The sequence below is a fragment of the Canis lupus genome, chromosome 28 (assembly GCF_011100685.1).
Source record: "Canis lupus familiaris isolate Mischka breed German Shepherd chromosome 28, alternate assembly UU_Cfam_GSD_1.0, whole genome shotgun sequence".
Taxonomy (NCBI): Eukaryota; Metazoa; Chordata; class Mammalia; order Carnivora; family Canidae; genus Canis; species Canis lupus.
In genome coordinates this window covers 30,088,002-30,146,655 of record NC_049249.1, presented here as the reverse complement: position 1 = coordinate 30,146,655, position 58,654 = coordinate 30,088,002, and the positions used below count along the sequence as shown (strand labels likewise).

At 47.5% G+C, this 58,654-nt stretch overlaps 1 protein-coding gene and 1 long non-coding RNA gene across 3 annotated transcripts; one reads left to right on the top strand and one right to left on the bottom strand.

Annotated features, from left to right (window-relative positions):
- Window positions 1-31,594: 31,594 nt before the first annotated feature.
- On the bottom strand, window positions 31,595-54,441 carry BAG3 (BAG cochaperone 3). Of its 2 annotated transcripts, none has more exons than XM_038578963.1 (4): window positions 53,869-54,441; window positions 38,110-38,439; window positions 36,254-36,658; window positions 31,595-32,974 (listed from the first exon to the last, which is right to left on the bottom strand). In XM_038578963.1, the coding sequence occupies exons 1-4, from the start codon at window positions 54,052-54,054 to the stop codon at window positions 32,156-32,158; spliced, it is 1,740 nt and encodes a 579-aa protein (XP_038434891.1). In that variant the 5' UTR covers window positions 54,055-54,441; the 3' UTR covers window positions 31,595-32,155. The 2 variants fall into 2 exon arrangements, with proteins under 2 accessions (XP_038434891.1, XP_038434892.1); XM_038578964.1 differs by having other exon boundaries at window positions 31,595-32,971.
- LOC119877700 lies at window positions 33,711-37,629 on the top strand. Its single transcript, XR_005380708.1, has 6 exons — window positions 33,711-33,829; window positions 34,687-34,993; window positions 35,450-36,003; window positions 36,137-36,737; window positions 37,154-37,247; window positions 37,359-37,629. It is a non-coding gene; the product is annotated as an uncharacterized LOC119877700 (long non-coding RNA).
- Window positions 54,442-58,654: the final 4,213 nt, after the last annotated feature.

Here is a 58,654-nt window from a genome sequence, read left to right as displayed (position 1 = left end):
GCACTGCCACTCCTTCCTTGCCCTCAAGAAGGGTCCCATCTCAGCCAGCCCATCTATCTGTGATGACATACCTAGAGCTTTCAGAGTTGTACCAAGCAGATCTTCAGGTTGATGGCTCTGCCACCTGTTCTCTTCCACGCCTTCCCACTGCCCTTCGAGGTGAGCTCCAGAGTACGAAAGGACTGTGGCCAGTACCCAGCTGTATTAGCAACTCAGCCTCCCATTAGAAAAGGCTACTGACTGGGTGGCTTAAACAATAGAAATTTCTTTTCTGTGGAGGCTGGAAGTCGAAGATCAACACGTCGTCAGGGTTGATTTCTTCCAAGGCTTGTAACTGGCCACCTTCTCACTGTGTCCTCATATGATTATCTCTCTGCCATGTGTTAGATGTGTCCTAATCTCCTCTTCTTATAAGGACACCAGTCATATGGGATTACAGCCCACCCATATGACCTCATTTTACCTTAATTACCTCTTTAAAGACCCTATCTCTAAATACAGTGACAGTCTGAGCAATTCAATATAAGAATTGGTGGGAGGTGGGGTGGACATAATTCAGCCCATAATAACAGTCGAAGATCTCTTCAGCTTACTTACTCTTCTTCCCATAACCCCTAGCCACTCTTGGGGGTCCATCCAGTCACCCTCCAAGATGTGGAATGCTTTCTCTCAGTGTGTGTGTGTGTGTGTGTGTGTGTGTATAACATATTTCTCTAGGTGTATGTGTGTGTGTATATATATATATATATATATATATATATTATATAACATATAAACCAGATACTTGCAACAATCGACCTATGATTGATATATTTTGTGAAGTTCTTGTATCATTGAGAATACCTATTTAGGGATCCCTGGGTGGCGCAGCGGTTTGGCGCCTGCCTTTGGCCCAGGGCGCGATCCTGGAGACCTGGGATTGAATCCCACGTCGGGCTCCCGGTGCATGGAGCCTGCTTCTCCCTCTGCCTGTGTCTCTGTCTGTCTCTCTCTCTCTCTCTCTCTCTGTGTGTGTGTGTGTGTGACTATCATAAATAAATAAATAAAAAGGAGAATACCTATTTAAAAATAATCATTTCAGGATACTTGGGTGACTCAGTTGGTTGAGCGTCTTCCTTTGACTCGGGTCATGATCCTGCAATCCCCAGATGGAGCCCCTCATTGGGCTTCCCACTCAATGGGGAGTCTGCTTCTCCCTCTGCCCCTCACACCACCCATGCTCTCTTTCTCTCACGCTCTCTCAAATAAATAAAATCTTTTTAAAAAAATGATCATTTCAGAGACATATTACAAATATTTCATTAACTGAGAAAATGGAAAAAAACAGAGTCAGGAAATTTAGTTCCATTATTAATCTAATTGAAAACAACAGGTTTGCTGCATGCTAAAAATAGCACCAAGTGTCTGAGTGAGCCAGATGACTGAGAATAATCACAGTTTTTTAGAGAAATCATAAAATCCTCAATCATAACTAAGACCTAATTTGAGACAGAGTCTTCTTAGAGCACACAAAAAAGGTAAGCAATGGGCAACAAAAAGTCTAAATTTCAGAGACAGAATGAGAGCCAACAGGTTGTGTGTACAGAAGAATAAGACAAAACAACTATTCATATTTTTCTTTAGGGCTTGACGAGAAAGAGCATTAGTAATGCTTCAGAAAAGAGTTAAGAGTGAAGCTGTGAAGTGAGCATGCAAAAATTATCCCTACCTCCAGGACAAAGGATTCCTATTTCAACAGGTAAATCAAAACCTTTTTTGGAGTTAGAAAGTATGAGACCAGCAAGCTTATCACTAATGAGGATGTAATTAAACAAAGGGTCCTTTCTCAGGTCATCAGCTTGGTGTCCATTCCATGCTCTATGTGACTCTCTGTAGCCATAAGAGATGTTAAAAAAAAAAAAGATTTAAAATGTACTTAGAAAACTCCTTTTTCCAAATAAATGATTTTGGAGGGTTAAAAAAAAATATGAGATCAACAGGATTTATATAAATTTATCAATTTCACATATTAAACAACAAAAGCCATAATCTGTAGAATTGTTGAAACACTGTATTGTACACCTGCAACTAATATAACATTGTATGTTAACTATACTGGAATTAAAATAGAAAAAGAAACACACAAATATACCAAAAAATTTAAACTCATCTTTACAACCTAACAAGGGAATATCGTCAATCAAAATATCCTTCATTCTCTCTTTTAAAAAATATTTTATTTATTTAAGAGAGAGAGTGTGTGTGTGAGAGAGAGAGAGAGCACAAGCAGTGGAGAGGGAGAAGCAGGCTTCCCATCAAGCAGGGAGCCTGATGCAAACTGGATCCCTCCTTGATCTCGCAGGACCCTGGCTGGGATCATGACCTGAGACGAAGGTAGCCGCTTACCTAACTGAGCCATCCAGGCACCCCTCAAAATATCCTTCTCTGCTACAAATCTATGCATGGATTGAAATAAATAGCTGACTTCCTGATAGAATGAGAAAATAACACCTTTGCCTAGGTGAGGAATCACAATGACATCAGAATATGAATTATTATCAGGTACAAAGGGAAGTTTTAAGGGAAAAGATATGAACAAGTTCTGAGAAAAGTCCATTAAAAAAAAGGAGGAGGCACCTGGGTGGCTCAGTCTGTTAAGTGTCTGCCTTCAACTCAGGTCATGATCTTGGGGCCCTAGGATCAAATCCCACATTGGGCTCTCTGCTCAGTGGGAAGTCTGCTTCTCTCTCTCTTCTTTTCCCTCTGTGCTCTCCTCCCCTCACCAAATAAAATAAAATAAATAAATAAATAAATAAATAAATAAAATCTAAAAGAAAAAAAGAGGAGGGAAAGAAAGATAATAATGCTCCCTCTGATTTTCCACAGCAGCCCTTAGAGCTCAAATTACTTAAAAGATATATTTTTATTCTGAAGTAGTAGGAGGTAAGTGTAAGCAGCATTTACAGATGGTTTTCATGATGCCTGGGTTCTCCTGCCAGGATCTCTAGTCCTTGATGGAGCAGCACAGAAGAGGACCTATAGAGAGAATGTCTCTCTTCGTCCTAAAAGCATCCCCCAATCCAAATATATATTGTTTTAACATCAAAATACCATAGAAAATCCTATAAAATTATTATTATTAATATTAAAATTTCCATCAGAAATCTTGAAGCTATTGAGAGCAAGAATTAGTCCTATTCTATGGATTAAAATAAGAAAGGGGACTGAATGATGTGGTCATTTGGTCAGTGTATTAGTTTCTTAGGGCCAAAGTACCACACACTGGGTAGCTTAAAGCAACAGGACTTTATTCTCTCACAACTTGTGAAGGCTAGAGGTTCAAAATCAAGGTGTTGACAAGGCCACACTCACTCTGAAGGCTCTAGGGGGAAATCCCTCCTTGCCTTTCTCAGCTTCTGGGGGTTGCTGGCCATCCTCATATTCCTTGGCTTATTCCTTGGCTCCACTCTCTGCCTCCATTGTCCCTGTGTGTCTGTGTCCAAATTTTCCTCCTCTTACAAAGACACCAGCCATTGGATTAGGCCTCTAGTATGACTTTGTCTTACTTGGTTATATCTACAGAGACCCTATTTCCAAATAAGGTCATGTTCACAGGTACCAGGGGTCAGGATTTGAATATACCTTTTGAGAGGATACAATTCAACCCACAAGAGTCATTTTAAGAAGACGGAATTGCTATCCAGGGGTAAATATACCCCAAACCACCAAAGGCCATGTCTCTCCAGGCAAAAAAAGGAGACAACACTGTGTTTACTGGTGAAATGACCCAGGATCTCTCTCTGAATGAGCTCTAAGAATTCTTCCCATCTCTAAGATTCATGACTCTGTGATTTGAAACTTATTGTCTATAGATAGATAGAGTCTATCTATAATGTGACTTTTCCATTACAAAAATTTCACATTCCTATTCCGAAAGCTGAGAACAGTGTTTTCCCAAGAGAACTTCTTCCAAAATGGGATGGCCTATTCTAAATGATTCATCTATTCTTTATTTTTTTAATGATTTTTTTAATATTTTATTTATTTATGATAGTCACACACACAGAGAGAGAGAGAGAGAGAGAGAGAGAGGCAGAGACATAGGCAGAAGGAGAAGCAGGCTCCATGCACTGGGAGCCCGATGTGGGATTCGATCCCGGGTCTCCAGGATCGCGCCCTGGGCCAAAGGCAGGCGCTAAACCGCTGCGCCACCCAGGGATCCCCCATCTATTCTTTAGAATGAAAGGAGAAGGAGGTCCACAGAGGGAAAAACAAAATAAAATGGACATTTTGAGCTTCCATTCTGCATAAGACTCTGTTATAGGCACCATCAGCCTACTTAATGTCATGTACACAATCACCACCATTTAGGGATGTGGAAGATGAGTGGCAAAGCACATGAGAACTTGCCAGGGTCTTACAGGCCCTAAGAAGGTAAAGAGTAAGCTAAAGACAGACCTGTGCATCCTTCTTTTGACCCCAGGAGCAAGACAACTGGGGCTAGAGAGAGGGTAGGGTGGGAAAGGCTTGGAATGGAGGTGTCCTTCCTTCCCTCTGAACCAAGCAATGGTTTGCTTAGGAGCTGCTATTTCTGTTTGTGTGGTGTTGCCACTGACTGACCAAGAGAACCAGAGTAAGCCTCTCACACAACACCCCACAACAGGGGCCCATTGTCATGTGAGTCACGTGTTGTGAGCTAAGCATTATTTTCCTCAACTGTACCATGCTTTGTTTTAAGGCTGGAGGAAATCATGAAATGTAATCATTCTTTCTTAGTCTGGAGGAGAACCAACAAAAATGAATGATTCATTCATGGGTGACCCTACATTGTTTCATTCTACCCCACCACATTCTTTGTCCACCTTCTCCTTAAAAGCATTTATTCTCTCAAGAACTACTATGTGGTAGTTTTAACAAGCCGATAGCTTAACGCAGTTACTAGACATTAGCTCTTTCTTTCTTTCCTTTCTTTCCTTTCTTTCCTTTCTTTCTTTCCTTTCTTTTAGAATTGCTAAACTCTAAAGAGGCAAGTCATAATAACTCCTGAAGAGTTCTTCTTAACACAAGAGAAATATAAATGACCACATTTCTTTTTTTCTTCAGGCTTAAATAAGAAATTTCATTGGATTTATCTTTGTAGTTAAAAAAAATTCTTGTTTACCTTCCATTTCTTCCTTTTTAACTTGTTTTACTTCTTCACTTTCTGCTCTTCTGAATTATTTTATATTGCCTTCTTTATCCATGGAGTTTTCTTGTGCCCTCATTTTTTTTCTTTTCTTTTTTTCTTTCCTAATAGTGCCAGATGTTTGACTCTCTTCTCCTTGTTGTTCTCTGTAGACTCATAAAAGCAGAACTTAAGGGGAAAAAAAAAGAAATTTTCAGGTAGTTTGATGGTATCGCTTTACAGACAAAGGGCTAAGGTCTAGAGAATTTAAGGAATTCCCCAAAGTGAGGCAGTTAATTTGTGGAAGCACCCAGCACTACAACCCAGGTGTCTTGATTACCACAATATAGCATTGATTCTTTCTCTGCACCTAATTCCACATTAATATAGGAAATCTGCATGTTCCTGCCATGTTTACTGATCTGTGCTATGCAATAATGTCAAATCATCAGCTCTGGATTACTAAGTACAGATTTTTTAAAGTCATTCTGTGCTTAAAATTTTTGAGTCATTCCTAGGTAGATGGCAGAAGATTTCATAAACATTTGTAAAATGTGACATCTTTATCATTTAGCTTTGCAAAAAAAAGAGAAATACAGACAAGAAAAAAAAAAAACAGGGAAATCTTGATACGATACTACCAACAGCAAAAGTGTTGAGAAAGTAAGAGGAAGTGAAATTATACGACTCAAAAATATACTCATGGTATACTCATAAATTTCCCTTGTGAGCACAATGGAATAATAAACATTTAGGTCATAGGTCAAACAAGTCATTAGAATCAACAGACATTGTTTTCTGTTAGTTAGAATTGGACCTAGTTTTCTTCAACTTTGTGTCTTTCATGGTCCTCACAGTTCTTGATGCATCATAAATGCTCAGTGCATTTGTCTAATAAATGCTGGTTGAAATAGATATGTGGTCTACAGAAAGTTAAATTAATAGATTGCCTCAACTGGATTCAGGGTTCTTTTAACACCAAGATTCCATAATTCCAATTTTGAAGAGCAGCACAAAAATATTACCAATATTTTGGTATATTCTTTAATAAAAAATCCCCAGTTTTTAGTTTTCTCCATTTATCAGATGTTGAGATGCATGTATATAATGCATGGATATGATTTGACTTCCTTGGGTGCAAGGACAGCAACCAACTCAAGCTAGCTTAAGCAAAAAAGAGAATTTATCATGTGACACAACTGTGTTTCATGGAACCCAGTCATCACCAAATATTCCATGTGTTCCTCCACATTCACCAGCCCTCCTTGCAGTCCATTTGGGGCCATGTAACTGGACCTAGCCAATGGACTATGACATGTGTCACTTTTTGGACTGAGGCAGTTATGAGTGACTCTACCTATTCAAAGACATTATGCTGAGACAAATAAGCCAGTCCCAAAGGGACAAGTATTATCTGATTCCATTTGTATGGAGTACCTACAGTAGTCAGAATTTTGTTGTCAAGGGCTGGGGCAAGGGGAAAATGAAGAGTTATTGTTTAATGGGTGTGGAGTTTCAGTCTGGTAAAATGAGGAAAGTTCTAGAGATGATGGTGATAGTGGTTGCACAGTAATGTGAATGTATTTAATGCCACTGGACTGTATATCCAATAATGGCTAGGATGGTGAGTTTTATGCTATATATCTCTCACCACAATAAAAAAAAAATCCAGACAAACAAAAAAGCAAGGTAGAGATAACTTGTATGGTATTGAATAAAGAGGGAGATGAGGGATCCCTGGGTGGCGCAGCAGTTTGGCGCCTGCCTTTGGCCCAGGGCACGATCCTGGAGACCCGGGATCGAATCCCACATCAGGCTCCCGGTGCATGGAGCCTGCTTCTCCCTCTGCCTATGTCTCTGCCTCTCTCTCTCTCTCTGTGACTATCATAAATAAATTTAAAAAAATTAAAAAAAAAAAGAGGGAGATGAAACTATGAACATCATTGCTTATATTTTTAAAAGGAAAATAAACAACTTTTCCATTGTTAACTTTAGTGGAAAGGAGCCAATAGGGTAGAGGGAACAGGACAACAAATTAGATTTATCTAAATATACCTTGTTTTGTAGATTGGATTTTGATACTCTGCAGATACATTACATAATTATGACATTAACAATCTTAAAAAAAAAGAAAGAATGGCTGCATCTCCTCTCTCTCTTCCTCTACTCCAGCAAACTTGCAGGTCATCTCTTCCAGATGTATGAAGGTATGAGAGAAGAAGCTGCCTGACCACTAAGGACATCAACGAGAGGCAAGAAATAAATTTGAGTTAAGCCACCAAAAACACTGTGCAAACCAGGATAGAGTGCTCTGACCAATATACCAGATGATGTGACATGTTCCAGAGCATGCCAAGCTCTTAGCTTATGTGGCTAGCATTATCTTTAACCTGAGAGCACAAATGTGGCCAAGACTCCTAGAAGCCCTGGAACCAAGAAGTGAATGAGAACAATTCAGACTTCCTATCAGACTCCTCTCCTTGAACATCTGTTTTTTTTTTTCTCATGTAGAGACCAGTGTTCTCTGTCTCTCAACATGATAAATAGTAAATTATCCCACAATTCATGCATTTATATTTCCTCCATTCAAGAGACAAGTTCAGATACTGGCTATCTTTCCAGTCCTATTCTAAATCCCTGGAATAAAGAATATTATTCGCTTAGCTTGGGTCAAGTGTCTGTACATAGTCCAGTTACAGGGTCACTGAGAGAGCATCCTGGCACCCTCCAGACCTTGTCATGAATGGGGCAGGCAGTCTTCCAAGAGCCACCTCCAGCAGATTGCAGAAGGCATGCCCTGCAGAATGGCTCTCATGGTTAGGGTGTGGGTTCAGAGATCCAAAATTATAATGGCATAAACAAGAGAAAACAGTCTTTTCTCCTCCTTTAAAAAGCTTATATAAGCATTTTAGAATTGTATAGTGGGTATAGTGGGTTGAATAGTCTCCCAAAAATTCATATCCACATGGAACTTCAGAATGTGACCTTATTTGGAAATAGGGTCTTTGTGGATATAATTAGTTAAGGATCTCAGGATGAAATCAGCCTGAATTAGGGTAAGCTCCACATTCAATGACTGGTGTCTTTATAAGAAGAGGAGAGGAGGGGTGCCTGGGTGGCCCAGTCAGTTAAGTGTCCGACTCTTGGTTTTGGCTCAGGTCATGATCTCAGGGTTGTGAGATAGAGCCCATGTGGGGCTCCCTGCTCAGTGGGGAGTCTGCCTGAAGATTCTATCCCCCCTGCCCCTCCTCTCCCTCTCTCTTTCTCTCTCTCTCTCTCTCTCTCAAGTAAGTAAATCTGAAAAAAAGAGAAGAAGAGGAGAGGGTATAGGGAGACACACAGAAAAGGCCATGTGACAAGGGGGCAGAGATTGGAGAAATGCTGCCACAAGCCAAGGGACAGCTGGGGCTCTAGAAGCTGAAAGAAGCAAGGAAAGAGCCTTCCCTAGAGTCTTCAGAGGGAACATGGCCCGGCTAATACCTTGATTTTGGACTTCTAGAACTGTGAAAGAATAAGTTTCTGTTGTTTTGAGCTACACAGTTAGTGGTGATTTTTTATGGCAGCCCACAAAACTCATACAGTGTTTCTCTGGGAGTCTGGGACCCCAGATACTTCCAGCTTCTTTTCCACCATCCATAGGAGGTGGCCCTCGTCAGCATGGTCCAAGGTGGATCTCCAGTCTTCATATCCACTGAGCAGTAGAATGGGAAGTTGGGAAAAAGGAACTCAATCCCTTCTTTTAAGGGCCATTATCTTGTAGTAGTTCCCACCACTTATACTTACACACCACAGCCACACCTAGTTGCAAAGGTTACTCTGAGTGGACAAAGGCTTAGCTAAAACTTAGGTTTCTATTACCAAAGAAGAAGAGGAGAAAAGATCTTGTTAGGCAATGAACAGTTTCTACCCCTATTATGAAATGTTTCTAAAGGTTTTTGGGTTTTGTTTGTTTACTTCCTAGCATCATGTTTTAAACAAAAGTCTAGGACAGATTTCTGGAAATTTTGTTGTATCTGGATGTTGAATACTGGACAGGGACCAGAGAAAATCAGTGGGAAAAGCATTCCAGCTCAAGTGGCAAGCCTGAGCAAGCATACAGAGACCTTAGCTTAAGTTAATCACTTCTTCAGGAAAATCTTCCCTGGCTCCTCAAATTAGGTTATATCCCTCTGTCTCACACCCACCAGCCTGAAGTTCTCCTTTGCAGCACTCACTGTGTTCATTCACATCTGCTGACTTGCTAAAGGAAAACTCATTATGGTCAGAGACTTGATCACTCACTATGTCCCCAGCACCTGGTTTAGCACCCAGCACACAGTAGGTGCTCAACAAATATTTGTAATTGAATGAGTGTGGGACCTAAGGTAGGAGAGTGCATGTTTCAGCAAGATCAAGATCGCATATGACCAATACAGAGACACATTAAGGAGTGGGCCAGAATAAAGACTAATGAGAGGTGAGGGACAGGGTCTGCTAATTTTTAGAGATTTGCTTTAAGATAGTATTATAGTGGTATATAGGATCTCTTCTTTTATAACATAAATAATATATTTGGTAGAACATTGGATGGGTACAATGAGATCATAGTGCCTGGCTCATTAAAGGTACCCAGTTGACAGCAGCTACTGCTAGAGGAGGGAACACCTGGGGTACATAAATCAGTTTGCTCATTTATCTGGCAAATATTTCACGAGAGTACCAAGTGAGTCCCTGAGAGAATCACTCACTCTGCCTCTCCTCCAGGATGCACATCAATGGGATATATGTCCAAGAATCCTTAGCCAGATGGAAAACCAAAAACCAACCTTCATGCAAAGCTCCAGTAAAAGCTGGATTCAAAATATGGCTTAAACCTAAGGCCTAAGGGAGATATAGTCCTCTTCTATCTCCATTGAACTGAATGGGCAGGGCCCACAGGGCAAGGGTCACTGGACTTACCCTTCCAGTCACAGTGGAAGTGTTTGGAAAGAGAGAATGGCAGATTCCCACCCACTCCCCATTGCCCCCTGAAGAGTGGCCCTATCAAGAAGTACTAACCACACAAGAGCATCATTTGTGAATATGGGAAGTGAAAGAAGGGTGGAACCTGGGGCCCTGTCTTGAAGACCAGTTACCGTCCCTCTCACCTACTCACATGAGCAGTGCTGTCAGACTCATCACCTCTCCCCTGGGAGGAAGCAATTAAAGGAAAGAAGAACAGTAGTGAGATTGTTTTCTCTAATATTCTCCCAAAAGGAGAGAGAAGCAGGAACCTTCTTCCCCATGTGCTGGATCTCAAGAGAACTACAATTTCATCTGGTTGTCTCTAAGGTGCCAAGCATTCAAAAGTTGGGGAGGGTGTTCCTAGGTGAAGAGGGTGTACAACGGTATGGAGCCATGAAAGAGTATGGCAAGTCCAGAAAACATTCTGTAATTATGTGTAAAGCATAGTGAGTTTGCAGAGGAAGCAACAGAATTATCTGCACAGGTGGGCAGGAATAAGACAGTGAGTCAAGACTTACTAATTCAAAGAAACATGTCTGCTATGGTCTCAATATTTGTGTCCTCCTAAAACTCATATGTTGGAATCCTGATCCCCAGTGTGATGGTATTAGTAGGTGGGATTTTGAGAGGTGATGAGGTCATGAGGTGGAGCCTTCCTGAGTGGGATGAGTGCCTTATAAAAGAGGCTCCACAGAGATCTCTAGCATCTTCCACCATGTGAAGACACAGGAAGAAGTCTATAATCCAGAAGAGGGCCATCAGCCAACCATGCTGGTGCCTCAGTTTAGGACTCCTAGCCTCCAGAACTGTGAGAAATAAAATTCTGTGAATTATAAGTACCCAGTCTGTGATACTTTATCATAGCAACCTGGATGGACTGAGAAAGAAATCAAAGATGAAAAGCAAACATCTTATTTATCCATGAAATACTAGAGGCATTCTCATTAACTTAAGAAACAGGACAAGGAAGTCTGTTAGTCCTGATATTTGGCATTTTTCTGGAGGTTCTAGACAATGCAAAACACAATAATAATAAAAAAGAATAGGAGCCATAACAATTAGAAAAGATAAGGCAAGCTTATCATCATTTGCAGATACGATTGCCTGTCTCCTGCTCTATTACAGAAACAGCTGTCATAACAAAATACCAGAGACTGGTAGCTTAAACAAAAGACATTTATTTTCTCAAGTTCTGGAGGCTGGAAGTCCACGTCCAAGGTGTCAGCAGGTTTGGATTTTCCTGAGGTCCCTCCCCTGGCTGCCATCTGTCTGTCTCCTCACATGGCCTTTTCTCTATGTGAGCTCATCTCTGGTGTCTCTTACTCTACTTAGGAAGACAGGGCCCCACCCTTATGACTTCATTTATCCTGATTATCTCTTTAGCTGCCCAAATAAAGTCACATGGAGGACCAGAGCTTTAATGTATGAATTTTGGGGTGATGCAATTCAGTTCATAGCAGAGACTCAGGTCTATGGCCATCACTGGGCTTCTGGATATCTTCTCTACTGAACTGATCTAAGAGAGGGGAGAGAATGGGAGAGAGACAGAGACACAACTCAAACAGGCATGCTAAGCACTCCCTCCCCAGTCTCTCCACTTACCCTTGGTGGAGGAGTGGGGAAAAAAGGGAGCAGGTGTGTTATTCTAAGGGTGGTTCTCAATGCTGGCTGCTCATTAGAATAACCTGCAAAGCTTTACCAAATTGTCAACTCCTCAACCCACAGAATTTTTTAGATGTTTGATTTGGGGGAGTCTGGGCTTGAGTACTTTTAAAAATTGAGATACACATACGACCAAGTGTTCCTTTTTAAAGTTGTGTGACTATCACTGATAACCAGTTCCAGAACATTTTCATCATCCCCAAAAGAAGCCTCAGACCCATGAGCAGTTACTCCTCACTCCTCCTCCCCCCTACCCGCAGCAACCACCAATGTAATTTCTCTATATATAGATTTGCCTGTGGGGGACATTCATATAAATGGAATCATACAATACGTGATCTTTTGTGTATGGCTTTTTTGATGGGCTTCTGTATGTTTTAAAATCTCACTTGTTGAGTGCCAGGGGTAAGCACCAGTGTGCTAGCAGAAGTCCCCTCATGGGGATGCCTGGGTGGCTCAGCGGTTGGGCATCTGCCTTTGGCTCAGGGTATTATCCCACAGTCCTAGGATGGAGTTCCACATCGGGCTCCCTGCACGGAGCCTGCTTCTCCCTCTGCCTCAGTCTCTGCCTCTCTCTCTCTCTCTCTCATGAATAAATAAATAAAATCTTAAAAAAAAAAAAAGTCCTCTCGTGGGAAGAAGAGAACTTCCAGAAAAATTCCTGGGAGCCTCCCTTAGGGTGAGTCCACAGTAAAAGAGAGTCCCAGCAGCTCCAGCAGAAAAAGCTGGGAAAGGGTTCTGATTGGCCCAACCTGGGCCACATGTTCACCCCTTGGTCAATCACAGTGGCCATGGGAATAATCACATGATCACTCCTTTGAACTTTAGCCTAAGAAAAATGGGGAATTGCTGAAGGATTTTACACAGGGGAGAGCATAATCAGATTTAGAAACATTTACTTGTCCTAGCAGTTTAAATTACTAAGGAAAATCAATTAACCTTACGACCCAGTGTATTAAGAGTCTGACTCAATGATGCTGCTAATAAAAAAAGATATGCTTTGTTATGAAGTGAATGTTTGTGTCTCCCCAGAATTCATATGTTGAAGCCCTAGCCCCCCCCCCACCATGTGATGATATTTAGAGATGGAGTCTTAGGGTCACAATTAGGTTTAGATGAGATCATAAGGGTGAGCCCCCCATGATGGGATTAATGTCCTTATAAGAAGAGAGATCAGAGCTCCCTCTCCACCATGTAAGAACACACAAGAAAGCAGTTGTCTGCAAGCTGGGAGGAGCGTCTTCATAGAACCCAGCCCATCCTGTTCTTGGGCTTTCCAGCCTTTAGAGCTATGAGAAATAAATTTCTATTGGTTAATCCACAGTATTTTGTTATGGCAGCCCAACTTGCCTAGGATATTCTTTTTTTTTTTTAAGATTTTATTTATTTATTCAAGAGAGAGAATGAGAGAGAGAGAGAGAGAGAGAGGCAGAGACACAGGCAGAGGGAGAAGCAGGCTCCATGCAGGGAGCCCGACGTGGGACTCGATCCCGGATCCCCAGCATCACGCCCTGGACTGAAGGCAGCGCTAAACCACTGAGCCACCCGGGCTGCCCAACCTAGGATATTCTTTAAATCCAATTACCAATATATAGAAAATACAGAATACAGCATCTAGTTAAATGACACCATAGGATGCAGTCAATAAAAACCCAGACCAGAAAACTCTACAGGAGAGATCACAAGTTCCTGTTCTTCTCTCAGTAAATAAACAGCAAGGAAAAGAAAGATAGGGGAACCAACAAATGAAAAGGCATTTAAAGCCACAGCAATTGGGGTGCCTTGGTTAAGCCTCTACCTTCAGCTCAGGTCATGATATCAGGGTCCTGGGATCGAGCCCTGTGTTGGGCTCCCTGCTCAGCGGAGAGCCTGCTTCTCCCTCTCCCTTTGCCCACCCCCTTGTGCTCTCCCTCTCTCTCTAACAAACAAAATCTTGAAGAAAAAAGACACAGCAATCAATCACAATGTATGGACCTTATTTAGATCCTAATTTTTAAAAAGTGTATGACATTTATGAAACAGTTGGAAATACAAACACTAGATATTTAATGATATAAAGACTTATTATCTTTTAGTAATCCATACTGAAATATTTATGAATGAAATAATAGGATAGATGGGCTTTGCTTCAAAATATTATATAAAGGGGTAGTGGTGGGTTGGGATAGGTGTAGGACAGGCCTGGCCTGTGGTGATGGTTGTTGGGGTTGGGGGGGCAGGAACAGGAGAACAGTATAATCTATCCCCTTTGTTGTATGTTCAAAATTCTGCATAACAAGAAGTTAAAAAGTTACAAAGTATGTATTTCTATTAAAGCTGCCCTGCCTTCATTGTTTGGTAGTGGTTTGAGTCTTTATGTGTATATAAAAAGTACTAAAACTATTTATTTTCTTTTATTTTTTCTTTTCATTTATTTTCTTTTATTTTTTCTTTTCACTTATTTTTCTATATTTCTTTTAAAAAGAAGGAAGGAGAGGCATCTGGCTGGCTCAGTGGATAGAGCATACGACTCTTAATCTTGGAGTCATGAGTTCAAGCCCCACATTGGATATAGAGCTCACTTAAAAAATAAATAAGTCAATAAAATAAAAAGGAGAAAAGAATACTCTGGCTATTGTGTGGTGACTGAATTGCAGTATGAAAAACTGAAGGTACAGAGATCAGTTAGGAGGCTTTTTGGATGTTCCCAGGAATGATGGTGATGGTAGGAGGGAGAAAGAAAAGATACTTAGAAAGCAGACAACTGGGTGTTTGGTATGTTAAGAAATTATTGCCAATTCTTTTGTGTTGGGCACTCAGTTGGGTGTGGAGAGTGATAGATAGGCATAGACTATGGTGCCCAGTTTCTGGCTTGGGTGAATAGGTGGTGCCATCTGCAGAAGCAGAAAATAACAGGAGAGGAGAAAGTTTGAGGGTGAAGGTGGTGAGTTCAAGTGCACAGGCAATGACTTGAACTTTCCCGAGGGACACCCAGGTGGAGCTGTCCAGTTGGTGAAGAGGTCTGGGAGGAGGGCAGGCAGATGCGTAAAGTTAGAACCTACGAGTGCAGAGCAGGTGACTATGAGCATGTGGGAGAACAAGATTGCCTGGGGAGGGACTAGAAAGGAAGAGAAGAAAAGAAAATCTGGGCCCAAAGGAAGGCTGACTTTGAGGGGAGAGGTAGAGAAATGGGAGCCCACCAGACAGGCTGGAAGGAAGCAGACAGAAAAGTAGGAGAACAAGGGACTGTCCATTTCGTGGAAGTCATAGAAAAGGGAGCAGGGGGAGGGCCAATAGTTTCAAAAGCTGCTGAACATCCATATACAGAAGGAAATGAAAGTATCCGTTGGATTCAACGACAAAAACATTGTTTATGACCTCAATGAGAGCAGCTTTCAGGCTGCCAAGCACATAAATCAATTGCCTTGGGTTAAAGAATGGAATGGGAGGAAAACAAAGATGCTTCTCATGGTTCATTCTTCTCTCCACAGTCCCTTCTAAGAGAGGTTGCTCTGTCCATGAGCCAGTGGCCCCAAAATAACTGTATCCTATAATAAGGGGCCAGTGACCTATGACTTGTCTCCTCAATTGAGGAAATTACTGAGCTAATTAAGCCCCATTTCCCTTGGGCATCTGTCTGTTGACAGTGGAAGCCAAAGATCCTGAGGCTGGCTGGCGCTGGAGTGGTCATTATGGCACTAGATGAGAAGTAGAGAAAGGGGGAGAAAGGAAGAGATGTTCAGAGAGAAACAGAGAGGGAGGAAAGGAGAGGAGGGAAGGGGAGACGAGGAGGATCTGACCCTATGGGCTTGCAGTCCCCATTCCAAGTTTCTATGAGGCCAGCTGTACTTCAGGGGCTTATCTCTAGACTCAACATGACTTCCAATGGCAGAGGCATCTCCCTTGAGGCAGCAAGATGGGTTTCTACTCCCAAGAAACTTAATCAAAACAGGGGAGTAAGAAAGCAGAGGTGGTGAGTGCAGACAATTCCTTCAAGAAATTTGAAGGAGGAGAAGGGTAGGGAGTAGAGGGGTGGGCAATAAATGGATAGAGTGATGACAGTAACCTGAAGATATTCTAATGCTGCTGGGAAAATCAAGAGAGAGAGAAGTTGAATGTATAAGAGAGCTGGAATAATGATTAAAGCAGGGTCTCAGGAGAGGTGCACGGTGAGATCATCCTCAAACATAACCATTGAGCTCAGCGTCCTTGGCATCAATGCATGGGGCTCTGAGCCCCCCAGGACAGGGTGGGTCTCCTCTCTGCTGCCCTTTTGCTCATGCCTCCTTGGTAGGAGGCGAGCCACAGTGACTCACAATGTTGCTCCGTCTTAGCCCACCCACCAATCTATCAGGCCCTTAGCAGCTCAGGTTTGAGGTATAATATATCATGTCAAATGCCTCACAGACTTGCTAAGTCACCGCCTGCAGGCATTTGACTGCTGTATATGATTGCTTACCATTGACTTAAGTAGCACCTAGCTCATACAGAGCTTCAAAATAGAGTGCTGTATTCTGGCTGTTTCTAGCTGTAACCTTCAATATCTGTGCTCTATGATACAGCCTACTTAAACTTCATAAACACCGGTTTTAACAGATGAGTTGAGGAATAAATAACAATGTTCATCTGTGTATGTGATCTACAACAAGGAATGAGGGATCGTTGCTAAGGAAATTGCTATTCATCTTTATTTACTCAGATGACGAAGGAAACCCATAGTTTTCCCAAAAAGCTGAAAGAGTACTGAAATGTAGGACTTACAAAGCAAAAGTTTTCTGTTTTGAAAAGGAAGCCCTAGTGACCAAGGGATCTATCTGGAAAGAAATGGCCTGCAATGTAAGAAACTGGCCACCCCCACAGAGTGTTAGCTGTTGAGCCTTACCTATAGGTCAACCTATTTACCTTGTCCGTAGGTCAGGCCAAACATCTGATCTTCACAGGCAGTGGGAGTAAAACAAGGACGAATACTAATAGAGGGCCTGCATATCCTACAGGCTTGAACTCAGGCCCCAAGATCCAGCCATCAAACACATGCCTGCCGATGTTCACGGCATCTTGACCTCCGATTTGGCCCTGGTAAAGATAAGAATCGAAGACAAGACAGGATCTTACCTAATGTGTATATGTGTAACTTGCCACTTCCCTGCTCAACAGAATTCAATAGTTCCCTGTTACCAATCAAACTGGGCAAAAGATCGCACCTTGAATTTTAAGGCATCACATGGACCCTGTATAACCTGACGGACATGTTTGCCCCTACCTACCGCTTGGCATATGCTCTGTGCTCCAGCTAGTCCAGAGGGAACCTCTCCCCAGCAAGGCCCTGAAATTACCTTTCCTTTTCAACCTTCTCTACCAGATCAGCCCAAAGGAACACGGGGGGATGGACTGAGGCTTGTTTGCTGATGGATATCTGGCTCTTAGCCCGGTGTCTGGTATAGAGAAGGCTCTCAATCATTGTTGATTAAAATTTTCCCTGATTTCATACATTTTTCCCTGCAGGCTTTTGTGTTCATGTTACCCTCGTTCCCCTAGAAGACGCTCAAAATCTTAACTAGATTTCCCCTAATCTACTGTCCTCTCTCTCCATGAACCACTCATAAGAGTCCCCCGATTACATCTGCATCTTATTCGCATATTATGTTCGGTTATTCATTGCCCCAGCCACACTGCATCCAAACTCCTGCTTGGCTTGTTTTATTACCAATCACCCCCTCACCCCTGCTAGGCTGAGAAGAGCTCCCTGAAGCCAAAGGATATTCTTATCCATCTCTTATCCCAGTCTTACACTCTCCGTGTCCTAGCAGCAATTGGGAGAACATCTGCCATGTAGCAGGTATCAATAACACAGGCTTCTTCCCACGTGCTGGAGTACTTCTTGCCAAAATATTGAGGTGAGAGTAGACATGGAAATCAGAGATTCAGCCCTACTTCCTCTCAATTCAGTGATTGCCCTCAGACAATAGGACTCTCTAAGGCTGGTGATGCCTGGTGGTACCTCAGTGGCAGGGGTGGGAAAGGAGAATTCAGCTGCCACTTGATTGGAGACATCCTCCAGTTGGGCAGAAAGTGCTTACCGCCTGCCCTTTTGCCTGCCTTGCTAGTCTTTGCTGACCCAAACAGGACCAAGCTATGATGGAGGCTCTCACAGAGCAACCAAGTGTAGTCTTTGGAAGAAGGAATAAAAGAAACCTCTGCATGTCTGCAGGAACTTGTACCACCCATGGAAAGAGGTCTTATAACATTAGGTCTCTAGAAAGAGGGAACCCACATAGATACTCCTTGCTCATTTCTTATGTGTGGGTATTTCTACCACCAAGCCATTCTCCCACAGCAACTGGGTATCCTGCATAATGCTACTGACCTGGAGGGGGTGTCAGATTCCGCAGGTCAAGGGTTCAGTCCAACTAGATTGCCTTCACCAACCCCCCTCTACAGATTGCAATCACAAGTTTAGACTATCAGCTGTGCTTCTGACCAAGAGGCTATAGAGTGAAAACTCTCATGACCCCTCCTTGGGTTGAGTTAATTTGCCAGAGTGGCTCACAGAGCTCAGAGACTTAACATTTTACTTCCTAGATTACTGTTTATTATAAAAAGGTATAACTCAGAAACAGCCACATGGAAGAGATAGAAGGTATGGGGAAAGGGCACTCTTCTGTGCACTCTCCAAGTGCGACACTCTCCCCAAATTTCCACATGCCCACCAACTGGAAAGATCCCCAGACCTCCTCCTTTTTGGTTTTTATGGAGTCTTCCTTATGCAGGCATGATTGATGAAGTCACTGGCCATTGGTGACATGAATGCAGTCTCCAGCCCCTCTCCATTCCCTAGAGGTTTGGGGCTGAAAATTCCACCTCCCTGATTACATGGTTGGTTCTTCTAGTGACCAGTCCCCATCCTTGAGTGACTGAGGGGCTTTCCAAAAATCACCTCATTCACATAACATAAAAGACACTTTTATAGCTCTCCCCACTTGGAAACTTCCAAGTGTTTAAGGAACTAACTATGCCAGCAACAGAGTCGGAGACCAAATATGTATTTCTTATTATAAATCACAATATTATAGCCTCTTTCTTCCAGAACCCCCTCTCCCATGCAACTGGACACGATGCCCACTCCAGAAACCCTCTCCTCTTCACCGTTGGGGAGTAAGGCTATTGTTCAATCTGGTTGATTTTTTTTCCTGCTTATCCCATCAATTCCTGAGAAATGTGTCCTAAAATCTCCCATTATGATTGTGGATTAGTCTTTTTATGTCTGTCAACTTTATCATCTCTTTAGAATGATTTATTAGGTGCTGGGTATCATGTATGAAAAACTATGTATATAATTTGAGGTGATGGTAGGATTTATTTTTGCTTCTGGCAGGCAGTTAGGGTCTGGGCAGATACCCTTAAACTCTGGTTTTAAAATAAAAGAAATTTTGCCCACCAGGAGGCATTTAGCAATGTCTGGAGCCATTTTAGTTTGTCTGAACTTGGGGGGTGGGTGGCAAGTGGCATCTAGTAGGTGGAGGCCAGGGATGCTTCCAAACATTCTACAATACATGGGACAGGATGTTCCCTACAACAGAGAATTCCTGGCACAAAATGACAATAGCACTGAGGTTAAGTAATCTTGGCTTAATGCAATCAAAAATTGAGCTGATTGGAAACTGGACTCCAATCTTTGTGGGGGGTTTTCTATTGTCACCTCTTTCTCTTGGGAAGTCCCAGCTGAAAGCCTGAGCCGTTTACTTAGGCTCCTCCTCCTTGGTAGCTGTGACCTCCAATTATTGTCTCTTTAGCATAAAACAGTGGAAGCTTCTCTGCTTCTTGAGAATGGGCAGATGCTTCAAAGCTGATCTCTCTGCTAACCCTTCTCTCCAGGATCTTGGCCCTCAAATCCTTACCCTCTTGGTAGCTCACTTTCAAACACACGCTTATTGTATGTTTAGTGCAGCTTGTTTAGCTGTTCTTGATAAGACAGTTGAACTGCCGATCTACCTCACTGGTACCGCCTCTCTCCACAGTAAGAAGTTGCCTCACTCTTTTCTTGCATCTTTCAAATGCAGGCTTTAGGCTTTACTATAATGTTCAGCTTCTTCCCTGCCTATGCTCTGCTCCTTCTGCATAGAGGGAAGGAGCTCTAGTTCCAAGAGGGGGAATGACAATGAGTGCTCTGATTTCCCATAATTACTGCCACCAGCAAGGACTATGGAAGACAAGGTCAGAGCAGTGGTGTGTGGGGTGGGATGTTTTTCTCACTAGTTATCTAAGAAACATGCCTTGTTGTTGATGTTTCCATTCTCATATAAAGATAAAATAGTCCAGTCTCATAAGAGGAAATCTGATTTTTTCCTGTCAACATTTTTTTGACCCTGCTCCTTATGAAAGAATAAACCTGGCATTAAAGTGCTTGAGAACATTTGCCTTTCCCCCCCAACAGTCTACCTTACGTTACTAGAAAACCAACCAAAATGTGACTGGGCCAGATCTCAGAGGGATGTAGTCAGTTAGAGTGGAATGCTAATCAAACTGCGAATTTGAGGGGTACCTGGGCAGCTCAGTGGTTGAGCATCTGTCTTTGGCTGGGGTTGTGATCTCGGGATCCTGGGATCCAGTCCTGCATCAGGCTCCCCACAGGGAGCCTGCTTCTCCCTCTACCTTTGTCTTTGCTTCTCTCTGTGTGTCTCACATGAGTAAATAAAATCTAAAAAAAAAAAAAAAAAAAAAAAATACAAACCAAGACAAATTGTGAATTCGATTATTCCTGATTCACAAAGCTCCCCAATTTTAGAAAATGGAGGTGTTTCATTCATCCATGGCATGGAAGAGTGAATGAGTGTGCACCTGTGTTCTAATCTTTAGACCAGCACCACATCCCTGTACTTACCTTCCTTACTTGGTTTTCAAATACGGCCTTAGTCTCTGTTGGTCTATTACTATATTGTAAGAAATAAATTAATTAAAAAAAAAACAATGAAAGGGATAATTCATTCCGAAACAGAGCCCCCAATCACAGGAATGACTTCCAGAGAAAACGGTCAAGGATTCCTTTGGGTTGGGGTAAAAATGGAAGGCACAGTCCTCAGTCGCCCCCTACTGGTCTAGAGGGGCTACCTCGCCCCAGATTTTCGTAATTTTGTGTGATTGCATTCTATTTAAGAATCACAGAACTGAAGCAGAATGTCATGAGTCCAAGGGGAAGTGACTTGCTGAAACACACAGTGAGTTCCCCGGGGGTGCTGGGATGAAGAGCCAGGATCTGAGGACTGCAGGGACCAATTTAACAGCCAGAGTCCACTAAGGCCAGAGGCCGCACCAGCCTGAACCTGTACTCATAAATCAATCTTCCCCACCCCACCTCCCCTGTGAGTGATTTAAATAGCTTCAATAAAGCCCTAGCTCTTAAGAAAGATTTTGAGTTTCCCATTCCAACATATCACCAAAAAAATCACATTTATCCAATATCAGCCCCTTCAGTGACACATTTTGTACTAAGTGATAAGTTATTCTTGGGACCCACTTCCTCCCTACTCCCTTCTCTCTCTGTCCCCCTCCCCTTTTGTGCCATTCTAAGAAAATGAATCCTTAAAACTGTTCGTGAAATAATTACAAAATGTCATTTTGTTTTTAAACTATGCATTTTCTGATCTCTTGATCATTAGGCTGTGGTGTAGTGAGCAAAAATAAAATAAAAATGGAAGAGTGAACCATATTTTTAATACTTTTAAATTCTGGGGATTTAAAAATGTATTAAGGATAATGATCTTTTTTTTTTTTTTTTTTTTTTAGTCTGAGAGAACTTTATGACCCAACAATTTGTCAACATTACCCCCAAAAACATTGATGGACCTGGACACCTGTTGGGAGAAATTTCTAAACTATGCCAGCTGCCTCTCTGTCAGAGGGGAGATCCCAGAGTCACCTTAGAACTTTTGTTATTCAGGTAAGAATCTTCGGGTGGATTCTTTTAATTATAAAAATGTAAGGCTAGTAGGCCCTCATTGCCTTGAGTGGAAAGTGGCATAAAGCTTTTTGAAAGAGTTAAGGGAGCCTGAGAGAGAGAGAGAGTGCATAAGGAGGGGGAGCAGGAGAGGGAGAAGCAAGCTCCCTGTTGAGCAGGGAACCTGACGTGGGGCTCGATCCCAGGACCCCAAGATCATGACCTGGGCCAAAGGCTTAACCAACTAAGCCACCCAGGCGCCCCCTTAATACCTCTTGACAAGCAAATCTGGTTGCCAGTGAGAAAGAGTGGAAAAGTATCTAATAGCAGCCTTCTGGAGGCAAAATCTCCAGATTCCAGCCCTTTCTGAGATTCAAAGATGGGAAAAGCTGTTGGGATAGATGTAGGGTCACTGATGAAAAGGAATATTGGAGCTCCTGAGGGAAAGTCTGTGAGAGAAATCAGAAGTGGAGACCAGGGGCTTGGGGGATGGGGTGGTGTGAGGTGGGCAGAGCGTGAGAGGTGAGAGAAAGCTTTGGGACGGTTCATGAGAGGACATACTTGGAGGCCCAGATGCCCACAGGTAAAAATCAGTTGGCAGTATTTGGCTGTGTTCCATTAAAGTTGGCCGAATCTCTTGTTTAAGTGAGGGTTTCCAGAAAAGCCTTATGGTGACAAGCGCCTCCTCAGCATCACACCTAAGGGGGAATGTAAAAGGTCAATGTACAACCCAGTGGAGGGCTTCTCAGGGCCCCTCTTGGTTTTGCCATTTGATAAATGCCACAGATTTACAGATACCTCTGTTAGCAGAACATCTTTTTACATCCTCGTACTACTCCCCTGAGCAGCCATATTCTTTATGCTAAGTAAACGATTTATTGGCTGATACTAACAGGTATGTGAGTTTGCAATTCGGTGAGTTGGAAAAGTCTGTGTCCACTACTCCTGGGCCTCAGGCGGGAGCTGAGACTTCATGAGGATCACATCCTGATTCCTGCACAGGGTATGGTCAAGGAGGAAGTGTTGAATTCACCTGCTGGGTGTTTCAGTGTGATCCAAGAAATCTTTGAATGAGGAGCCTAGAATGCAGCCCCAGGTGGGGAGGCCCTAGGGACAGAGGCTGGGTCTCTGCAAAAGGAGCAAGTGTCTACTTAGTAAGGAAGGGCCCCTTTTCAATAGCAAAACTGGGTGTGCCTTTGAAGCACTAGCTGGTAGACAAATCAACCTCCTGTTCTCTCTCTCTCTCTGTCTGCATCTATAACAGGATTGACCCCACTGACCTGAGTGATGCACCCCTAAGGTTGTTGGACAACTCCAGGGGGAAGGGAGAGGCCTTACAATGACGACACTGGACTTCTTGCTCCTAGGAGCTCCTGCAAGTGCTCGAGCAACTAATTGGAAAAATTAGACCTGATTCTTGTGGCCCTGAAGTGCTGGTTGAAGCCGATTGAGCTAATTGCAAGGGGTAACTAATCTGCCTCATTTCAACACCCAAGAAAAGCAATACCTGTTTTTTTTTTCTGCCCGCTGACTTCTTCATGCACATGACCCTAGGACGAAGCTCGTATTATCCTCAAGCATTATGTCTTCAGGAAATTGTATCATTTAGGCCTCTTCTCTTCCCCAGGGACTCTGCTGAAGGGATGGGCATTCATTCAGTAGCCATGTGTTGAACCCCATTACTCTGCTTCATCACTTGGGCCCTGGCTGATTTGACCAGGGGTGAGTACCTGACCCAAGGCAGACAGTCCATAAGCCAGTCAGTAAACTGTATCACCTGGTGCTGAGAGATGTGCTTATAGTCAAACCTATGCTCTTAAACATCTTAACTAAGATATGTAGAGAATGAGACATAGAGAAGTTAGAACCTTCCCACACCACTGGTAGGAATGTAAAATGGTGCAGACACTCTGGAAAATAGTCCGGCAGTTCCTCAGAAAGTGAAATATTGAGTCACCATGTGGTCCAGCAATTCCACTCCTAGGTATATGCCCCAGTGAAACAAAATATATGTCCAGACAAAAACTTGTGTGGCCCCGAGCTCACAGCAGCATTACTTATAATAGCCATAGATGGAAATGACCCAAATGTCCATCAGCTGATGAGTGGATAAATAAAATGTGGTCTATCCACACAATAGATTCTTTTCATCAATAAAAAGAAGAAAAAGTGACATTTGCTACAACAGGGCCTTCTAAAGTTAGATGATTTCCCTGCTACCAATGCAGTTACCACCATCTCTGAAGACTCTTCCATAACTTTCTAGAACTCTCTGCCGCACACAGCTAGAAGCTGACAGAGCACATCCATGTCCTCCAGAACACAAAAAATCAGCTCCAACAAAGTCTTCAGACTTGAGAGTTAACTCCACTCTTCATATTTTTCCCATGCTGCAGCAGCCATCTGAAGCTAAGAAGTTTCATGAATCCGTTGCTCATAAAGGGCCACATTCCTGGAGATTGCCACATGACTGATTCTCGACCTAGTCCTTTTGGCTGGAAGTTTGTCTCATCTGTCCCACCCTCCTGTACCCATGGAAGGTTGGTAGGAAGGCAGGCCTGTGGGGTTTTGTGCAGCTGAGCACGGACGCCTTCAGGGCTCTAGGTCAGGAGCTGGGCCTCACATCTGCTCTGTCTAGCTCAATACCCCATAGCCTAGGATTGAATTTGCTTGCATTTTACTTAGAGCTGTTAAAAGGGGTATCCTTTCTATGTCTCAGTTTTGGAGTTGGACCATCCCCCTTAATCAAGGACATGTGTCTTCCTTAATCATCACCCTGTTGATGGGCACTGAGGAGCGATGCTATGTTAGGCACCAACTACCAGGAGCGTTAACAGCCAGTGCGCTCACACAGCCCCTGTGTCTATATTCCTTTGTGTTTGCCCAGAGTAAGTTCCAGCTCCCAGGAACTCTGCTGCTTCCTGGTCTCCCTTTGCTGAGGCCGTTCTCCCTGACAGCCCTTCTCTGAAACTGGCCAGTGGTTACCAACCTGGGTGCTCCTCTTGATGGCATCACCAGCCCTGATTCCATTCATTCCAAATCATTGGTGGGGAAAGAACAGAGTTCTTCGGGAACTGCTAGCAGTTTAATTCAATGGCAGACCCCGGGTCATTGGATCTGTGCTTTCTTTCCTTCAGCGCCTGCTCCCCTAGAGGCCTGGCCTGGATGTTTTCTGGTTTAGGGTTCAGAGATCTTTGCAGTAAACCCTGTTGTCTGAGGTCCTCTTTTTGGCCTGGGGTGAGGCTGGGGAGGGGTGTCTCTGTTCCCTATTTCCTGCAACCATAAATTCCCTGCCTGGAATGCACTGTAGAGAGGTCATCCAGACTTTAGCAGGGAGGTTACAGAGATGGAGAGGGGGGGAAGAAACTGGCATGGAGTGCAATTGCCCCCTGGACTCTGCCCACATTCCATCTTGAGGTTGGAGAGCAAAAGGACCAATACCCTGGACCTGCTCCTTGGCCTTTTTCCCCTTGGCAAGGGGTAGGATGGAGGGAAGAATGGTGGAAACGGTTCTGATGGGGAGGAGCACAGGGAGATGTGGCACCAATGACCCCAGCACTGCGTCCACAGGGTGCTGGGTTCTGGGGGCAGGGGTGGGTTGAGAAATGCAGCTGGAAGAGCAGTGCTTGGGAGGCCCGGTGGTGACTTTGGTTCTTTCATTGTCTTGGCTGAGCTGTTGTCCTCAAGATGAAATGGATTATTCAAGTAGAGTCTGACACTCTCACTGTTACCATTTAATAAGGGAGAAACTGAGGCTCACACAGGCGTAGAGCCTGCCGAAGGTCACAGAGGTACTGAGTAAGGAGGCTGAGATTGGAATTTGGCCTATCTGACCCCAGTGCTGACTCAAGACCACCCACCCTCAAAATGCCCAAGACCAGTGCAGGCCCGAAAGAGAGCAGGGGGCACTGGGATGAGTTTGAGTATTGTTTAAACAGGGAGCCTGGAGGCATCTGCTGACTTCTCTAGAATGGAGAGGCCAGGGGCTGGGGCACCTCAAAGGCAGGCCTACTCTGAACTAGGCCCAACAACATGCTCTTGGCAGTCTTTGTGTGGCAGGATGGAAGCCCTGGATGGGCAGGGGGATGAAAAAGGACTTCAGCCAGATGGGAGAGAATGGGAGCAGGGAGCCAAGTTCCCCTGGATGCTGCCGCTTCTCCTGTTGACTTTCTTCACCCCAGGTGGGGTCAAGGGAACCCAGGCCACAGTCCTCACTCTCTCAACTCCCAGCAAAGGGAGGCACAGAAGGGACTGGGGACAGAATTTAAGTATGGACAGCACTGTGGGACTTGGAACTAGCTAACTGACAGCCCAAAGCCAAATCTGACCTACAGTTGGGTTTTGTTGGGCCTGCTGGGTTTTATTTTTTATTTTTTTTTAAATTTTTTTTTTTCATTTATTTATGATAGTCACACAGAGAGAGAGAGAGAGAGAGAGAGAGGCAGAGACACAGGCAGAGGGAGAAGCAGGCTCCATGCACCAGGAGCCTGACGTGGGATTCGATCCCGGGTCTCCAGGATTGCGCCCTGGGCCAAAGGCAGGCGCTAAACCGCTGCGCCACCCAGGGATCCCGCCTGCTGGGTTTTAAAAAGCATTTAAAAATATTTAAAAATAGAGAGATATCACATGAACAGTCTCTGGACTTTCTTGAACACTGGAAAACTCTTTCAACGCTAGACCCCTGTCTGTCCCTACATGGCAACTACTGGCTGGGACAGAGTAGGACTGGCTCTACCCCGCCACTGTGACAGCTGGCTCTGTCACTCCTCCGCTTGGTGGTGACCTCTGCATTTGAGATCGTACCCCAACGAAGGCATGTGTTGTGACAGAGCTGATGTGGTGCTGAGGAAACCCTGTAGGCAACTATGCATATAAATCTGGTGTTCAGGAGAAAGAGGGTATCAGTGACGTAGACCCAGAAGTGATCGGGATCTGGAAACTGGAAGCCAGTGACCCAGTGAGAGCAGAGAGCAAAACCAGTATATGTCAGCCAGCGTTGTCTGGAGAAACAGTGTGTGAGTGTGTGTGTGTGTGTGTGTGTGTGTGTGTGTGTGTGTGTGTGTTAGATTTATTTTAAAGAACTGGCTCACACCATGATGGGGACAGGCCAAGTTTGAAATCTGTAGGTCAGGCAGGCAGGCTGGAAACTCGGGTGGGAGCTGACGGTACAGTTTTGAGGCAGAATTTTTTCATTTCCAGGAAAATCATTGTTGCTCTACAGGCCTTTCACCTAATTGCATGAGGCCCGCCCCATTGCATGAGGTTGGTATTAATTGATGGAGAGATTTGATGGTGATCTTTATTTAAAGTCAACTGACTGTAGATACAAATACCTCCACAGCAACTCTTAGACTAGTGTTTGGTTAAGTATCTGGGCACTGCCACCTAGCCAAGCTGACACACAGCTACCCGTCACACAGCCGTTAAGAGCAGGAGGTCGAGGAAAGGAACGTGCGAGACCTTGCTGTTCAGGAGCAGGCAGGGGAAGAGGATGAGTGGGCAGGGGAGGAAGGAGAGTCCAGCAGTTCTGATGGGGAGGAGCACAGGGAGGTGTGGCACCAATGACCCCAGCACTGCGTCCATAGGGTGCTGGGTGCTGGGTGCTGGGGGCAGGGGAGGGTTGGGAAATGCAGCTGGGAGAGCAGTGCTTGGGAGGCCCAGTGGTGACTGGTTCTTTCAAGATATTTCCTAATAAAGGGAGCACATGGAGGAGCAAGGGGGGAAGGTTTCCTTCTGGTTTGTGCTTTCCTGTAGGGTAAGGCAGAGGAAGGAGCCCTGTTCTGGAGAAAGGAAGAAACCAGGGAGGTGGGGACGCCTGGGTGGCTCAGCGGTTGAGGGTCTGCCTTTGGCTCAGGGGGTGATCCAGGTCCCGGGATCGAGTCCCATGTCGGGCTCCCAGTTAGGAGCCTGCTTCTCCCTCTGCCTGTGTCTCTCTGCCTTTCTCCGTGTATCGCTTATGAATAAATAAATAGAATCTTAAAAAAAGAAAAAGAAACCAGGGAGGGATGATGGTAGGACTCCTGTGGGGACAAGAGAAGACCTCCTTGGTCCTAGCGGGGAGGTGGAGAAAGCCCAGCCTCCGCATGGGCAAGCAGGGACGGCAGGGCAAAGCTCTGGCAGGAGCGAGGCAGGGTCAGGAACAGGAGTGCTCTTGACAAAGGCCTCTTCTTTCTTTCTTTTTTTAAAAATTGTTTTTTATTTATTTGAAAGAGTGAGAGAGAGCATGAATGGGGAAGAGGGTCAGAGAGGGAGGGAGAAGCAGACTCCCCACTGAGCAGGGAGCTCAGTGAGGGGCTTGATCCCAGGACCCCGGGATCACGACCTGAGCTGAAGACAGATGCTTAACCGACTGGGCACTCCCGGCACCCCAAGACCCCTTCTCGCTTACCTGGGGTGCTTTTTCCAATTGCTGCTGCATCTCCTGGCACCTCCTGCCGGCTGGCTCCCAGGTACCCCCGGAGTCCGGCAGGGCTGTTCTGGGCTCCCCGTGTCTGGGGAGGGCCGGGTCCTCAGGACCTGGGCTGCCTCTCCCGGTAGCACTGCCGGATCCCCCCACTCTGTCCTCTGCTCCTGCTCCCCGGCCCCTGCTCAGTGCCCTTCCCGGGGGCCCAAGTGGCTCTTGCTGATCCCTACCCCCATTGCTCCTGGGGGCTGCTGGACAACAGGCAGCCTGAGCACCAGGAAAGCAAGCACACACACACACACAAACTGGAGGGATTTCATTTCCAGTTTTCAGAAAGCAACAGAGTGTGACATGGCAAGTTCAGGTCATCCTTACACTCACTTGGGCACTTACTACCGCTTTTTATTTTGAATCACTTCTGGGGAGTCGCCACAGTATTTTCCACCCTTAAGGCCTGCAAGGGCTTAACCCAGCCCTGCCTGTCACCCCTCTGCGCTAACTTTCACAGCTCAGAGGAGGGGGCAGCAGAGCAGAGAGACAGGGAGTGCTGCTCAGGAAGGGCAGGCCAAACGCACAGGGCGTGTGTGCCTGCCTGGGCTTTTTTTGTGCCGCCTGGAAGTTCAAAACATGCTGGAACACGGAAAGAAAGGTATTTGCCTGAGTGACTCAGATATGTTCCAGCATTTTCCCACAGGCTCCTGCATATCCCGAAATAACTGCAACTCTGGATCCTGTTCCTTGGCATATGATTACGTTTGTATAATGTTACAGAACAGTGGGCAAACTGGCCACACTCCCACAGGAGCTGCAGGAATGCACAGCCCACAGTGGAGCTCCATGCTGTACAGACTGCCACAGGAAGAAGTATGGACTGGCCAGCATCATCCAGGCCCCTGAGAGGGGCCCCCGGTCAGTGCCCTCCTTTCATATGGGGTGAGGGGGAGAGGCCCAGAGAGAAGAATTGACTTGCTCGCACTTCACACAGCTGGGGACCCTAAACTCTCAACTGTTATTGATGTTTATTTTGGAATAAATGTCAGTTGAGCCTTGGAAACATAAGATCTTACGTCAAAGGGACTTTACGGGTCTCCTGGTCATCCAGGGTACCTCTGTGCCCAGATCTGGACAACAACATCGGAATTGGGTTTCAATGGACTGCCTCAGGGAATTTACAGTCTTGCTCAGGAAATGACTGCAGATGTTCAACCAGCTGGAAGACGACTGGGCCCTGGCAAACAAGGCACGGAGTCTGGGGGAGGGAAAGTCTGAGAAGGAAGGTACTGTCCAAGGAGGGAAGGCTTCACAAAATGGTGGGCTCAAGGGTGAGCAAGATCTAGACAAGAAGGTAGGGTGGTGAGGGCAGACTCAAAGACAGGAACGCGCTGGAGGGCTGCAGACTCTTGGCGAGAGAAAGTTCAGGGGGCTCTAGAAAGTTCTGGAAACCAAGTCCAGGGACCTGGGCTGCCAGCCTGGAAGGTGCGAGTGGCTTTCAGTGTGGATGCCATCACTTGCCAGTTCCAAGTCATTTGCTTCATCTAGGAGACAGGAATTTCACAGGATTTTGACCCAATATATCCATTTTTTAAATGCTCTGACCTTGGAAGAGGTGAGAGGTTATTTTCAAATTTCTGTGGTCCTTAGACAGTCCTGTTCCTTTTGGCTTCCACAGCCCGCTTGGTGCTAAAAAAATATAGCACACTGTGGTGACACTAACATGGCCTTTATGTCTCCTGGGACTGGATTCAAATCCTGCCTTTGCTCCCAGCCCTGCAGGCAAGTCACTTCCTGTTGCCTCACCCACTGTGTGAGGACGTTGAGAATAACTAACATTTGTTACGTGCCAAGTGCAACTTCCACGGCTTCACAGGTCTCATTTCCCCCCACTTGTCCATTGTCCCAGAGCTATTACAGGGAGCGGTAATTGAACCCAAGAGTTCTGATTCAAGCCTGTGTTCTCAACTATGATGTTCTCTAAAGGGCACCTGGATGATTACACAAGCAGAAACCCCAACACCGGGTAGATACTCGGTATCTGTCCCGACTCCTACAGACACCAAGACAGTCACGTTAGTAAGAACCTTGCAGCCAGCTCTACACCCAGCCTGTTGCCCCCATGCAAGACCCAGGGACCACCAACACAGGCCAGATAATTCGTACTGAGATATCCACCAGGTATCATCTGATTTGGATGATTGAAAATATTCTACCTAAACAGCTATCTTTGATGTTTAGTGATAAAAATAACATCAGTCCAATTCATAACCACCCGAGGAAACTTCATGTTAAGGTCTGTTGAGCGGGACACCTGGGTGGCTCAGTGGTCGAGCATCTGCCTTTGGCTCAGGTCATGATCCTGGAATCCTGGGATCGAGTCCCACATCAGGCTCCTCACAGGGACCCTGCTTCTCCCTCCGCGTATGTCTCTGCTTCTTTGTGTCTCTCGTCAATAAATTAAAAAAAAAAAAAAAAGCTCTGTCGAGCATAGACACCCAAGTCACAAAAAGAAATGCTCACGTTATCTTTGGTTCATTTTAAAAACAGTCTGGTAGGTCTGTTCTCCTCTTTGCACATTCAGGCTTCTAGAATCAATGGTGTGTCATCAGCAACGAGCTTGTACTCCCCACGAGTTCACCCAGGAATGATGCTGGCGGACTCCCATCCGAATGACTTCAAACTTTCTCAGCAGGCTAAGAGTGGCAACCCCACCAGCGTGTATTTTTGTATAGCAGAGTCACACACCAATATTAAGCTCAATACAGTCATGAGGAATTCGGCATGGGGGCCTAAGTCAGCATGCTCTCTGGGGGTTCCAAGTTTCCAGGACTGTCCTTCTCTTCCATTTTTTATTTACATGCAGTTAAAACACCAAAACCTAGTGCATTCAGAGACTGTGGTCCTTCCCAAGCTTTTAAAAAACACAGAGAAGGATCTCCTTCCACCCATGGCTTCTGAGTGCATCTGATCCTAACCCCAATGGCTTCTAGGAACCCAATCTGGGATGATAAACCCAGCCTGGTTTGATGACTCAGAGAAGCGTCAGATAAAGACTCTCACAGAACACATTCTCAACCCCAGTGACCTGGACTGTGCGCAGAACACTTTGGTCAGCCTTGGGCAACACGAGCAACTGGTTTTCCTGTGTGCGCATCTGACCCATCCCAGCCCTTGCGGAGGGCTGATGGCAGCCCAAGACCCCAGGTGAGCAGAGATGCTGCCAGAGTGGCCCCTGGGCTGGGCCAATCCTAACAGGTACCTTCCCATCACCTGGGTGCACAGCCCTGGGTCTTCCCAGGTAACAGCTGCAATCTGAGGATGAAATGTGACACTCATTCTCTCATGAGCTGGGCCAAGAGAGAGGTGCTAGATCCCAGAGCTGGCCTGTAAATGCGTCTGCCATTGACTGTCACTGAAGCCAAATGAGACATAATCTTGATGCTGCCCTTCCTCAAAACTTTAGAGATCACACACACACACACACACACACACAAAACCATTTTGAGTTATATTATTACTTTATTTTCTTTTTTCTCTTAACGTAACATTAAAGTCATCCAACATACAGATATTCCTAGGGCTCCTTGCACATTTTATTCTATCTAAAGTTAGCTATTTTAGCTATGAGATGAAGAAAATCATCCCATTCAAAGGGCAACATTTCTGAAAAATGGATTCCATATTTGTGCGATGGGAAATTAACACCACATCTACCAGCCAGAAACCTCCTTCGGGCCAGAGCTACACGAAGACAGCTTACAACCATGGCTAACATGTGGTGCCCGTGCACAGAAAGGGCCCCAACAACAAGCAATGGGGTTAGCTTCTGAAACAAGCAACTGCTTTATTTATACAGAATAAGAATACAGAAGAAAAGCATCATTTTCCTTTTAGCCCTTTAATTAGTGTGTTTGGCCTCCACCCAAGTTACTGTGTACCAAGCGCCTACGAAGAGTAAAAACAAACTGATTTAAAGTCCCTGAAATGCATGCAACTTAAAATTCCCTAAAGCACACCAGCAGTTCCCAGTGCCCGGGTCTGCTGTGTTGAGCGGAGAAGACTATGGTGCGGCTGGGTTTCCAGCTGTGTCCGTCGTGCTGCCGGGGTTTGCAGTTGCTGCTTCTTTGGCTTCTGGCTGCTGGGTTTCAGTTTTGGGATCTTCTTCATTTCCAGCACTTTTCTTATTCTTGTCTGTTGCCATGGAACCCATCTCCATGATCTCTTGCAGTGGCTGGTCGGTTTCAAGGGAGCGAGGCTGGAGTTCATAAACCTGGACTTGACCCGGGACGTCTATCGCTTTCTGTTCAAGTTTTTCCAGGATGGTCTGAACCTTCCTGACACCATCTCTCCTGGCCTGACGAACATCAGCTCGTCCTTCGGGGTCTACCGAATCCAGGGCCAGCAGCTCTTTGGTCAAATACTCTTCTATCATCAGGTACTTTTTGTCGGTCTTCTTGCCTTCAAAGTTGTCCACAGCCTGCTCCAGCCCTTGCACATTCTGCAGGATGGCTTCCACTTTCAACACACCTGGGTGTTTTGGGGGTGCCTCAGCTTCTCCTGGTTTGGGAGGTGCGGCTTCTGCAGGGGCAGGGCCAGGGGCTGCCCCCTCTTCAGCAGCCACGTTCTTGGGGGACGAGGGGACAGCAGGAGGGGTGAAGCTGGGAGGACAAGGAGCTGGAGCAGCAGCCGGAACCTTTACTTCCACCCTCTCAGATGGGGGTGGGGGCTTCTGGGAAACAGGCTGGGAATCTGCCTCCTTGCGGATCACCTGAATCGGGATGTGTCCAGGAAGGAGATCTGGTCCAACTGGGCCTGGCTTGCTTTCGGGTTTGTTTTCAGGTTGGGGAACAGGTGAAGATTCTCGATGAGTCATGGGCTGCTGAGGAGAAGCAAGGACACAAAGATATTTTTAATGACTGGCTGAGAGTCACAGGCAGTTGTTGGTAGCTAGTACTGAGGGTACAGAAAACTGGGGAATGGCTTTAACGGTGCAAAAGGGATTTTCAAAGTCAACCACGCACTGTTACAAAATTAAAACATTCTGATCATGTGTGTGACCAAACCATTTCCATTCATCACCTTGGACTGTGCGTCTGTCACCACTCACTGAACTTTTCTGTGGATAGTATTCTTAGGGCAACAAAAAGAAAATCGATATAGTTTTCAAAAATGAAAATACCAAACACCTCACTGACTGCTGAGCTAGTTTAGCTCAAAGCAGAGTCCTGCGTGACTCAGAATCTTGGTGATGCAGCCATGGAGGTATACCTGCCACATGTCCCCTTCCTCACACTGTGTGGACAGTCTCTCTTCAGGGTGTGGTGGTCCCTCTCCTGTTTCAGACAAGTTGTGATCTTTTTTTTTTTTTTTTTTTTTAAATCCATGACAGCCTAGTGGTTTCTGCCCAGACTGATGTATTTTTCTGAGAATAAGCAAGATGCCCAAAATAGTTAACTGTGAGAATTTCGCTGGGCACATCTGTGCCAGAGCCAACTCTTAGCTGTGCGTCTCCACACTGACTTCTGGCCATATAGGCAGACATGCTTTTTAATGTAACTGCAAGTGAAAATTTTTAGAATGAGCTATGTTTAAAACAAGTATCTTGCCTCTTCTAGCATTTCAGTGGATACCTCACCCCCTTTTTTATTACTGAAGTAGAGTTGACACACAATGCTGTTTCAGCAGCACAACACAGTGACTCGACGGTTCTATACATTACACAGTGCTCACCATGGTAAGTACAGTCGCCATCTGTTATCACAACATTATTGACTATACTCTCTCCACTGTACTTTTCATGCCCATGATTTTGTAACTGGAGTTTGTACCTCCCAATTCCCTTCACCTATTTTGCCCATCCCCCCACACATTTCCCTGCTGCCAACCTTCAGTTTGTTCTCTGTATTTATGAGTCTACTTGCTTTCTTGTTTGCTCTTTTGTTTTGTTTTTTTGATCCCACCTATGAGTGCAATCATATGGTATTTATCTTTCTTGGACTTATTTCATTTAACCTAATACCCTCTAAGTCTATCTATGTTGTTGTAAAATGGCAAGATTTCATTCTTTTTCATGGCTGAGTAATATTCCATTGTATATGTACACCGTATCTGCTTTATCCATTCATTTATCGATGGATACTTGGGCAGCTTCCATATCTTGGCTATTGTGAATAATGTTGCAATACACAGAGGGATGAGTATAGCTTTTCTAATTAGTGTTTTAGCCAAACTTCTTAAATCTCACACATCCTAATTTCACCAACTGGGAAGTAATAGACTACATGATTTCTGAAGTACTCTCAATTTAAAATACTAAATTTCTACCACTATAATATTCAGTTAGGTCCAATCTTTGCAAACCTTCAAAAAGAAATCTCTGAACAAGCACTAAAAGGGAGGGCACTACAAACAAGATTAAGGAAGAAATAGGATTAAACAGTTTCACCGATTATGGGAAATATATAGGAAAGACACAGGGAGAAGCATTTCTAGCTCTGCGAATGGGCACTGCTTTCCCGAGATTCCCTGAGCCCAAGTTGGGATCTAGTGGCTACTTAGCCATCTGAGCGCCAGCAACCCCTTCTCTACCAGGTATCTTGCCAGCGCGGATGCCCTCAACCACTTGGCAACCAGGCACACATCCCTCTCTGGGTTTTAAAACAATCTCCGAGTAAGAAAAATGACTTTGGAAACTCTTAAGGGCTCCACGGCTTGTATACTCTTTGAAAAAGTCAAGGTCACAAAAGCAACGGAAGTCCGAAGAACTGTTCCAGAATGAAGGAGACTGAAGAGAAAGGACATCTAAATGCAGTGCTCATGATCCTAGATTAGATCCTGGAACAGGGAAAACCGCTATCAAGGAGATTTGAAAGTGGACTGTGTATTAGATGACGATGTGGTAAGGACGTTAAGTTTCCTGATTCTGATAATTGAACTGTGGTTATGGATGAGGTCCTTCTTAGGAAAATATTTCCTGAATTATTTATGGGTAGAGGGGCACCGTATCTATAATTATATCTCCAACAAAGAAACCACATGGATAATACATATAGAAACAAGAAATGGCAAAGCAAATACAGCAGAATGTTAACGGTGAATGTGGATGAAGGGGGTATTGGGTTTCTTTGTAGGATTCTTGTAATTCCTCTGTAAGGTTGAAATTATTTCCAAATAAAGAAGCTAAAAAAAGAACCACAGGAGGGTGCTGTCACTATTTATAGTAAGACATCCTGCATTTGCCTACAAGGGGCTTTCCTTCTAAAAACTATGACAGAGAACCAATTTGGCTGCTCAAGTTGGGGGGCCCGGGGTTGTTCAAGGCTTTGCTAAGCTACATGACCTCCTCCTCTTCCAGGATGTGCCCTACGAGTTGCCCCTGAAGGATGAACAGGTCTGTGCCTGCAACTTCCCCACGCCGGAAGGTTTCCCGGTCAGCTGGCAGGCCGGTCCTTTACTGGCAACATTGTCCTTTACCACCAAGGAGAGAGGGAGAAGGCTTGCCCCTGTCATCAAGCTCAGAGCCGAGCTCAGCAAGTAAGATGTTGAACACTTTCGGAATGCACAGCGTAACACATGCCAAGCCCTAAAGGACTGTGAAGGGATGCTGTGAGAAAGAGGAGTAAGCTTCATGGAAGAGGCAAGACTGGCTGGTCCCTTGGAGGATGGGGAGAACCTGGAGTGTGCTGGCATTTCTGGGAGCTGGTTCAGCAAGAGCAAATGCACAGACGAAGAACAGAAAGGGCCTGAGGAGTGGAGAAGGGGCATCCGTGAGGAAGGAGAGTTGGAGATGAGGCTGTGGCTGCAGTGTGCAAGGGGTCTGAAGAGCCCTGACAAAGTGTGGTGGGCGCTAAGATAGCCGGGCCCCATGTGTGTGACACCCCACATGCTGCCCAGCTGTCTCTCGCTGAGGTGAGGGAGGTTCTGTCTAAAGGCAGCTGCAATGACAAATGAGCAAAAGCTGCAGAAAGTACTGAGCGTTCCCAGTACCAGTCCTGCGTTTCTGCTGATAACCAGCCAATTCCAGAATCTCGCTTTCCCCCAGTAACACGCATGGGAGCTAGTGAAGGCCCACGGAGGAACCAGGGCACCCGCACGGAGCTCCTCAGCCCCGGCAGAGAAGCTGATGGAGTGGGTCGGCCTGTGAACACCAACTGCGTACCTGAGGCTTGTCGACCACAGTGTGCACACGGTGGGGTGAAGGGGAGTGCACTGGTGTGCTGCTTCTGGCCGGAGAGGCCTCCCGGCTGGATGCACTCCGGACAGGTGAGCGGAATGGGGACGCTGCCGGCATGGGCCGGGGCTCCCAGTCGTCCCCCGGGGCCCTGTGGTACATCGGCTGGTAGGTCTGGTATTCACCCTGTTGAGCCGGGTAGTGGGTCTTCTGGGCTTGGTGGAAGGAAGGCTGGGCTGCTGGCCGGGCGACATTCTGCTCGTGTATCACGGGGATGGGGATGTAGCCCCGGGGGAGCTGGTGACTGCCCAGGCTGCTCCTGCTGGAGGAGGAGGGCAGGCTGGCTGTGGAGGACGACGACGAGCAGTCCGAAGCAGCTGGAGACTGGGATCGCTGCAAGACACAAAGAGTAGAGGAACGAGTGACCCTCTGCCCTGGTGCTCCAACCTTGCCTCCTTATGTGCCTGCTCAGGTAACACGTTTAATACAGCCTTCCGCTTATAAACCTTTCCATCTCCAAAATGTACTGCAAGGACCTGAGACTCCGGAGCCAAGTGGCCAGCATTCTAACTCTTACCAACTCAACTGCCTTTTTAAAAAATTAATTATTTATTTGAGAGAGCACTTGCTTGCACACAGGGCCAGGGCAGGGGTGGGGTGCAGCAGAGGGAGAGAGAGAAGCAGACTCCCTGCTGAGCAGGGAGCCTGATGTGGGGCTCGATCTCAGGACCCTGGGATCATGACCTGAGCCGAAGGCAGATGCTTAACTGGCTGAGCCACCCAGGCGCCCCTTCATAGCCTTTTGAGCATCTAAAGCATAGAAAAGATGCCCCTGCCACCCCGAGCTGACTAGAAGATTCAGTAAAATAATCCGTGGATGTGCTTCAGCTTCAGGGCCACACACTGATGTCTCTGGATGTGGGAAGCAGCACATGTCACGTGCCCGGAAGCTGGCCAGCCCCTAGACCACCTAGAAAACCAAGTGCGTGTTTCCCCAGCTGGCTTCAAAGAGCCCTGTTAGCTCCAATTTGATTAAGATTTATCTGATTATTGTGTCACTTTGGATTTTCACAACAAAATATTACAAATACAGGTACTCCTTCAAGAAAGGAAAAGAACAGAGCCGAAGAAGGCGGTGCTAACTCTGGCCACAGACACAGAGCGAGAATCTGTGTTCACGAGCAGCGCCAGCGGACATCAGCAGACAATCTGCAGGCAGGGAAACCGGAAGGGCTTACTGCTCAGGAATCCTTCTGGGGTCCACTGGCTCTCAAATCCCAGCTAAGAACTGGATTAAGAACTCTTTAGATATTAGTGCACTGAAGCACTGGCTTCAGGCTTAAAAATAAAACCCTACCGTCAAGCAGCTGACTTCCTGACTCTTTAATTTTGGGTTTCTTTTTAAACCATGGGATACTGTGCGGGCAGGTATGTGCCTCATTTTCCTATCAAACCAGCTCCATGCAGTTAATACTTACCTATAAGTACGGAACTGAAGGACATAACCCATCACTATCCCTGTGTTTCTGACACAGAAAGCCCAGGAGGAGTAAGGAGCCCCAGACAGGAGCCAGAAGGCCAGGCTACCAGCCCCCGAAAGGCCACACCTTAAAGGCCACCTTTAAGCATTTGGACCAAGCGGTTTACCCTTCTGAACCCCAATTTCTCAACCACAAAAGTAAGCCATGACCCTCCCTGTGGGCTCCCACACCTGTGGAATGCTGGGGGACACTGTGGGGATGCCATGCTGTCTCTGCAGGGTGGCCTCCACTCCGCAGGCCAGGCCCAGGTGCCCCACATGCTAGCATGTGCCTGGCCCAGGGTCTGGGGCCTGCCCTCCTTACCTCAGGTCTGTGGGAGCCTGGGGGCTGGGCCGCTGCAGCTGCTGCCACCGCCTGTCCACACTGTTTATCTGGCTGGGTTCCCTCTGCCACACCCCGCAGAGGGGACTGGGACCTCTGAGGAGCCTCTGTGGCCGCCTCGGTTCGGAAGCGCTGTGTCCCCGGCTGGGGACAGACAAAGGGAGGACGCGGTTGTCGGCTCTCGACGCCTTCGTGGAGGACAGGAATGGCAATGTAGCCCGGCCGGAGGTGGGGGTACACGGCGTGGCCTTCGCGGGGGGGCAGCACCCTGGAGCCCTCCTGGGAAGGGCCATTTGCAGAGGACGGTGCTTCCTACAACACAAACAGGAGAAACGGTCTGCTTAGGAACTGGGGAGAAAAGACCCCATAGAGGCAAAAACGTGGTGCGAAGTACCATGTTCCGGAGTGAGTCTCCCCCCCCCCGCCCCCCCGGCACCACTGGGTATCAGCCAAGACGACAGCACAGAGAGCGAGGCTGCTCACAGACACCCTCTCCCCCTGCCAGATATCCCCTCCCCTACAAGGCTGCTGTATGGATTTGGGGCATCAAGAGAAAGCAGGTGAGCCACAGAGAAAGCCAATGAGCAGGAAAAGGTCCCAATTTCCCAAACTGGTCAGACAGGCTTCTTTTATGGTGACAAGCAGCAGCTGTATGTAGGAGAGCCACTGACCGTCCCCCAAGTCACAGACTCAGATCAGAAGGTGCAAGGATGAGTCAAGTCCAACTCACTAAATTACAGCCAGCCTCCCTGCTTCCTCAAAGGTCCTAGCGTTTCCTAACAACACGGGACCCAGCCTGGACATCGTTGCACGGCGGTGGCCGTGGGGCAAGGCTGCCTACCTAGGGACATTTTGGGGACAAGCTGCAAGAAAGGGAGATAAGAAGGCACACGCGGGCAGCCCAGTAGAACAAATTACGGAGGGTGGATTATGCTGGTCTGACGATGCCGACAAAGCCTGTTCTGGTGAGGAGTGGCTGGGGTCCCTCTCGTGTCCTCTCATGAAGTTGTCCCTTCAGCCGCCTGGCTATTTTGGGACCCTTGAGACGGCCAAGTTCCAGATGTACCGCAGAGAAAGATCTTGTTTCAGACAACAAGGCCGGTCAGTCACTCACGGGGCAATGTCATTTCTCATCACAGGCTGAGCAACCACGGTCAGGGACCCCCCCACCGCAAAGGCTGCCAGCCTTGACTATCTCCTGAGCCCCGCTTTACAGAGGAGGAAGCCACTCACACACCTCTGGGGACGTCAACTATGACGATGGAGAATGTGATCCTGCCTGAAGGCGGCATCTCTCCACTCCGGGAGCTCGCGGGGTCTAAGGCTCACTTGCCGCAAAACCAGTCACGAGGAAGGGGAGCTGATTTGCGTCTCGGAGTGACCGGTCGTTGGAACCGTGCCTGGTTTCTGTGTCTGTGTGCAGCAGTCGGTGGTGGTGGACCCTGGCACTTCGCTCTTTCAGACCCCAGTCAAGTGCTTCCCTCCTGCTGAGCCCTGCCCCGGGCCTCCGGCACACAGGAGAGGCAAGGGTGTCGCTGTGTCCTTGGGGACACCAGCAGACAGGCACTCTCAGATTAGAATGCCCACGTGCTCGGGGTGGCGGCATTATTTTAGCCTGCTTAGCTCTCAGGTCACCCAGGAGCAGGCAGTGGGGCCAGGCCTCACATTCAGAAGCCAACTGCTGCCGTGCAACGGGCACCAGAAGGGAGGCAGCAAGAGGCGCCGAGGAAACTCCGTGCCCCCTCCGCACCCGCCACGCGGGCCTGTCGTCCCGTCGCTGGGGCCCCCCTTCCGGCCCGAAGCAGGGGCCCGGACGAGCGCTGTGCGTCCTCCCTGCTGGCTGCCTCGGGGCCCGCCGCCCCCTCCCAGCCACAGCTGTCAGCACAGTCCTGGGCAGGGCGGCTAGGAGGCCCCGCCCACTCACCACCCCCTGGTGACCACCTTGCTCCTCAGGTGCTGGGCACCACGGGCTCATGTGGTACCACCTCGGGCTCCCGCGACAGGGTGACCAGCATCAAACAGGCAGCAAGCAAAAGCCCCCGAAAGCACGGGCTTCGCTCGCCGCGCGGGGGCTGTCCTGGGCAGGATGCCAGTTCACTGCGACCTCCGTTAGTATCGGTTCTGGGATCTGGGATCATCCTCTTAACCTGTGAGCTTCCATTCCCTTATCCAGAAAAGGGAGCCGGCCACACCCATCTCGCAGGTCTGTGGAGGTTTTCTGAGAGCACCTGCGGGAAGGACGCCCGGAAGGCAGCCACGCGTGTCGGTTCTCTCCCCAAAAAGGCACGAAGCATGCTGCGCAGACCCCAAAGTGTTGGAAGAAAGCGGGTAGACGATTCAGAGTAGTGGCTGCCCCGGAGGTAATGGGAGTCACTGGGAGGGCCTTGAACCTTCTGAGGATGGAAATGTTCTTTTTCAGCCTGGTGGCAAACAGGTGCAAACCTACCTACAAACCTATCAAAGTATACACTTCCCTGGATCGCCCCCCCACCCCATGGCCCATCCCCACCGCATTCCACCCACACTATCCGCTTTTAGCAGGCGAGGGCTGCCAACCCCACCACCCTCGCAGAGTCGGCTGTTAGATGTGCCTCCAACTCAGCCCCTTCCAGGGCCTGGAAACCTTAGATGGACCTGGCGGCTGAGGCTGGGCTCCTCCTGGGGGAAGCCCCTGGATCCAGAAGGCGAGGCAGCAGCTGCCTGCCAAGAGTTGCGCATTTTATGCATCTCACTGAATATATTTTGTACAAATAAAAGAGAAAGGATGCCGGGAAGGAAGGTGGGAGGAAGGGAGAGCAGTTGGGCCTGCCTCCTGGAACCAATACTACACCTGGGCCTGGGTTTGGTCATCGGTGGAGAAAAGCTGTGGTCACTGGCGGACAGGGGTGTGTGTGGTCTGAGCATCAGAGGGAAAGGGGCAGCACACAAAGGTGGTGCTGAGCGGAAGAAGGTAAGGCAGGGGGCACGGGCCTGACAGACACATCCCGAGAGCAGCTGACAAGAGATGCCTCAGCAACACAGTTGGAACCGAAAGGAGAAACCAGGCCTCGTCAGGAAATGAGGGGAGGAGTCAGGCAGTCAGGAAAGGAGGTGAGGGCAAAGCAGGGCTGAGGGCATGGAAAGGGAGAGTGACCGAGGGAGGCCAGCAGGAGGAGAAAGGATGGGAAGGCCTCCAAGGCGGCAGGATGGCAGGACCAAGGGGGAAGGGCCACTACCAAGACTCCAGCCCTGAGCCTGGGGTCCACTGGAAGATGGTGCCGCCAGCTGGCATGGTTAGGGGAGGTCTGGACACCCCAAGGTTCTGCACTCGGGGTTCCAGGTGAGGCCACCCCTTTATGCCATGTAATAAACAACCACACGTCTCTTTGTGAGTCTCCTATCAAAAAGAATGCTCCCATTCCAGTCTGATCGCGGTTTTGTTTAGAAAAACACTGCTTGAGGTAAGTAGAAAAACCACCCCAGCTTTACAGAAGGATAAACACTTTTACACGAACGAATAATTTAAACCAGAAATGAAGCTCCCGCCTAGACTAAGATCTAAAAAAGCACCATGTGAGGGATCCCTGGGTGGCGCAGCGGTTTAGCGCCTGCCTTTGGCCCAGGGCGCGATCCTGGAGACCCGGGATCGAATCCCACGTCAGGCTCCCGGTGCATGGAGCCTGCTTCTCCCTCTGCCTGTGTCTCTGCCTCTCTCTCTCTCTCTCTCTGTGACTATCATAAATAAATAAAAATTTAAAAAAATAAAAAAAAAAATAAAAAAAAATAAAAAAGCACCATGTGAGAGTTAAATTGCCCTTCCTGTCTTCTATGGTGGTTTTCATTACAATCTAATAAAAAATTTTTTTTAAATGAAACAAGTGGGGCTTCTGGGTGCCTCAGTTGGTGAAGCGTCTTGATCTCAGGGTCGTGAGTTCAAGCCCCACACTGAGCTCCAAGCTGGGCGTGGAGCCTACTTGAAGATTAAATGAAAAAAGTCAAAGAGACAAACGTCTAATAGTCATGATTCTTGTAGAATATGAGAACATGGCTCCTCAGTCCCCTAAAAAGTTCCAGCACATCCAGAGAAAGCCTACTGGCCAGGCCAGCATCCTCCATCTGGAACTCATTACTTGCCCCCTTCTGACCTCAGTGGGGACCAGGGGCCACCCCCTGGGGGTTACACTTCTGGCAGGAAGGGGCGAGCTGTGATCACCTGACCAGGCAGGCCACTGCAGATCCTCCTCACCACTGCCTGCCCTGCAGCTTCTTAAGGAGTAATGGTAGCACTCCAGGAACTATTTTCCAGGGCAGCACAGCTCACCATCTCTATCTTTGGGCAAAGACGTCAGGAATCCCTATATACAAGATCCGATTAGGAATTAAGACTTTCACTGCTTATCTCACTACATTCACTTAATATGAACTGGTTCATTCTCCCTTGCTTTGCACTGCAGTAAAATCTTGAGGTCCATCTTAGGGCATCTATGAGATGGTCAGGATAAAAAGCAGGAAAAATTACCCCAGATAAGCCAAAATTTGCCCTATTAAGTGCAAGGTATTATTATTATTAGAGAAGCTTGAGGTCAGATTCTAAGCCCTTGGACTTATGCAAGTCTTGTTTGCTTAAGATCGTGTCTTAAGAGCACCAGAGCTTTGCTGCTGGTTTTTAATAAAAATGTGGACATTAAGGGGGCAGCTAAGAGATGTGGAAATAGACTGTACTTGGTCCTAATCCTGGATCTGTCCCTACATATACGTGTTATATAAGCAGCTCACATCTCCTCTCTGGACTTTACTTTCCTCAGTCGCAAAATGAAGGCAAAGCCCAGAGATTCTGTGGAGCAGCAGTTCTCAGATTCTAGGGGGCAACAGGAGTACCCTAAAAATGCATAAAATGCATACCCTAAGGCTAACCCCAAGAAAGTCTGATTCAGTAAGTATGTGATGAAGCCTAAGGAGGACTGCAGTGAGAAACACTCATCTACGTGAAGTTCCTTCCCACTCTGGCGTTCTTCATGGCTCTTATTCCAATATCCCCTCTAGCTCTAAACATCTACAGAAAGCTCAAAAACAAGGAAAAGTTGACATCATATAAATTTAAAGATGACCATTCTTAAATGTGTTCAGTTAAACCATAATGGAAGCCACTGGGATTCAAGGTGTCCCAATGTTTCAGGCCCCAAATGAAGAGGCGGCCACTGATCCCCCGGAAGGACTTCTTGTGCCTTAAGATTTTGTCATTGTTATTAAAGACTTATTTATTTCAGTGAGAGAGAGAGAGAGCAAAGAACGGAGGGGCAGACAAAGAGGGAGAGAGAAACTCAAGCAGATTCCCCGCTGAGCACAGAGCCTGACATGGGGCTCAATCTCACAATCCTGAGCCAAAACCAAGAGTCAGTTGCTTAACCGACTGTGCCACCCAGGGCCCCAGGACTTCCTGTGCCTTAAAACAGGTCAAAACCAGCAGCTCTTGGGTACCAACCCGCCATATGCCAACCACTGCACTGGGATGTTGCACCTTCATGGCCTTAGAGGCTTTGGGGACAGAGGGGGTACAGGGTTTGCCTTGACGTCTCCATAATCAGTTCCCTGTACAGAGTGGCCTCTGAACCCTGAAAACAGCCCTCCTGTAAACCCCCAACCTCAACTCCATGGCACAGCTCTCTCAAAAGTGTTCTCAGCACCTACAAGTCACAGCTCCCATCAATGTGGTCCGAATGAAGGGTAAGAGTAACAAGGTTAACTTTTAGGGCTGCCCCGTAACACTTTGTTTGCCTCCATAGCCCTGGAGTCTCAAGTAGGACACAGATCCAGTAACTGGGTTTTGAGGCCAGAAGAACCTTCATAGCATTCAGGTGTTGACTTTTATTAATGACACTTCAAAACTTCTAAAACAAAGAAAAAATGATGGAGGAAAACAGAAATCCTGAGCTCCCCATATATCTAGGACCTGGATCAAAATGAAGTAGCTTGACTCACTCCTATCAGGCAGGGAACAAAAGAAAAACTTCCTTCTAAAGCACAAAGAGTTGAGCTTCAACATCCTTCCAAAATGTTCTGTTTAGACCAGAACATGGTCCATCCTTCCAAAATGTATGTTTAGACCATTTAAATGGATGGAAGGTCCATCCTTCCAAAATGTTATGTTTAGACCATTTAAATGAATTAATAAGTATTATTGCCAATTTGCTATGTCCCACAGCCAAATTCAAAATTCCTCCAGTTTCCACTGGATTGTCATAAAGGGTCTCTCCCTCCGCCCAAGTCTGGGCACATATTGGATGCCAGGTAAATTCTGAATAGCAAGCAACATCTACCTCCACAGAAGTCTTTGTACATTGCTCCCGGTAAGACAAGAGTCTGTGCTGACCACAAATTCTGGACACAGCCCAGTGATAGGCGACTAGAGGCTTTATCCGATTGCTTGTTATCAAAGCACACATATTTTATCCTGGGATCACTGAGACAGGTGTCCCAATGTGTCCCTACTGGAGAGAACTTTCTATAGGATGAAACTTAACACCTCTTCTCTGTGCAACTGTGAGCAAACGAGCAGGAATGATTGGGCATGAGCCCTGGACTTCAAGCTGTCATCCTGAGCTCCAGTGCTACCCTGCTGCTCACCAACTCGGCCCTCAGACAGGACTCCCAACTACCAAGACTCAGTTTCTCCAGCTGTAAAAATCCCCACACCTCCCAGGGATTTCTCCAAAATTTAAGTGAAATAAGGCACAAGAACGTCTTTGTAAACTGAGCCCTACACAATCATGTTCCTTCATTCCACAAATCGTTATTGACAGACCCAGCTTTGCAAAGCAACAGTTGGTTGAGCCTACAGTGTACAATGCCTAAAACCTCCGTGGTCTCCCGGTTGGTAATAACCCGGTTAGGTTAGGAGCCCCTTTACCGGAGTCTTTTTTTTTTTTTTTTAAGATTATTTATTTATTCATTCATGAGAGACAGAATGAGGCATGAGAGAAAGACAGGCAGAAACATAGGCAGAGGGAAAAGCAGGCTCCCTGTTGGGAGCCTGATGCGGGACTCAATCCAAGGACCCAGGATCATGGCCTGAGGCAAAGGCAGACGCTCAACCACTGAGCCACCCAGATGCCCTACTTGAAAGTCTTAAGGCCACTAATTAGCAAGGGTGCCATTTTCTCTACCAGGAACTATACCTAATACTTTACAATCTGGAAGCAAACACAGCCCAACGTTTCAGGGGCAGAGCCCTCAACTCCCCTCCCCTCTAAGAAGTCCCCACCCCAGCCACTCTGAAGGGACCTGCCCTGAAGACAAATCCACACCCACCTTGCACTATGGATCCTTGCACTCCTGCCCCTGAAACCTCAGGAAAACTCTGGGCCAGGCTGGGGTAGGAGGATCTGTTGGGGAGCAGAACCCCTCCTGGTGTCTCACCAATAGTCTCAGTAGGTCCCCCAGCAAGGTGTTCGAGCACCTTCCAGGCCAGGCACCTCAGACCACAGCTGGCATTTCAGCATCAGCCCCCAGCCCAGCCCCCCATTTCCCCCACCCCCGAAGTCCTCCTCAAGGATTCCATGTGGCAGGTGTGGCCCAAGATCATTTCAGGCAGTTTCCAGGTGGAAAACCCCGCTCACCTAATGCCCAGCTCCTGAACTCACGGCTTCAGAGAATTGAAAAACCTAGCTAGTTCCTCTTCAGAAAAAAGTAGGGACACTTGCTCTAGTGATCTGAAGTCACGAAATCACAGATGGAAAAATACCTGAAATTTCCGTATCTGGAAGCAAACTGTCTCAAGTTACATAAAGAGACTCCCTCATGGTTCATTTCCATGGGTTTCTCAACAACTGGTCCATACAAAGATGGAACACTGACCCATCACTTGCTGCTGCTAGACACCAACTATACAAGTTGTTTGTTGGTATCGGGGTTCAGGACTTCACTAGATATGCATTTTGTACAAAACAATCACCACCCCCTTGCAATCTGCAATTCGCCAACTGCAGCTAGGGCAAGCACCCCTTTAACCAAGGGAAGTGCCTGGAGGGGAATTCCTGGGGACTCTCCTCCCCACCCTAAGCAGCTGCTCCAACAATCACACTCCCTCAAAGGGGTGGCGGCAATTAGCAAACCCCCTTCTCCTTCCACCTGCAGTGACATTTCCACCCCTTAGAGCTAGGTCCAGAACAGCTGTGTAAGTGGCCAGCCCCTAGTTAACGTGACTCAGTTTCCCACAACACTGACTTGGCACCTAGCTCCTGCCTGGCAACTGTCCTGGGGTCTGTACAGAGATGTGGAGGGAGACACTCCCCTAAAGGAGTCAAGATTGAAGGCAAACACGCCACCCGATGCAGTAGAGTCCAGGGAACACAATGCCTCCTGGCCTATCTTGGCTGAGGGATCAGGGATGAAATCAGGGAGGAAGCTGTTTGGGGCTGTGGGCTGTAGGTCTGATTGAAGCCCCAGAAGGCCCAATGGCCTTCATCTGACCCCTCTGCTGTGTCCCTGAGTGATGCTGAGGGCATCTAGACACTAGTGGAAAGACAGCCAGCTAAGGTAGCACAGGGGCATAAGAGGCCTGGCTTCTGGGAAAAAAAAGATCTGAGGCCTGCCTGGAGCCAACAGACCCATGTCCAGCCAGATCTGTCTGCCTTTGTGATGTACCCCCTCCTTCTTCATGGAAGCTGTGATGGTTTCCAGGGACCATACACGTATCCAGTCAGGCCCGGACTCATCACTGTCCATGCACTAGACCCTGATCCTCGCAATCCTGCTGGACAGGTACAGTTGTGTTCCCATTTTACGGAAGGGGAGACTGAGGTTCAGAGAGAACGAGTGATTTATCTGAGATCACTCAGGTGATCTCAGGTTTGTCGGACATTGAGGCCAGGGGTGTGTTAACCCTTTCGCTATTCCTGCCACACCTGTACACTCTGTAATAATAACTGTTTGTGGCTAATGTCTTCAAACGCTTCATCTTCCCAGGGTAAAACACAGCAGGGGAGAAGGCATTTCGTTTTGCCCAGTCGAGCTGGGCTGAGGCTCAAGACCTGGAACATTCAGTTCAAGTGTGCTCTGGGCCAGGGAGCCAGTGCTTGGTGCTGAGTCATTGCCTGGCTGAGGCAGGGCAGGCGACAGTGCCGACAGTGTCGACAGTGCCGTGCTCCGCTCAATTCTGACTCACCACAGCCCCATGTGCCCAGCATGGGGCCTCTGGAAGGAGAAAACCCAGCTCTGTCTGGGCAGGAGAGCTGGTCCCCCAGCCCACCCCTCCCCACCCCCCGGTCTGTAGGATAAATGTGGAAGATTCAAAGTGATGTGGCTGCCTTGTGTTCTGCACACACATCTTTCCCAGCTTCCCGCTGTTTGGATTTAACTATTCACTCATCCATCCAGTGTCCAAGAGGAATCTTTAAAATAACTGGGGGGGGAGGGGGGAATATCTACAATTTACCTTAATGAACACTGAGGATGTTATTTCGGAATAGGAAATGGTTGTTCTCCAACAGGATGCTAGGGCATTTTCAGCGGCGAGTCTCCCCCCAGTCACCAGGGCCACTGCTCTGCGCTGGGAGCTCTTGGGCAGCCACTCTGTACTGTTTATGGGCTCTTGACGTAGGCAGTGAGCAATCTGTAATTCTGGGCTTTCCGCACTGACAGTGAATAAGAAGCTTCACTGTGTACTGTCTGGTCTTACTGCCAGCCACATAGGGAAAAGAGAGAGACTCCTTTGACAGCGCTGAGGCTGCTCTTGGAGCAGCTGGGCAGTGGCTGCTGTGAGCTCCCAGCCTCTCCAGCACGTCTGCCCGGAGAGGCTGTGTTTCCGGTGGGACAAAAAAACGACCTTCTCCAGACTCATAAGGATGAACTTAGGGAATCAATACTGAAGTGCTTTGCGGAGAAAAGGCCATTTAGAAATGCAGTAAAAAGGAACCTTTGCGGGGATGTCTGGGTGGCTCAGTGGTTGAGTGTCTGCCTTTGGCTCAGGGTGTGATCCCAGGGTCCTGGGATCGAGTCCCGCATCGGGCTCCCCACAGGGAGTCTGCTTCTCCCCGCTTATGTCTCTGCCTCTCTCTGTGTCTCTCTCATGAATAAAGTAAAACCTTTAAAAAGGGGGGGGGGACCTTACCCCGGGGGGACATTTGGGGTGCCCAGGACAATACTTCAGCACACAGGAACCAACAGAAGACTTCCAGCAACTTCCACTAACCCCAGGATCGGGCCTGCACTTCGGTAAGGACAGCTTTTCTTTTACCAGCCCGTCCAGTCCAGAGCCCGGCCCAGGTTTTACCCTCCTCCACACACAGTCATTTCCTTAGACCTAGACCCTGCCAGCCTCCGAGCAGCAGAAAGATGACAGGCGCAGGCTGCCCCCAGGACTCTCAGCCCACAGGGACATGACCCCAGGGCAAAGCAGGGAAGTGCCGCCTTTTGGAAGAAAGATTCCAATCAAAGGACAGGGAGTCCTGAGCAGGGATAGCCGGCTTCCAACCAGAGAGATGTGTGTGTCAGAAATGCTGCTCAGAGAGTGGCATGCAAGGAGACAGACCTGTCCTCCATATGGCATCGGACGCCAGGACTTGCAGAGAGCAGGCTTTCAGTAAATTTCAGGTGGAATGAATGAATGAAGACTTGGGCCCGTCTCCTAAACTGAGACCCAGGCTCTGGGAACAAGTGGGCTCTCATCACCCCGGGCCGTGCCTGGGAGCTCTGAGCATAAAGGAGTTCTGAGAAGCTGCCAGGCTCAAGGTGTCACGGCTGTCTGTCACCGCTCCAGACCCCACCACCACCCCCCGCCCGCAGGTGAGGGGAAAACCTCTGGCCACAACAGTCTTTCCGTGGTGTCACAGCTGACAGGCCTCAGATGCATCTAATAGTTTCCATCTTAGAGAGCTGTTCTGAGGATTTAAAGAAATAAGGTTTGTAAAAGCACCCAACCAGCATTTGGCATATATATATATATATATATATATATGCATATATGTATCCATATGTACAAACAAAAAAATCTGAGGTTCATTCTATCCTAAAGAAATTCTCTTTCATGAAGCTTTTTGCGAGCTGCCAGGCTTCCAAGGCCCCCAAAGAAATCTTCACGGAAATATGTGAAGACTTCATAACACCAGATACTTCACACAGTTGCACAGTGCCAAGTGCGCAGTGGGGATCAATGCCCACGTGTGCAAAGGGCAGGATTTAGGGTTAAGCTTCGAAAGTCCAGCTGTGAGTCTGAGATAGGATACAGAAGAGGAGCCTGAGTGAAGACTCGATTAACCAGCAATGGGGAGCTGGGAAGGGCTTGAGAACCCCATGATTAGGTGGACAGAGGTTTCTTCAGTGTTCATCAACACTAATGGGTCCTCAGAGGTTCCTAATAAGCAAGGCCTTTGCCTTCTCCCAGTTTTCCTGCCTAAGATGTCTTAAATATTTAAGAGCAACATTAAAGCAGCAAAAATGCGAAGGAGGAAGAATAGGTTTGGGTTACACATGACGTCCTACCTTTGATGATAAACATCAGGCCATTTAAAAATGTCAATAGGAAGTAGTAAACATGTAGAGTGCCTTATATAAGACAACTGTGTGTCATTCCAGAAATGGGGACAGGAGGACAGTGCTAATCAAGCCTCACGGATGGCATGAAGCTTTCTGACTCACAACCAGCCCCAAGAGCATCAAACAGCTAAGCCTTCCTCGGCCCTGGCTAATGTCAAATGCCGCCACAGTTCCTGTGTACCGACTTTACCCTCATAAAGGGCAAATCTACTCTACAGAACAGGGGACGAATTATGTTCAGTTCTTGCATAAGCCAAACATAGCCTATTCTTCGGAGGGTAAAATGAAAGTCTTGGATGAGCCAGACATCTAAGGCATCTGGCCATGTTCTTCAGCCTCCCCCCCCCAACAAATCCCTGTTCATCAGTTGCAAAGGAATCTGCTACCCCATCATGCAACTTGCTAGAAATACAAAGGAGAGAACGGCTCCTCATTTCCTGATTGTGCTCTGATTCTGCTAAGAGGCCCAAGAGCTTGCAAATCGATCTGCAGAGAGCAAAATGATCTCATCTTTAAGAAAATTCAGGAGGCTCTGTTAGACCTGAAGCAGAAAATAAATGAGTCTCTCTACTTCAATCCTAACTCAAAACATTTCCAATTTCCTCTGAAAGGGTGTTTCTACATCTCTCTCCCAGGGCCTGAGTGCAATCAGTCAGATTATTCTGGTGAGCTTCTCCTGGGAGGGCAACACGCAAGAAGGGAATGCTCTGGCTCACTTCTGCTGGGGTATAGGAGGGTCTTGGCACTGCCCTGAGTCTGATTCGGGGCACTGCCACCCCCATATTCACACTCGCAGGAGCCAGGAACCAGGGGAGTCTCACCAAGAAGGAAAATGGGGCCTCTGCAAAGGCTCTGCAGGTTAGATGCTAAGCAGGCACAGCTTGAGGGATTCCAGGGCCTACTTGCAGGAAGGCAGGCACTAAATTGCAGCTCCCCTCCCCCTACAAAATGGGATCACCAGCCACCAGTGGCCCCCAAATGCCAGTCTGATTCCCAAATCAGAATCATCAGGGAAACTTTTCTGAGGTACAGGTTCTTCGCCCCTACCCTGAGCAATGTGGATTCAATGTGGGGGGTGGGGGTAGGCAGGGGAAGTGACGCAGCTGCTAATCTGTGTTCTTAAAAGGCTTCCCAGCAGACTGCTGGCCTTGGGAATCTGTGCTACCAGGTAACCTCCAAGATCTGCAAAGCCCTGCTCCAGAGAGGAGGGTCTGCCTCTGGTCCCAGGAAGCTTTGTGAGAGAGCAACACAGCACCACACTCCAAGGCATCTGGCCTTTGTTTAGGCAGAGGAGAACCAGGAGGAGTGGCTGCACATCTTCAGAGTCCCAAGTGAGCGCCAACGTCTCTGCCAGGGAAGGGGCCTGGACCAGAATGAACTTGCCAGGAGATTAGTGGCAAGCCCACGTGCGCAGAAAATCGACATCCAGGAAGACTGCAGGTGGGGAGGTCCAGTTGCTCAGAGCGGAGCTGGATAAAGCCCAAAGTCTTAGCCTGTAGCCGCCCTACCTTTTCTACGAAGGGCAAGATGCTTGCTGTCACTTGCCCCCTCTGTCAAACTAGGGCCAGAGAGTCACTTTACATCAAGGCAGTGTGGGAGGATAAACTCTAAAACAACAACCGTACAAGACTGAATGGAACACAAAGCTCGGGGCGCCTGGGTGGTTCAGCAGGGGAGAGTCTGCCTTGGCTCAGGTCGTGATCCCAGGGTCCTGGGATGGAGTCCTACATCAGGCTCCCTGGAAGGAGCCTGCTTCTCCCTCTGCCTGTGTCTCTGCCTCTCTCTGGGTCTCTCACCAACAAAATAAAAAAAATTAAAAAAAAAAGAAAGGAAGGAAGGAAGGAAGACAAAATTCTAGTCACTTCCTTCCCATGAGAGCCATTCCTTTACCAACAAGGTTAGACTATAAAACACCCAAGAAGCAGTCCTTCCCCCAAAAAGGGCCTGCTCTGTTCTTCACGCATTAACAAATAGCTCTTGATTGATCGAATCTCCTCTAGAAGACAAGGATGTTCAGAGGGTCCACTTAGCTCAGCTCCTCCAAAACTGCCCTTTGTTTCATTCCAGGGCCCTTTTTCATTACACAGTAGGAAGCCAATTTCTAATATAAAACAATACTGAAGGATTTTCCTTCCTATTTGGTCTGGAGGAAGGTTGTAATTCACACAAGTGAAACTGAATCAGTCACCCAGAGGTTCTGCATGTATCAGAGCACAGGTATGAAAGCAATGAAGCCCAAAGAGCCAATGAACTGGACGTGTGTTCTCTCCTTGAGTTTTGCGCCCTGCTGATAAACCTCAAGTAGTTAAACTGGTAGAGAACTCATTTCTTGAGTTGCCACATCCAGTCATCACCATCTAAGTAATCACAGCACAGACAGCAACCAACCAGTTCTTGGTGGCTGGGAGGGCACATCCCAGCCTGCACACTTCGCAGTTTCACAAAAATTCAAGACGCCTCTACCTTCTTCTGAGTAGATACCCCGCCTCTTATCAGGACCTTCTGGTGCAGTTCTTTTTGCTAGAGTACCGGCTGAGTGACCTCTGGAAACACACTTAACTGTCTGTCTCGGTTTCTTTCTCGGTAAAAGAAAGAGGTTGAGATAAAAGATCTTCATGGGCCTTTCAACTTCAAAATTTCTAACTTGATTTTCAAGTCCACTTTTCTGGTGTCAGATTTCTGATTTAGTGGCTGTTTTCTCTATTTGTCGAGAATCATAGTAACTCAACCTGGTTTTTTCTGACCCTTTAAAAAGGTTTATGAAACCACAGCCTAACCAATCCACTGGATGGGTACACAAAGATCTCAACTTGCTGGGTGAGTCTTATTCTAAAAACAAAGTGTTGGCAATCTGGGTTTAGGCTGCGCTTACAGTGGCTATGTTCAAACTTGACCTTCACTCACAACAAAGGGTGCTGGCAGATTCTGACTGTCCCTGTCTCCATAGGAAGGAGACCTCAAAATGATAGTTTTACACCACACGTAAGATTTACATCCATGCAGACTGCAGTATTTCACCCAATAATGGGCTGAGCAGATACACAAAAAAAAGTATATATAATTATGCCCATCCTGGCTACTTACATACTCTTGGACTAATTTTCAGATAAAAACATACAATTAATTTCTCATAAATGTAAGTTGCCGAATGTTCAACAAACATCTTACTGTTGGGCACCAAACTTTCATCAATATTTTTAACTTAAAAATGCATAGAAATAAAATGGAAGATACAAGCATCTCTTGTAAAATGATGATTTATAAACCACCTCTAATTTTGTGAATTTTTAAATCTTCGAAACAAATGACTAACTCTTCATGGCTTTTTAAAACTTCTGCCCAGATAGCATAACATTACCCTTCCCTTAAGCGTCTATTTGCCTCGCCTTTTATTCCGAAAAAGTTCAAATTCATAGAAAATTAGAAGAGCAGCACAGTTGGTTGTAACCTTTTAAGTTAACAGACGGATTCCAAATTCCTATTTCCAAATTTTCATGCTCTTAAGGGTTCAGCACATAACTTTGCAAATCCGTAAGTGAGGCACACGTCTGCTGCATTCACAGAATTACTTCTGAATTAGTTATTTGTGTATCAGCCACAAATCTTACGTATTTTAATACCATAACAAGGAAGGGAATGTATGCCACTAGGAAAAAAAACAAAAACAAAAACAAACAAAAAAACATTCTGTCTCCTGCCAGTGGGAGGCAACGTCCTAAGGCAATGGTCAACCACTCAACCACGAGACAGTCTCCCATCTTTTAGTTTAGAAACTGCCTGGGAGAAGAACATCTTGTTTTCAACAAATCGGAGCAGAATTTATTCTCATTGAAAAGCGTTTCAAAGAGTAATAGAATTTTAACTGCAGATGCAAAAAAAGGGAGGGGGGGGGATGTAGTCACATCGGCTCCCTGAGTCACTCTGTGCCCGAGACGACTGAAGTCAAGATGCCCCTCGACCGAGTAGAGGGGCTTCAGGAGGCAGAGCTCCTGCGAGGCCCCCACCCCCGCCCCGGCGGAACCGGGGCCTCAGTCCCCGCGGCCGGGCCTCCGGAGCTCAGCGGGCCGCCCTCGGCCCCTCGGAGCCCCCGGGAAGCGGAGGCGGCCCTGGGAGGAGCTCGGCCGCGTCCCCCCCGCCGGGGCTCGCCGGGGCTCGCCGGGGCTCGCCGGGGCGCAGCAGGCCGGCAGGTGCGCCCGGGCCCGCACCCCGCCGTCGGGGGCCGCCGCTCACCTTGGGGCCCTCGGGGGGCACGCGCGGGTCGTTCCACGTCGTGGTGCGGCTGTTGTGGTCCACGAAGAAGGGCCAGCCGGTCTGCGGGTCGATCTTGATCTCCCAGCCGGGCGGCAGCGGGTCGCGGTCGCCGGCGCCGTTGCCGGACGCCATCTGCACCACGGGCGAGTGGGCGGCAGCGCTCATGCCGGGCCGGGGCCGGGCCGGGGTCGGGTCCGGGTCGCGGGGGCCGGGGCCGGGTCGCGGGGTCCGGGTCGCGGGGGCCGGGTCGCGGGGGCCGGGTCGCGGGGGGCCGGGCCTCTAGACGCCGAGGCGCTCGCCGGCCGCTGCGGGGTCGAGAGCGGTGCGCGCCGCCGACGTGTCCGGGAAGCCGGCGCCGGGCACCTTTATGAATTAAAGGAGGGGGTGACGTGGCCCGAGAGGGGTGGAAGTGTCTGGAAATAGCCTCCTCGCTGCCAACCGGGAAGGAGATAAAGGGAGGTAGCAACTGGCCGGCTAGAAACTTCTGGTCCCATCCAGAGAAGTTGGCGGCGAGCGGGTTGGATGCGGAGCTCCGCCCTGAGTCATCGGCTATAATCGGGGCGGGGCGGGGCGGGGCGGGGCGGGCCGGGGCGGGGCCTCGGGGGGCGCCCTGCCCCTCCTCCCTCCTCCTCCTCCCCCTCCCCTCCCTCCTCCTCCTCCCCCTCCCCTCCCTCTTCTCCCCTCCCTCTTCTCCCCTCCCTCCTCCTCCTCCCCCTCCCCTCCCTCTTCCCCCCTCCCTCCTCCCCCCTCCCCTCCCACCTCCCCCCTCCCCTCCCTCTTTTCCCCCTCCCTCTCCTCCCCCTCCCCCTCCCCGCCCTCTCCTCCCCCTCCCCGCCCTCCTCCTCCTCCCCCTCCCTTCCCTCTTCTCCCCTCCCTCCTCCTCTTCCCTCCCCTCTCTCTTCTCCCCTCCCTCCTCCTCTTCCCCTCCCCTCCCTCTTCTCCCCTCCCTCTTCTCCCCTCTCTCTTCTCCCCTCCCTCCTCCTCTTCCCCTCCCCTCCCTCTTCTCCCCTCCCTCTCCTCCCCCTCCCCCTCCCCGCCCTCCTCCCCGCCCTCCTCTCCCCTCCCCCCTCCCGCGCGGGGCCGCGACTGGCCGGCGGGCCTGGCCGCCTGCGGGGCGTCGTCGGTGTGCGCGGGGCGGGTTTCGGTTTTCAGACTCCCTCCCTCGGCTTGGAGCGCAGTGGGTGTTCCCTGGCCTGGGACTCGGGCGCGGGGTGCCTGCTGCCGCTCCTTCCTATAAAAACGAAGTCATCGCGAGCCTTTAAAGTCGTTGCTTTTCACCTAAAGCCTCGCCACTCCCCCCCTTTGCTCCCTTATGAACAAGATCCTCGGGGACACTGGCGTCCCTCAAGTATGTTTTAATCACTTTTCCCCCCCCCAAAGGCCTAAGGAGCTCCCGGAATGTTGATGTGACACCATAACAAAGCCAGGGAGAAAATGCAAGTGCAAATAGAAACTCACCTGCCTTCTTTTCGGAGCCTAAAAAAAGATTGCGTCAGCCCTGGTTTTATGACCCTCAACCTCGCATCTCAGATATACAAACTATCTCATTGCACTGGACAACTTTAAAGACAAATCACCTTTTTTGGGGGTTTGGATCTTTTTTAGGGTACAGGTTCGTTCTTGCTATCTTAAATCTTGACCTTCACTTGGAAGGTAGGGACCAAAGCCAGTCGTGAAAAATTGTTGTTTGGTTGATTCAAGGGGTGGTTGTACTTGTAACCTAAACCAAGCAATTCCGTGAAAGAGCCTGTGGCCCCCGAGGGAGAATTTGTGGGGAGGTTCCATTTCAGATTCTTAGGCAGGCAGATTCATTCCCTTCCCCAGAAATATTTTGAGAAGTTGTGCTTTCATTAAAAAGAAAACCACAGGCCCAAAATGGTGTTACTTGGGTCAGGCCAAGTCACCAGACCAGAGTTTATTTATTTTTATTTTTTTAAAGATTTTATTTATTCATTCATGAGAGACACAGAAAGAGGCAAATCATAGGCAGAGAGAGAAGCAGGTTCCCTGTGGGGAGCCTGATGCAGGACTCCATCCCAGGACCCCAGGATGATGACCTGAGCCAAAGGCAGACAGACGCTCAACCACTGATCCACCCAGGTGACCCCAAACCAGGGTTTAATACCTAACCTAATTTCAGTTTCCCCCAGAGGTATGTCCAAACCTGTCAGTCAGGAATTTTCTGATAAGCGCAAAGAGGTAATCTGTCACCTCGGACTTTTCTAAAATTCCCCAGAGGAAGGTGAAGTTATCTGCAGAATAAGACCCCCTGCCCTTCCTCCTAAGGCAAGATGATCTTCTCTGAAACAATCCTTTTTTTTTTCTTTTTCTTTTCTTCTTTTTTTTTTTTGCATTCCAGTCCCATCTTCCTTCTTATAAAAACCTTCCATTTTATAGAACTCCTCAGAGCTTCTATTTGCTAGATGCGATGTTGCCTGATTCATGAATCTTTTAATAAAGCCAATTAGATCTTCAATTTATTTGGCTGAGTTTTGTTTTTTGGCACTTTGGGCTAATATTGGGCCTAGCTTTTCAACTCAGATTTAGAGATTATCCCGGAACTTCTCTTCTGTGTCAAATTATTCCTTTTGGAACAAAGGCCAGAACACCTTCTGGATCATTCATTTCCAGTGGATTGTTTCCCACTCGCCTGGGTCTGCTTGTCAGCCTTGAAATCCAAAAACTCAGTTTTGTAAAGGACGCACAGGTGATTAAGCCCCAGGGATTGACTTAGGTCACCAAACGTGCTGGAGACTAATACATAAACCCAAAAGCCAGTGCATCAATCTACCATAAAAAATACTACTATTGAAGGAGCTGGACCTGCAAGTTCACTGGCTAGTGTTTACTTTATTCTTCTATCTGAAGCTCTTAGCACAGGGCTGGGCTCAGAATTCATATTCAATAATTATTGATGTTTATTAAAGATTGAATCCAAAGTGAATTTGTATCTCTTGCCTTTGCTCAGTTTGCTTTCCACTATAGCTACAGTTTAAATACTGAGAGCATTCTTTACTTTTTTTTTCTTTCTTTTTTTTTTTTTTTTGCTAGGCAGAAGCAGAGAAGAAAGTTTTCTCTGGAATTAATTTAGCTGTTTCTGAGACTTATACTCCATCAGGGGCTTCCAATTGGTTTGTCTAAAATGGGGCTATACGTCTTAGAGAGTTGGCTGAAAGCAGCTTCTTTGAGCCATCCAAATAACAAGGATCTTGTCCGTCTGTGGTGGCTTTTTTCTCCCCTCTGGGTCTTAAGACATTAGTTCCCCAGGTGCTATGGACTGAATGTCTGTGTCCTCCCAAATTCATATGTTGAAACCTATTCCCCCATGTGATACTGTTTGGATGTGCACCTTTGGGAAATGATGAGGTCATGAGGTGGAGCCCTCAGGGATGGAGTTAGTACCCCTTATGAAAGGGACCCCAGAGAGCTCCCTGCCTCTTCTTTCAGCACAAGAGGACCCAGTGAGAAGGTGGCTGTCTGTGAACCAGGAAGCAGGCTCTGACCAGATACCAGCTCTGCTGGTGCCTTGATCTTGGATTTCCCAGCCTCCAGAACTATGAGGAATACATTTCTGTTGTTTAGAGGCCAGCCACTCTCTGGTGTTCTATTACAGCAGCCCGAATGGATTAAGACACCAGGCCTCCTGGAGTTTGCCCAGATCAGAAGCTTAAGCATGATCCATCTCACTTACCGCACAGTCATCACAAGCCTATGGATCCCACCTCCTCAACATTCCTTGACCCTGTTATTTTTATTTGAGTACCACCAGCATGGCCCGGGTCACCCTCATCCTTCATCTAGACCCAGGCAGTGGCCTCTCATTTTGTCCATGTCCAATCCCTTCCCCACATGGCAGCCCGAGTGACCTTATTGAAGCATGAATGGACCATGTACTTTCTCTGATTAGAATGGTCTCATGGCTCCCGTTGCCCTCTCTATATTCAAGCCCACACTCCTTGGCCTGGTGTAGACAAAACCCTCTCTTCCCTCACCTTGGTGCACACTCTGTGCTGGCCCTTCTGGGTTACCCCTGCACATGCTTCTTTTGTCTGCACACACTGTTTGTTCTACCTCCTTCCCCACCTCCAGCACCTGCAACTCCCTTTGCCTGGCTGACTCCTCTTCATCTCCAGGTATCACCTTTGGCAACAATCTCCTTCACCCTCCCAGCCTGGCTCATGTGTCCCTTCTACATGCTCTTATGCAAATCCCGTGCCACCCTATCAAGAGCACTGCACTGCAGTTGCTTGTTTGATGGTCTGGTTTGCTTATGGATTGAGTTTCTCGAAGACAGGCACTGAATCTTGACAGCCACTGTGTCCCAGCCCCTGGCTCAGGGCCTGACAAATAACCGTTACAAAACAACAGTAAGTGCAATGGCTGTCATCAACTAAGTATTTATTGCAGGCCAGGTATTGTCTTATGAGCTTTATGTAGATGCTCTCATCTTTGTTGGGGAGGCTGTGACCCCCTTTCAGGAATGAAGAACTATCCCCCCAGATGCTGGGAGCACCACAGGAAGATCAGTCTCATTTGTCCTTTGGGGACTGGTTTAGCTGAAGAAAACTGCCTTGCCCGAGATCACCCTGCAGGGGAAACCCTGCATCCAGAGGCTGATCTACTGAGGGGCACAAGGGCCCTGCCTTTTGGTCCAACTCAGGGTAGGGCAAACAACCTATCCCGTCTGCAGAGAGTTCCCTGGGGTGGCTGCTGCTTTCCTTGGGACTGCACCAGAGCTCAGATGTTCCCTCTACCCACTCCTGCT

Bases quoted from the DNA above. Each gene is read 5' to 3' on its own strand.
- BAG3 (XM_038578963.1), bottom strand. From the start codon at position 54,054: ATGAGCGCTGCCGCCCACTCGCCCGTGGTGCAGATGGCGTCCGGCAAC. The intron at 38,440-53,868 runs GTGAGCGGCGGC...TTTGTGTTGTAG, and splicing joins TGCCCCCCGAGGGCCCCAAG to GAAGCACCGTCCTCTGCAAA. The intron at 32,975-36,253 runs GTACGCAGTTGG...GCTTCTCCTCAG, and splicing joins CTGTGGTCGACAAGCCTCAG to CAGCCCATGACTCATCGAGA.